At 43.5% G+C, this 72089-nt stretch overlaps 1 protein-coding gene across 1 annotated transcript; it reads right to left on the bottom strand.

The window, feature by feature from the left end:
- Nucleotides 1–22443: 22443 nt before the first annotated feature.
- LOC140772527 (uricase) lies at nucleotides 22444–26299 on the bottom strand. The gene is made up of 8 exons (XM_073114642.1): nucleotides 25981–26299; nucleotides 25812–25904; nucleotides 25592–25667; nucleotides 24899–25008; nucleotides 24006–24097; nucleotides 23337–23510; nucleotides 23143–23236; nucleotides 22444–22729 (listed from the first exon to the last, which is right to left on the bottom strand). The coding sequence occupies exons 1-8, from the start codon at nucleotides 26173–26175 to the stop codon at nucleotides 22646–22648; spliced, it is 918 nt and encodes a 305-aa protein (XP_072970743.1). The 5' UTR covers nucleotides 26176–26299; the 3' UTR covers nucleotides 22444–22645.
- Nucleotides 26300–72089: the final 45790 nt, after the last annotated feature.

Genomic DNA, 72089 nt, shown 5'->3' with positions numbered 1-72089 from the left:
GTTTGGTTAGCCTCTAAAGGTGTGGATGGCAACCATGGAATGATTATTGAATAAATTGAGTTTTGCCTTGTCTCCTTCATCTTCTTCTCTCCTGTTCTCTCGTTCCTCGACATTGCCGCTTCTAGCCTCCCTCGACAGACCAATCACCCTAGTAGTCTCTTAGGGGCGGCCTACTCCTTCCCCTTCTTTCAATCTATCTATCACCTTGCCCTAACCCCTTCCATCATCCATAACCCTTCCACCAACACTTACTCACCGGTGCCACCCCATTAACACCGGTCCACCACCATCCACCATCATCTAAGATCTCATGCCTCCATCCACGGATCCTAAGACAAACTCCCTGACGTTCTTCCACTAATTGGACGATATCTCAAGATCTCACTGCCCGATTCGCCTGAAACTTGATTTGTTGGAAAGCTATTTTCCGGGGCTATAACATGCAAAAAGCTCACGTCGATCTAATGGAAACATCTTTTGGGATCTATTTTCAAAGTTTCGAGTCAGTTCCTATCCAGATCTGAAAATCGGAATAGATCGAGCCTTGGCCAAAAGGAGAGATTGTATCACAAATCAATCAACACTCACATACCCAAACCCAACAAAATCATTAAAATCCAAGATCTAACCTTTCCACAAGGGTACTTGAACTTGTCGGCTGCCGCTCTCACCCCACTCATTGTCGTACTTCTCGTGTCGAACTCGGTGTCCTTCAGGATCTGGACCTCGGTGAGCATGAGGTGGTTGGGTTCATCATCGGTGGTGTGGGTCTCGAGGACCTTCTTGTAGACGGCGTAGTCTTTCTCGACTGGCTTCTCATGGCCGGGAAGCCATTGCATAGTGAGAGTCTTTGAAGAGACCTTGGTGAGCCGAGAGCATGAGGTGGTTGGTTTCGTCGTCGGCGGTGTGGGTCCTGAGGACCATCTTGTAGATGGCGTAGTCTTTCCCGGCCAACTCCACATGGCTGAGGAGCCATTGCATGGTGGGAGTCTTCGAAGACGCCATGAGAGAAAGAGAGAGGTGAGAGAGAATAGGCTCATTTGATCATTTCAAGCTTATTTAAGCTAAAATAGGTTGTGGCTCGGCTTGGGCTCGATCTGTATTAATCCAGCTCAATTCGGCTTAGCTTGAATGAGGTTTGATAATAAGCTCATTTTAGGCTCGAGCTTGGCTCGGGCTCAGGATCAGCTCGAGTTAAGCTGAGCCAAGCCTGAGCCCAATTCTAAGGCTCAAAATTAATTTTGAGCTGAGCTTGAGCCAAAGTTGGCTCACTCAGGCTTGGCTCGTTTACACCCCTATTACCAAGTAGCCTTACCAGTTGTTCGCTCGATCAACACCTCCGTCTCAAGTCTAGCTCCATGTCGATGCTTCCGTTTGGCCAAGACTCTCATGGATTCGACTATCTTGTATCTTCTCCAAAAGCTTGGGTAGCTCAGTTCCCACAACTAGATCTGATCCGATTCTAGCTTTGAGGACCAACACATGGAAGATCAGATATACTCGAGTCCCAGCTGGCAAGTCGAGTCAATAAGCCACTGGTCTGACTCGCTCCACAATGAGAAATGGTCCAAAAATTTTGTGTGCCAACTTTTGATTTTGTAGTGGTCGCAACGTCGCTTGCGGTATGGTTGTGCCTTCACATAGACCAAATCTTCCACCACAAACTCTCTTTCTTTGTGGCCCTTGTTGTACACTAGCTTCATGCAACTTTGAGCTGCTAATAAGTGGTCCCTAAGTTGCCTCAGCAAGTCATCTCGGTCCATCAAACCGAGATCCAACTCTGTGCGGTCTGCCGGTATCAACCGATCATAAGTTTGCAAGACTGATGGTGCTTTGACCTATACCACCTCAAATGGGATCATCCCTGTGCTGGTGTGGTATGTGGTGTTATAAGACTATTCCACCCATGGTAAGTAACTCACAAAACAACGAAGGTATTGATCGATACCACTGTTGACAACCTCAATTTGGCCAGCTATTTGAGGGTGGTAGGCCGAACTGAGGTAAAATTGAGTACCTTACAATTTGAGATAATGCATCTAAAAGTCGCTGGTAAAGACACGATCACAATCTAAAATGATGGATTGTTGCAAACCATGGAGTTTGGCGACTTTGCAAACAAATATTTCAGCAATAGTTTTTGTTGAAAATGGATGTTTCAAGGCTGAAAAGTGTGCTCCTTTGGGTAGCCGGTCCACCACCACTAAGAGCACCTAATACCCTTTTGTCTTAGGCAGACCCTCTATGAAATCCATAGAAACGTCCTCCCAAACCTGCTCGGGAATAAACAATGGCTGCAGCAAGCTCAATGGTTTCAATGTTTCAGCCTTCACTAGTTGGCAGATTTCACATTCCTTCACAAACTTTTTCACTTTTGCCTTCATCCCTGCTCAGGTGCAACTGCAAGACATCCTCTTATATGTCCTTAAAATGCCCTCATGGTCCGCTCTTGGAGTACCATGGAAGTGCCCTAACAAGCAAGCCCGTGTTGAGTCCACTAGTACTCGTATCCACTCACGCTCCACTAACAAATGTGAGTCATGCTCCACTAACAAACCGTCGTGTGCATCAAGCTTTCGATGCTGTGACGGATCTACTGCCACCTCTTGCAGTAGTCTATACAGCTTGGCGGTCGGATGGTGCGGTAGTGGGTCGGCTGCCCAGTTTTTGCTTCCCTTCTTATAGGTGATCTCATAGTCGTATCCGAGCAACTTGATCACCCACCTCTGCTGTGCTGGGGTGTCTACCCATTGTTCAAGGAAGTAGGGCAACCTTTGTTGAACCGTTGTAATCCCAAAGTGCTAACTGATCAAGTAAGGTCGCCACTTCGTAATAGCATGTAAGATTGCCATCATTTCTCTTTCATAAGTTGACAATTGCTGAGATCTGCCTGTCAAAACCTTGTTTAGGAAGGCAATGGGCCTTCCCTCTTACATCAACATAGCCCCACTACCTGTTCTCGATGCGTTGCACCCCATAATGAATTGTTTGCTAATGTGATCTTGATTCAATGGGAAATATTTGGGTATAAAGAGAGTACAAGAAGAGGGTCTTTCCTAAGGGTCTAGGGGGATAGGCTAGTCGAGGAGATTAGAGACGGCGTAGCTGTGGTGGGAGAGAACGAAGAGAGAAGGAGAGGAGTACTACTCTATGCCCGGTTCACCACCTCAGTTTAGCCATCTTTTTGTGGGTGATGGGCTGAACTGAGGTTCAACTGAGTACCCTAGAGTGCGAAGTACTCAGTCCAAAGTCATTGATGAAAAATTGTTCTCGGTCGGATACAATCGAATGCGGCATGCTGTGAAGCTTGGCAATGTCGCACATGAACACCTCTACCACCGTCCTTGCTGAATATGGGTGCGCCAGGGCTGAGAAGTGAGCATACTTACTCAGCCTGTCTACCACAACGTATATAATTGAGTACCCCCTCATAGAAAGTAAGACCTCAATAAAATCTATAGAGATGTCCTCCCAAATCCTCTCCAGCATGGGTGATGACTAGAGTAATCAAGGCTAGCCTTAGTGAGTCAATCTTTGCCCATTGGCATACCTCGCAAGCACATATGAATGCCTTAGCTCCTGTCATACTCTAGTCCACGTACAACTCTGTAGTAGTCTCTTGTGAGTTCGTAGGAGTCCCTCATGTCCTACCTCAGGGATGGAATGAAAATGTTCCATCACTCTTCGTTGCAGGCCTACGTCCGCAGGTATCCGAATGTGCCCATGGTCCAATAGCAATCCGCCTCTGCTCACAATTCCAGGATGACTCATGGAGTCGTCCTCCATCTCCTGCAAGATTCTCAAGATATCTGGATCAATAGCACCTATGGCTCATATGTCATCTAAAAAGGGAAAAAGAGGCATGGAGAGGGTCGCAAGTTCAGTCGGTTTGGGTTGTCGGGATAGCGAGTCTGCTGCCCTATTCTCCTCTCCTTTCTTGTACCGTAGCTCGTAGTCATACTCGAATAGCTTGGTGACCCACCTTTATTGCGTGGGTGTGTGATCCACTGCCCCATAAAATAAAGTAAGCTCCTCTGATCTATTCGAATGACAAATCACTTCCCGATCAAATATGGTCTCCACCTTGTCACGGCATGCAAGATAGCGAGCATCTCTCACTTGTAGGTGGATAGCTGCTGTGACCTCCCAGTCTATATCAATACAGCTCCTATGCCTGCTCCTGATGTGTCACACTCGATCACGAATTGCTTGGTGAAGTTGGGTAGCCAATACCGGTGCGGTCACCATTGCTATCTTCAGCTCCTTAATGCCTTTGTCACTGCATCAGTCCATTCAAAGGCATCCTTCTTCAGCAAGGTTGTCAGTGGTGCTGCGATCTTCCTATAGTTGGCCACAAACTTGTGATAGTAGCCTATTAGACCAAGGAAACTGCGTAGCTCTCGTACCATTCTCGGTTGTGTCTAGCTAACCATGCACACCACCTTGCTTGGGTCGGCCGCGACTCCCTCTACTAAAATGATGTGCCCCAAGTACTCCACTCGTTACTCGCCCCATAGGCATTTATTCCCCTTCACCTTGAGAGAGTGGTACCTCAAGAGTGCCAACACAGACCGTAGATGAACCAAGTGCTCGTCCCAAGTCTTGCTATACACCAAAATGTCATCGAACAATACTACTACATACCGTTGTAGGAGTGGATGGAATATGTTGTTCATTAGCCCTTGGAAGGTCGTCAGTGCATTCGTCAACCCAAATGGCATCACCGAAAACTCATAATGCCGGTCATGAGTTCAGAATGCCGTTTTGTGGATGTCCTCAGCACACACTCGGATCTGGTGGCACCCTACACGAAGGTCCAACTTGCTGAAGTATGATGCTCCTGTCAGCTTGTCCAGCAACTTTTCTATGATTGATATCGGGTATCTATCCTTGACAATTATGGCATTCAGTGCGCGGTAGTCTACACAGAAACACCAGCTGCCATCCTTCTTCCTCACTAACAGAACCGGTGAGGAATAGGAACTTCGGCCTTGTTGAATAATGCCCTACTCCAATATCTCCGCAACCAACCTAGAGATCTCTTCCTTCTGGATGTGTGGATAGTGGTAGGGTCATACATTTGCCAGTTCAGCCCTCGATACAGTCTCGATCCTATGATCAGCGTGCCTGGCAGCTGGTAGCTCTCTTGGAGCCTCAAAAAGTCTAGAAAAGTCATCTAATAAGCAATCCAAATTAAGACGAGTACTTAAGTCAGAGATGACCCCAGGCTCTATGGACGCCAGCTAAAAGAAGTAGGAAAGTTTGCCTATTCGTGGAGCTCCAACCAACGACCGCAAGGAGGGGCATGTTTGCGTGCGAACTCCCTTGAGTCTTACCACACGTCCATCTCTCCGAAATGTGTCTCATCTATGAAAAATCAAATGTGATAGGACCGAGACTCTGTAGCCACTGGGTGCCTAGCATGATATCAGCTCCTCGAAGTGCTAGAGTACAAGTCCAAGGTGAAGGGATGTCCCTGCACCCGTATCACCACTCCTCAACAAACACTATCGACTCTAAGGCGGGTACCATTGCCGATGGTCACATCGAATTCAATAGTAGGCTTGACCTCTAGCCCTATACTCCATACCAATCTCTCGTACAAAAAGCTATGCATGATCCTCGTGTCAATGAGGATGTGTACACACTACTTTCAGATGAGCCCATCCACCCGTAGAGTCTTTGGGGCACTAGTGCCAGAGTATACATGCATTGAGATCTTGGCTCGCATATCCTCCTCCACTATTTCCTCAAGCTCCTCTCCGACTACCTCCTCAGTGAGATCTCCCTCAGCCTTTTCGTCATAGTCGTTGATCAACATGACACTGCCCATAGAGTGTAATGCTTGTCGCACTAAAAATACAAGCCCTTGGCTCATTTTTCATCCACCTATGCTTGGGACAAGGACCGGCCCTTAGGTTGCATGCCTCCTCTTCTGAACCCGGTTGTCGGTCTCGAGGTGTCCCGCTATCCAAAAGAGGACGTCGGTGGTTTCGTCATGGAACTGGAACCGCCGGTTATGGGTGTCGTTCGTGGCATATATTTGTTGTCCTTGTGGCAATTTCAAAAGCTTCCATCAAAGTTCACAATTGCATGGAATAGACGTCGGCTTTTATCTCCTCGCGTAGCCCCCCCAAAAATGTGCTCTTCAATGCTTCTTGTGGCCACCTTAGAAAGCAACGGCTGCTATGACGGTCAAAATCTTCTTGATATGCTATCGTAGTAGTTTTTTGTGTCAATTTGGAGAGTGTAGCACCATAATCTTCATATCCAATAGTCCCAAACCGTCGAGCTAATGCAAAGGTGAATGTTGTCCAATTGTCAAACAGTTGGTGGGCATGCATTGATTAGTATCAATGTAAGGCCGCATCTTCCAATGAAAGCTTGCAATAGTTACCTTAGCTTTTTCAGGTGTGCCATGACATGAAAAGTACTATTCAGCACGAAAGATCCAAACAATAGGATTACCTCCATTGAACTTCAGAAATTCTAGCCTAGCGGATTGCCCCGCAAAGGCTGTAATTGCATCCATTGTCTATTAGGGGATCCATCCTCACTGCTAGTAGATAAAGGATGTGAATCTTTGGACCACGACGTCTCCTCTCCTCTTTCTCGTGACCACGACGTTCATCATCATATACCCACGCTGCTCCCGATTCGCCCCTGCCCTGGTGGTGAACGTTTCTTCCCTTATCTACGCCATGGTTCACTCCTGGTGGGGCTGGGTATGGTATCCTTGGCCTAGGAGGGTTGGGCACTAACACATCCGTCTGCCCTAGAAAAACTCTCATCATCGGTGGAGTTTGGTTGGCCCCTAGTGTAGTTACGACTAGTTCCTCCGGTGTTAGTCCTCTATGCTATATCATACGGATCTCCTCGCGTAGAGATTGCACAAGTGCTTCTTGCATTCGCTATTGATGGTCCATCATTGTTTGTTGTTGGTCCATCATTTGTTGAATAACCGATGCAATATTAGGTCAAGCAGCGTGGAAAGAGGCGCACTCAACATGGCACCGGTGCTAGCATTGCTGTTGCCGCCTGCGGTTGCCGGACCGCTTGGATCTGGTTCCGAGATGGCATCCATCATCCCGTGCTTCGCCATCGACCTTGTGTTAGTCATAGTCCAAGAATCGGTGGCTTTGATACCACTATTACGAACTGGACTAATGAGAGAGTTAGATGGAGTATTTGGATTGAAGAGAGTTCTTGATGGTGATGGAAGGGATAGAAGATGGGTAAATATAGGGATAAGGATACTTGCGATTAGAGAAGAGAATAGGACAAAAGGGAAAGAAGGGGTCGCTCCTAGAAGAAATAGGGCAGCGACAGACGAGGAGAAGGATCTAACCAATATAGGCTACGGGTCAATGTGAAGCTAGGGCAAGAAGAAGAGGAAGGGAGATAGGGAGAAAGAAGATGCATTGATATCATGGCCCAACTAGAGTGCACTCCACAATAATTAGAAGCTACCTTTTGGACCCGAACAACAAAATTAACTTCCTAAAAATAAAGAGTTCTCACCATGGCGCGTTTGAATGCGCTCGAGGCCATTCAAATGCGAAAATCCCGTTCTCTGTCTTTGCAAATGCATACAGGCGTTCAAATGGGCCTGAGGCCATTACAACGCACAAATCCTGTCCTCTGTTTCTATGAACGCGTGCAGGCATTCGGATTGTGCGTTCGAACATGCCCGAGGTCATTAGAACACACATATCTCGTTCTCTGTTTCTGTGAACGTGTGCAAGCATTCGCAAAAAGCCTTATTTTCCAAAGCAAATTTATTTCTTCCATTACAACTTGATCCAGATCTAGTTGTATCATCCTCCTCAGCAAGAGCTCATCTAAGAAGTTATGCGTGCTCCTCGAATCAATGAGGATGTTCATGCAATGCTTATTGACCAATCCGTCTACCTGAAGCATCTTCGATGCAACGGTTCCGGAGTAGGCGTGCATTAAAATTTTGGCTTGCATATCCTTTTCTTTAGACACCTCCGGGTCCTCCTCAAAAGGCTCTTCATCAACCTCTTCCTCGTCCAATTCCTCCCCGTCACTTTAGCACACCGATAACCAAGTATGAAACATTCATCGCATCTGATGCATACATCCATCTAGGCAGGTGTGAGAGTTCGGACAGGGGCTCTATGGTTCCCTTTCATATCAGCGAAGAGTCAGAGTAGAGCTCTCGGTCCTAAATTTCCAACAGCCATCCTCGAAGTCACTATTGCAATACCAATTGCTTCAGCTAGCTAGTAGGGTTGTCGTGGTTCTCGGATGGACCATGAGTTTTTGCTTTGGTTCCTCAAAGCCTAGTTCTTTCACTCCATAATGATGGCGTCCTCATATGCTTCCTCTAAAGTTCTTGGGCACAAGGCTTCAACATCCACCCACAATTCACTCTGCAGCCCCACCAAGAAGTTAGATTTCAGCAAGGCGTCCGACCATGGTGGATCACAACGTGCACTAATTCGATCGAACTCTTCTTGGTATGCTATAATTGTAGTTCGCTATACCATCTTGGTGAGAAGAGCATCAAAATCTTGATATCCAGCAACCCTAAACATTTTCACAATGCCCTTTGTAAGGTCTGCCCATGTCCCAAGTTGCCCGTTCCTTGCGGCACCCCGGTACCAATAAAGGACTTGCTTTTCAAAATAGAAGCTTGCTAGCATCACCTTGGAGTCTTCCAGCATTTTTTGGAACTCAAAAAATTGCTCAGCCCTGTATATCCAATCAAGAGGATCGCCACTTTGAAATTATGAAAAATCAAGACGTATCGATCTATCTCGTACACCGAAATCATTGTTAGGATCGTAGCCTTAACTCAGCCTAGCTACGGGAGGGTGTTGTTGCTATCAGTATGCATCCCTTCTCCGCTGTATGAAATCATGCCGGTGTTCCACCTCATCATACTCCACCCACTCCTTATCATCTTCATGTAAAGTTCACACCCAAGCCCTAGGGTTCTTCTCGAGTTGCACCGGTCTAGGGTTAACCCGGGCCTCTCGCGCCATGGGGTGTGGAAGAATCGGCTTGTTGTTGTGCATGACATGTCCGACGATAGGGCTAGCTGGACCCGATGGTTGACGTCGATGTGTTGAGGTCTTATCTCATTCCAACATCAATCCATGAATCGCTTCGTGAGTGGTGCGGTGGTCTTCCTTGTTCTCATTAGTAGACTTCACCAACCTTTCTAAGATCATTTTAGTCGGTGCCAAGGCAGCTATCAATGCGGACACGAGGCCTTTTGCAATCATTGGACTTTCCAAGGAAAGATCCATTCATGCTTCACGCCTTGGGGTTTCAATGTTTGCACCTTTCTCTGTTACGTTTAGATCTTCTGTTTGCCTTCTAGAAGCCATTGCTTGAGTCATCATCATCAATGGTACATCCGAGGTCAACCTGGCTTTGATACCACTTGTTATGATCTGGTGTAATGGTGTATCAACAATCTGAAGATTAGCCCAATTCTACCCAGGACGAAACTTTTAAGGAGAACTGTAGAAAATATAGTAATCCAATAGATTTTTAACTTTGGTAAGTTGTTCCTCTTGAAGTGAGGGATCCAACGCAACTGAAATCATGTTGATCAGATGTGTAAATCAAAAGTTATAGGGAAAATACTAACCGTTGGTCAAGTGGTGGCGTGAAGGACGTGATTGATGGAGAAGGAAATTAATGGTTAGGTATTGGGGAAGATAATGGCAACGATGGTGGGGTAGAGCATTAAGCTAAATGAAAGGGAAGAGGGTGGATGTCCAATGTTGGATACCGTTGGAGAAAAGAGAGAGGGTTGGGAAGGAGAACTTCAATATTTCATCAATAATCCTCAATTAGGTAGCCTTCCACATATTTAGAGGCTAACCTAACAAACAAAATAATCAAAAGATAACCCTAGGACTATGCAGTTCGTCGATTGCGTTCGAACATGGGTCAAACGCGTTTGAACACACTTAATGCATTCTCTGTCTTTGCGAATATATGCAGGCGTTCGAACGGCATATTCAAATGCGGTTGGACGTGTTCAAACGCACTAAACACGTTCTCTGTTTTTGCGAACTTATGCAGATGTTTGACAGTCATGTTCAAATGCGACTTTCTGGCGTTCGAACGTGACTACCAGAAATCTTATTCTTCCAAAACAAAAGTTATTTTCTAAAACAAAAGTCAGCTGAGTTTCTTTTGTTTCTTTCTGAAATAAAATTTTTTTAATGGTCGCGTTCGAATGCAAGGAATCGCATTCGAACGCCTGCATATGTTTGCAAATATAGCGGACGTGCTTAGCACGTTTGAATGCCCCCGACTGAATGCCTGCATATGTTCTCAAACACAGTGAACGCATTTAGTGCGTTCGAACGGGCTCGACCACGTTCGAACGTGATCAGTGAATCTACACTCTTTATAGGGCTTTCTTTTGACTATTTTGCTTGTTAGATTAGCCTCTAAATATATGGAAGGCAACCTTATTATTATTATTATTGAATGAATTAAGTTCTTTCCCCCAAATCTTCTCCTCTTCTTCTCTCTCATTCTCTCCCACCACGGCTACGTCATCTCAAATCTCCTTATCCGGCCTATCCCCCTAGACCCATAGGAAAGACCCCTTCTTCCACTTCTTCTACTCTCCTTTATACCCAAATATTTTCCATTGACATCAAGATCATATAGTGGTATCAGAGCCACCGGTTCCCAAACTCATGACCACCACAAGAGCAATGGCCAATGGACACACCTCAATGGAGGTACCCATGGAGACCGAACCTAATATGCCCTCGACGCTAGAGGGTAGAGTGGATGCGAGCATGAGCATGACCTTGATTGGTTCAGTGCCTAATATGGATCCAACCTTGGTGTCCCTCTTCCAACAAATGATGGATCTACAACGGACGCAATAGGAGGAGATGGAGAGGCATGAGAGAAGAGTTGTGGAACCTCGCAGCCACCATGCGCATGCTAGAAATTCCAGCACCAACAAATCCCACTGCAATGGTGTTGACTCAACTAGAAGTTAGGGCAACCCTTGCCCAAAATGAACCCTTGCTGCCATTACCCAACGGCCCTAGAGGACCTTACCAAGGTCCCTATGATCTACCAAGGGTGCGGAGTGAGTGTGTCCAGATCTAAATCCTAATCGCGCCGAAGTGGATGTAGGTTGGCTAAATTAGGATGATCCTTGTTGGCACCACTAGAGAGATGATCGGAGGCACCAAGAAATGATGTACCGATTCTACATCCTCCTACCATTGGACCTGAACTCGTGTATGATGCGGGGCACGACAATCCTATGCGCAGAAGAACGGTGAGGCTTGAGTTCCCTAAGTTCTAAGGAGGTAATCCTTTGGATTGGATTTTTTGTGTTGAACAATTTTTTATGTATCAAGGAACAATGAAAGATGCCAAGGTGTTGTTGGCAAGCTTCCATTTGGAAGGCGTAGCATTACATTGGTATCAATCTGTGAGCGCACACCAAGTGTTCAATGGACAGCCGGCATTCGTAAACACCCTATCTAGGCACTTTGGAACTGTAAGCTTTGAAGACTACAATGCCACTCTATCAAAGCTCTTCCAAAAGACGTCGGTTGCTGCCTACTAGGAGGAGTTTGAACGAATCAGCAGTTGGGGTCGACCATAATGGCCACAAGAAATTCTAATCAGCACTTTTATTTCTAGGTTACACGAGGAGGTCCGGGCTGATGTACTTTCTCTACAACCTAGGATGATTGGCGCAACCACGATGGACCAGAAGCATCAAACCTTGAGGAATGCTAACAAGCTCATCTGGAACAACAGGTTTATGCCATGGGCAACTGGGGTGATTAGCGCATTGACTACGGCTGCGAGTGCACCAGCGGTCACAACATGGCCGCGGGCCATTTCAAGGCTTGTTCCAGGAGTGTGAGGAGGTGGGGCACCCCTTGGGGTTCGTATTCTTACACCTGCACAGATGGAAGAGCGACGAGCCAAGGAGTTATGTTTCAGATGCAACAAGAGGTTCACTCCGGGCCATCGTTGTGCTAAGACGACAGGTAGTGTTATGTTGATCGATAGGCATGAACATGACACAGAGGAAATTGATGGTGATGCCTTGGTTACTAAGGAGATCGGGGAGGAGACATATGGGTAGCTAGAGGAAGAGGTACTGGCCGAGATATCTATGCATGCTTATTCTAGCACGAGCGCCCTGAAGACCCTATGAGTGGACAGACTAGTCAATAAACAGTGTGTGTGCCTCCTCATCGACACAGGAAGCACGCACAATTTCTTGGACGAGCGGCTCATATGGAGAATTGGACTTGAGGTGGAACCCACCATTGGCTTCGAGGTGACTATGGGCGACGACACCAAACTCCAAGCTGATAGCATATGTAGGAGCGTCTCCATTTGGGTGCAAGGCCCACAACTTTATTGTGGATTTATATCCATTGACTCTTAGAGGAGCGGATGTGGTCTTACGTACCCAATAACTGCAAAGCCTTGGTCCAATGACCCTCGACTTCTCACAAATGAGGCTTATTTTTCGGCGAGATGGACGGGTCGTACAGCTTGACAAGATTCAGACACAGCCAAGCCCCACTCTCCAGCCATTGATTGGAGCTCCCTGAGTTGGCGAGCCATTGTACTTCCTCTAGATAGCACCGACCGAACCTGAGACCCTTCATAGCTCAGGTACACGTGATGATTTGGAGCTTGTGTTGACTGACTTTGCTGCCTTGTTTGAGGCTCCACAGTGATTACCACCCGTGAGACATGCCAATCACAAGATCGAGATCATTCTAGGGGCAGAACCAGCCAATGTTCGACCCTACCATTATCCTCACATCCAAAAGGAGGAGATATCAAGATTTGTTGCTGAGATACTGGAGTAGGGTTTTATCCAGCCAAGTTGGAGTTCTTATTCATAGCCGGTGCTACTAGTGCGGAAGTACGAGAGCTGGCCTTTTTGTGTGGACTGTCATGCACTAAACGCCATCACTGTTAAGGCTCGGTACCCAATACTGGTCATAGAGGAGCTGCTGGATGAGTTGACAAGAGCGTCATATTTCAACAAGCTTGATCTCCGCGCCGGCTATCATCAGATTCACATGCGAGCGAAGGACGTTTACAAAACGGCATTCTAAACTCACGACGGATACTACGAGTTCCGGGTAATGCTGTTTGGGTTGACAAATGCACCGATGACCTTCCATGGGTTGATGAATGACATATTCCGCCCACTCCTTAGGCGGTATGTGTTAGTATTTTTTATGACATTTTGGTGTATCATTCTCTATTTTTTCTATTTTTGTGAACGCGTGAACGCAAAGTAGATAAATAGACTCCCCTAAAGTGGAGGGCAAAGCGTGAGGTTGGCTTCACAGAGCAGCGATCACCTCCCGCTCACAATAGTGGAAGGATAACGGGCCCATGCGACCCAGGCCCAATATGGCTCAAAGAGTGGACTTCGATCAGACCGCCTCTTTTTTTCTTTTGGCTCCACTCATAAAGGCAATAGCAACATATTAGCCTAGGTACCTAGTTGTATTTTACACCTACATAAAATAATTTAAAAATTATCAAATAGAAAAAGAAATATCCTAAGTTTCTAGGAGTGATTAATTTGCAAAGGAAGCAGACAAGAAACATTGATTTCTTTCCAAAAGCCACATAAGTTAAAAGCTCTTAAAACATTCAAAGACAATCAACTTTTCTTTTTTGGAGATACAAAAAAGAATAGCGTTAGTTATAATTTAACTCTATATGGTCTGGCATGATTTTAATCTACTATCATACACTTCGAACTTAAGAACTTATTAGTTTTCCATAGTTCAAACCAATGTGATACGACTCGGTCAGATTGGATCCACTCGTAACATTGGGTTTATAAGGATGAGTCTATTTATCTAGTTTGATTTTTGCTTGAAGAAATAAAAGCTTTTTGCCAGGAGGCATTCAAACGCCAAGAACCGTGCTCGAATGGGCCATGCAAACGCTTGCACGCGTTCACAAAAATAGAAAACATGATTTGCGTCTGCGCTCAGTGTTGGGTCTGTTGGTGGATCATTCTCTAAAGGTTAAGAAAAGCAAATGCCTTTGGGGAGAGCGTAAAGTAGAGTACCTCGGCCACATCATTTCAGCAAAGGGCGTGGCGGCCGACCCAAGCAAGGTGTCATGTATGCTTGAGTGGCCACGACCAACGACGGTTCATGAGTTGCAAGGGTTTTGAAACACCCACTTCCAAAAATTACGTGTTCCTCACGTGGAGAATTTCCACGTAATTCTCACGTAACCTGTCAGTGAAATAATCTCACAAAGTATCTGGCTAAGTCTAGAAATACAATAATAATCCAACAAATAATCCAAAGTTACAATATCACAAGCCTCAACAAGCCTCTAGGAATACAAGTCCATACACAAATTTAAACATTAAAACCCTTGTAGGGGCTATATCCAACTAAAAATAATAGAATAACAATACTAAATAGGGAAATGAATCTGCTACTCCTCGATATCCGCGTCCTCCATAATTAGCTCTGAAATATTTCCACCAAAATAGCGGTGAGCACGGGGCCCAGCAAGTATACCCCAATAGCAATCTATGAATATTGTATTGCATGATAAATGGAAATGCAAATCCATAAACATATCAAAAAAATGTGTACAATACAACTTTTAACAATTTTCATCATCATAGCTTAATTTCATAAAAATCCACACAGAAACTGAGTCATTAATGACATGTCTCACAAAGCCACATAAGTTAAAAGCCCAAACATGCCTGACGACGCTACATATGACTGGTTGTCTGTAGCCATCAGACTGAGGACCCTAGTCGTAGGCCCATCAACACCCTCTAGTAAATCATCGCACACAGCAGATTCATTACTTGTAGTTGAATCATAGCATAGAGCAGAATCATCGCATATTGCGGTTAAGAGCACACAACTCGATAGATGCCCTGACCCTGCGTCCTTGGGTATCGCTAGAACTATAACCCTACCTCTCAAATCATCTTTAATACTATCATACTAGACTAGTCTCTAACTATGGCAGTGTAATCACCTGAATGCTCCCCCAGCTAACGATCTCAGGTGTAAACCGCTAATATAATACTATATAATACACTCTACCCTTAACCTCGAGTTGAGTGAGTGAGAGGGACACTACCTAATTGGGACTCGTCTAATAATGATACGTGCACATGGTGCCATGACCTCTATTATTTATTATATCATGATCATCAAAATAACATGTATTATAAACAATGCATAGAGCCTATCATACATGTGCAAATAAGTAGTAAATAAAGCAAGTAAGAATTGACATGCAATTAACACAAATAAGAAATAACATGAATTATTGCAAGTAAGAAATGGCATGTAATTAATGCAGGTAAGAAATGACATGAGTATACATTATTCGTAGACTAATATAGGATTCTACTTGCCTAGAATATCTCTGGAATCCGTCTCACTCTCCTAATCAATCGGTCCCTCCTGAATTTCAAGATCCTCCCTGCATAGTAATGGATCTGTAAATTGAGATGAGGGAACTTCGGTTGGCTGCCGGCACCCCGGTGACCCGCTATCCGCGATGAGGTCTTCGGTGGCTCGGAAGAGAAAAGAAAGGAAGGGGTGGAAGAGCAAGAAGGAGAGGTTGCGAAGAGTCCAAAACTCAAAAGGAAAGGGATTTAAATAGGGATAAGGAGGAGAGGGGAGTGGAGTGGAGTTAGCTCCACTACGGCGCACTTCTCTCCCACCTCTTGCAACTAACTGCGAGAGGTAAAGGAGAAGGAGAAACAGTCAACGCACGCGCCTGGCGTGTGCACTAGCAGTTAGAGTGCATGCGCCTAGCATGTGCGCTAATTTTTTTTTTTTTATACATGGGTGTTACAGGTTCCTTGGACTAGCAGTGTACTACCGTAGATTTGTGGCAGGTTATGGGAAGATTGTGGCACCCCTCACTTCATTGCTGAAGGATGCCTTCTAGTGGACCGAGTTAGCAATGAAGGCATTTGAGGAGCTGAAGATCGCCATGGCAACCGTACCAGTGTTAGCACTACTCGATTTCACAAAGCCATTTGTGATTGAGTGCGACACATTCGGTCGGGAATTGGGGCTGTTTTTATGCAGTCCGGGAGACCTATTGCTTATCTCAGCAAGGTTTTATCAAAGAGGTCGCAACAGCTTTCTATATACGAGCGAGAGATGCTCGCTATCCTGCACGCGATGACCAAGTGAAGCCCATACTTGATTGGATGATGATTTGTGATCCGAACGGACCAATGGAGTTTGCCATTTTTCATGGGGCAGCGAATTCACACTCTAACACAGCAGAGATGGGTCACTAAATTGCTCGAATACAACTGTGAGTTGCAGTACAAGAAAGGGACAAAAAAATAGGGTGGCGGATGCCCTCTCGCGGCAGCCCACGTCCGTCGAGCTTGCAGCCTATTCAACACCTGTATTCCTTGCTTATTTGAGGACTGCCAACGCCGTAGATCCAAAGGTGTCCAGGTTGTTACACGAGCTGGAGAGTGATCGATCCCATGAGTCACCCTGAACTCTAGAGTAGAGGAGGACTGCTATTAGATCACGAGCACATCCAAGTACCCAGTGATGATGCCTTGCGAAGGTGACTCATGGATTTCTTCCATTCCACACCAAAGGTGAGACACGAGGGCCTCTTGAGGACCTACAAGAGGCTCTCAAAGAGTTGTACATGGGCTGGAATAAAAAAGGAGTTAAAGAGATTCATGCGGGATTGTGATATTTGTCAGCGGGCAAAGACCGATTCCTTGAGGCCGGTTGGACTTCTACAGCCTTTGCCCATTCTAAAGCGCATATGAGAGGATATCTCTATGGACTTCATTGAGGGACTACCTCCAGTGAGAGGGTATTATGTCATCTTTGTCGTGGTAGACATGCGGAGCAATTATGCTCATTTCTCAGCCCTAGAGCACTCATATTTGGTGAAGGCAATTGCAGAGGTGTTTATGCGTGACATGGCCAAGCTTCACAGCATGCCACGCTCGATCGTGTCCAACCGAGATAGGGTCTTCAACAGCGACTTCTAGATGAAGTACTTCACTCTTCAGGTGACTCGGTTAAACCTTAGTTTTGCTTACCACCCTCAGACAGATGGCCAGATCGAGGTGGTTAACAAAGGCATTGAGCAATATTTGCGCTGCTTTGTCGAAGAGCGTTCAGGGAGATGGCACGATTACCTTTCTTGGGCGGAGTGGTCATACAACACTGCGTTTCACACCAGCATAGGGATGACACCCTTTGAAGTAGTGTATGGCAGACCCCCACCCTCCTTATAGACATATGACTTAGAGGCAACATTGCTGCGAACGGAGGCCGATCTAGAGTTGATAAATCGAGACGCGACCTTACGGAGGCTTAGGACCCACATGGCAGTGGCACAAAACTGCATGAAGCAAATCTACGACTGTTGTCACCGTGAGTTAGAGTTTACGGTCGGAGATCTTGTGTTTGTACGCGTTTAGCCTTATTGACAAGTGACGCTGAGACCAGTGCGCAACCAAAAGCTACTACTTTGGGCCCTTTCATATATTGGAGCAAGTTGGCCTAGTTGCATACAGATTGGAGCTTCCCAAGGAATTGTGGGTGCATCCCATATTCTATGTGTCCTTGCTGCGAGCTCGAGTAGGCGTCGACCAGATGATGGGGTCGGATATATATCGAAACCGATTAAAGAGCTGAGAGCTCTAGAGCTAGTTCGTGTACTGGCTAGATGTAGGAGATGTCGAGCATGACGGCTAAAGGCAGAGATCCTGGTGGAGTGGCTTGGCAAGCTGTTTAATGAGTCTACATGTGAGCTTGAATTAGACATCATTGATCGTTTCCCTTATTTCACACCTTGAGGACAAGGTGGTGGAAGCATGGTGGATTGATATGACTAGGATTGAACCTAGTTATCTCAAGCTAAGTTTCTTTTATTTCTTTTTGAAATAAAAATTTTCTGATGGTCGCATTCAAACACAAGGAATCGCATTCAAACGTCTGCATACGTTCGTAAATATAACGAACGTGTTTAGCATGTTCGAATGCCCCAAATCAAATGCCTGCATACGTTCGCAAACACAGTGAACGCATTTAGCGCGCTCGAACGCGATCGACGAATCTGCACTCTTTCTAGGGCTTTATTTTGACTATTTTGCTTGTTAGGTTAACCTCTAAATATGTGGAAGGCAACCTTATGATCATTCTTGAATGAATTGAGTTCTTTCCCCCAAATCTTCTCCTCTCCTTCTCTCTCGTTCTCTCCCACCACGGCTATGCCGTCTCTAATCTCCCTGTTTGGCCTATCCCCCTAGACCCATAGAAAAGGCCCCCTTCTTCCTCTTCTTCTACTCTCCTTTATACCCAAATATTTTATATTGACATCAAGATCACATCAATATGACGCAAGCCAACTCAGCTAGGCTGATCCAGTCGATTAGGGACGCTATATAGTCTATAATGGAACCCTAATAAGGAATTGAATGAATGATAATTTTGACCCAAGTCCCTCTCTCCCTCAATCTTTCCCTCTTGTGCAACCTCCCTCTTTCTTATTGAGGTTCATCCTCAGCCTTGGCCATTGACTATCACCATTCCCTTATGTCATATTGTCCCCTTTCGTCTCTAAGAGTACGGTCCACTTCTCTCCGTTCATCTAACTTTATTCTTTACCCCACTACCACAACCATCTTGCACCTTCCATAACCCTAACCCTAACCACAACTCTATTATCCACCTTCTACGTCCATCTCACCACCCCTAGCTTTTGGTTAAATTATTTATCATATCTCTCGATCTACTCATCTGATAAATGTGATTCTAGTTGCGTTGGATCCCTAATTTCCAAAAGGCCAACATATCATAATTTGAAGTCTTTTGGATGGATATATTGTTTAGCATTCATCTCCAAAATTGTGCTTCCAAATCTGCCTAGAGCTGGTTCTTTGTTGCGCAAAGTTAGATTTAATTAATTAAAACATTCTAACTTATTAGGACTCTAACTAAATTATGTAAGCATATAAGATAGACTTAATTTATCAAGCCCAATATCCTCATGATGTGATTCGCTCTAACCTGGTTCACATCAATTATCATGAATATGAAGCCTCGCTACAAAAGCGGACTGCTCATACTTAATAATATCTGGCAGGAGAATCTTAATACAATTTGCTAGTAATTTTGCCAAGATCCAATATATGACATTGCAGAGGGCAATTGGTCGGTGGTCCACGACCTTAGTCGGGCAGGAATGCTTGGAAATAAAGGTTAAAAATGTTTGTGAAGGAGAGATAAGAATAATTTTGAAAATATTGGAAGTCTTTTAAAACATCACTATTTAAAATATCCCAATATTCTTCAAAAATAAAATTTCATAGGAAAAACAGTCAAAAGAAGGTACCTTGCCCGCCGGCATCAACCTAACAGTCAATCTGACCTCTGCATCCATTATGGGCCTAAGAAGGTCATCATAGCAGATAGGATTAAGCCCCGGGAGGGAGGGCCAATTCTTAGAGCCAAGCAAACCAGAATCATGACATCAATGGACGAACAGAAGTCGACAAATTCATTGGCGATTTTATCCGGATCTTAGAGAATAACATTTTCTAAAATCTCTAAAGACTTAGTCAGGTTTTTTTTATGTTTGATTTTAGCCATTAGATGAAAGAAATGAGTATTGGCAAATCCCTCTTTAATCTTGCTAATCCGAGCCTTGCTCTACAACGTAAAGTTAACTTGCCTTAGGAGAGCTACGGAATAACAGTTAAGGTAGGCCAAGGATCGACTCTCTACTTCACTGAGAGGAGAATTATTTTTCCTTGTCCTCCAAATCCGAAATGGTAGCCTGCACCCTAGATTATTTTGGACAAATTTATAAAGAGCAGATCAAATGGAGGCAAAGATCAAAATGCAGTAGCTTAAAAAGGGGGAATTTCAATATATACTACCCTTCTTTGTAAGATTGCTAATGGGTAAAGGAGGAAAACATGCTTTTCTATTTTCACTTTGCTAATGATGAGGATTTGGTTACTGATCAGCAGTAGATAAATAATCACATTACAACTTTTTACAAAAAATTGTTTAGTACTATTCGTGATTTGAGGCTGTAGATTAAGAGTGGTATGTCGAGTAATTCTATGAATTTGTCTGCAAAGGAGGCTGATAATTAGTGAAGAGGAGGTGAAGACCGTTGTTTTTCAAATGGGTCTGATAAGGCCCTGGCCCTTATAGCTTTTATATGAAATTTTACCAAACCTTTGGGAATCTAATATATGAAGTACTTGATGAATATACACAGAGGCTGGTATGAAGGGTGCTTCAAAATTCACTTCTTGAATTATGCTATGATTTATTTAATCCATATAAAATAAGGTCCTAAATAGTAAGGAATTACAGATTAATCATCATTAATAACAGTTATAAATTTTTTATGAAAGTTCTAAAACCGACTGAGTCAATAAACTAAGTAGTGAAGCTCAAAATGCTTTAATAAAGAGTAGGTATGTTTTAGATTGCATGGTCAGACTACATAAGGTTGTACAATGTCAAGGAAAAGAAAGAGGGGTTTTAAGTTGAGGCTGGATTTTGAAGAAGGCGTATGACAATGTTAGATGGGATTACCTGGTGCAAGAACGGGCTTAGGCAGGGTGACTCATTAGTACTTTTTTTTTGTTTTTATTGCCGATGGGTTAAATAGGATGTTAGACAAAGCTAAACAAGGAGGGTTGCTTTTGGAGCTAAGTGTTTATTTCGTTAATGAAGATATTATAAACTCAAAGTATGCTAATGACACTTATTTTTCATTGACCGATGAGAAGGAAGCTATAATTCTGAAATTTATTCTCTTTTATTTTGAGGGTTCTGTGCTAAAGATTAATTTTAATAAGAGCTCTTTGATATATCTGGATAGTGTTGATGGTGAAGGGAAAAATTTGCTGTATCTGATGAACTCCAAGAATCTTTTGCTTATAAATTATTTGGGTTTGCTACTGTATAATAATAAACATAGAAAATAAGGCAGACATCTATTGATTGAAAAAGTTGAAAAGAGGCTTGTGGGTTAGAAGGACAAACTTCTTTCTCTTAGAGGAAGGATTACCTTAATTAATTCTATATTAAGTTCCATTTATCTATATATATCTCCTTTACCATGCTGAGGTGGATTTGCGTATGGGACTTAGGGAGGAGAAAAAAGAATATCACTTGGCAAATGGATTTGCAACAAGGAGTTTGGTGGCTTGGGCATACTAAAAGAAGTGGTGTTGCAAACTTTTATCTTCTGAGAATCAGTTATGGGGTTAGCAGATGAAAATAATTAATCCTATGCACTAGGTCTTTAGATCTCTTATTAGCAGATTGAAAGTTCTTGTTTTTCCTATCCGACCCAGGTGGACTAAATACACGAAACGACATTGTTCACCAACATTTTTGCTCTTTCGGAATCCCTTACTCCTACCAGCCACCCAGATATCACTAAGGGCCTTTGAGGTTGTAAAATTTCTCCAAAAGACTAGCACATTTCAGAACACTATTGATATTTCGACATCTCAAAAAGAAATGAGAAACACACACTTCCTTCCCATAGTAAATGCATTTTGGAATTCCTATCCAGCTCCTCTTTTATCACATTATCTTTAAGAAAAATTCTATCATTGCAGGCTAACTATAAGAAAGCTTTAACTTTTACTAGAATATACATCTTCCACAACCCCATTATCACCCTGGAGGTTCTACCACCATTTGTAAGAAATCTATACAAAGATTTAATTGTGAAAATGCAAGAGGACTGAAACCTCCAGTTCTGTCATTTTCACTCTCTCCGTGACCCTAATTTTGAGATTACCACTGAAACAAATTCTGTTCCTCAGCCCGTAAACACTCATTCAAATTCCATCTGTAAGAAAGATGTCAATCATTACCAGACAAGTATCCCAAGCAATGTCAAACAAGTTAAGGAACCTCGTGGCCAATGAACACTCCCCAAACCAAATATTAGTCCAAAACTTTAACTTCCACCGGCCAATCTAGCTTTTAATCACAGGACCAGTCCCTCTAAAAAGGTGAAACTTTGTGTGACACTAGCAATATAAAATCTTGCTTGTTCAATCTTTTGTAATATCTATAACAGGACCTGCTTGTTTGCGTTTATCTTTGTAATCTTGTATCTGGATATTTGGTCGAACCTTTTTGATTGTTGGAAGTTGTGGTCTGTAACTATTTTTGATTGGTTGTGATACTCTCTGCTTAGTTTGGTTATAGCTTTTAGTCTGTAGTGTTGTATTGTGGTCTTCTTCTGGTGGTTGTCACTTTCTGGAATAGCTCGTTTGCTGCCTTCATCTTTGTGGTAGGGCATGTTGTGTTTATTGTATTTCGTAATGAAACTAAGCCTGTTGGCTTTTACCCTCACACCTGTGAAGCCCAACCCAGCTCAAACTCGTGCATATAGTTACAATTATTTATTCATGTAATATAAAGGGATACAGCACATAAACAAAGAGCTAATTGAAGTGATTACAGCTGATGGTCCACTTCAAAGCTCGACTTTGATAGTCTAATATACCAAGGAAAAGGGGTGTACAAAGGATGGCATAATGTAGGCAAGTTATTCTTGTTGGATTTGCTATTTTTCCAGGCTCCATGAAAGTTTACATCTTGGATTGCATGCGACTCAGTGTTGCTTCTATTGTGCCATGTGGCTCATCAATTGGCAGATAAACATCGTCAGCAAACTGTTACACATCAAGAAAGTCAAGACTGATATACAGGACTCTGAAGTTGCAAAATGGACATTTAGCTAATCATTTCATTTCTGTTTAAATGTGCAAGAAATGGTGGTCGTCGACAAATGAACATCTTACTATCGCAAGTTAAAAGAACTCGACACATAGCTCTGAGACGGTTGTACATGAATTACATATATTTAAAATATGTGATACATTCATTGATGACACATCAACTTAATCTCTTGCTTTACTAGAGGTTTTGATCACATTAAAACTTTTCAAGGATCTTCCCACTGAATAAAGGTATCTTTTATGATTTTCTTTTTCATTGATTGCTAAATGAGTTCTTCCACAAGATCAATTGCAACTCACAATTAATAAAAAATTGACGGGACCTATGAAAGAACCATGGATCTCACCTTCACCATGTCTGGGTTTTCTTTGCTTGACAACTTGAGGGGTAAAAAGTGAAGGTTTGGCATTCTAAGATGAATTGACGCTATATCTGAGTACCTGAAAACAATACCATATGGTGAAGGGGTTAAATCATTGCAGATAGAACCTTTCATTCAGAATGCGAGATCCAGTGAACACAGAAAACCAAAACACCAACTTGTTAAGAACTGCCTTTGCCATGAGGTAGAGTGTGTTCTGGACAGATGGGCTGTAAACCCCCATATCAGAGGAGCCAAAGAATGTGTCTGCCATAATTTTCTTCACATCTTGGAATCTCTGAGTGAAGCAAAACGGCTTGGATGGAACCTGAGAAATGTGTTGAAAACTATACCTGCATTTACGGCAACCAAAAAGAAACATATGATAAAAAATAAAAACTACATAGTGTGCTATTAAAGAAAGCAAACAGGACTACACTAGTAGTGTGTGATCCCTACTGCTCTTTTTGTAAAATCTTCATAAACAAAGTGTCAATGTTCTATGATTTGGTATTTTTGATAGGCCTGCTTACTTTCAGACAACACCGAATTCAATTTACATATCAGCAAATCTTTATGCAAATTCATAACTTTGTTTTGATATATAATGAGAACAGTAGCATCAATTTTCTCATCAAGTAGTTCTACATGCTTTAATTGTAATATATCAAGAAGATGATCTTTATTTTAATTAGTCTATCAATATGCCAGATGTAGAGTTCTTAACGACTTCCACTTTCTTATATATATATATATATGTTACAAATATGACTACCAAGAAGAAGCATCTATAAAGCTTAAGGCTTCTAACATAAGAAATCCCACAGTTATGTATACAAAAGTAAGACCTCCATGAAGTCGTGACTTCTGTTGCGACCATCCTTTCCCTTGTCTCTGGGAGGAGTGTGTACTGATCCCTCACAAATCCTTCAAAACCTGACTGCAATAGCACACAAGTAAATAATGCCATATTTAGTTGAGCAACCGAGGATTTCATTTAAATATTGATTCTGATTGCTCGAGAACTATTGATTTGGTTACGATCCAAATTAAAAAAAAAAAAGAGAATGGAATGATCAATGTTGGTCAATAACAACTATATCTATCAGAGAAATACATGGTGCTAATAAACTAATTCAAGGAGTCACAAACTGAACTGTCCATGGTGTGAAATGAAATCTTCTTCTCCAAAAGATAAGTTATATGAACTCAATACTTAAGTATGCTTATTGTAAAAGTCAAGTTTACTGAGGTAAACCATTTTTCCTCTTACCATCGCTGTAATGACTCCACTAATCTTGTTGAGTAATGTTTACATATATTCATTCAACTTATACATTGTACTTTCCAAGAGTATACAAGTAGTCAAGTATGATAGGTTTCTCTTGTTGGGCGATCAGAAGAATTACAGCATCTAATTGAGATATTATGGGAAACCTCAGCTAGTAGATTACCCCCCAACCATGTAAAAGATATTCATTTAATCTTGAGTTTTCTGCCTAAATTTTCGATAATCTAACCTAAAGACTAATCAGCAGTAAATGCCAAGAAAAAAAAGATTGAAAGGTACAACTTTTGATCTGTTACTACAATGCAACATAGTACAGTAAATTCCCTTTCCTATCTATTAGAAGACCTCAAACCTGCAAACATTTTAATAATGCTAATGTCAGAAGCATTATTACATGATAGAGAACTTTAGGACAATATGGATTGTTTTACAAAACTTCCAAAATATTACCTGAGTTGTTTTTAGCAGAGAAAGCTTCTGAATTCCAGAAGATAAACTTAAGGCACCGCACTTTTTCACTGTGACTTCGGTAGTGTGCATCTCAGTCCCAAGCTTAAATCCTAAATCCATGGACAAGAGTTTGAGTTCATTTTTTATATGCTGGAACAAAGTATTTACCTACTGGCTATTAACATTACTTGTCATCACATGCTTGCCAAGTAGCAGATATATTCTGTTGAAAGAGTTATTTCTTAATCGCATAAAACAAAGGTGAACAAAGATGCTTTCCGCACTATAATACCACTTTATGATATATATATGATATGACCGTGGTCCCATGATATTAAATAGGTGACTATGTCCACTAAGGCTTAATAACAGATTGTTGGCCCTAATATTCTCATCATAAAATCCTTCCCAAAATTGACCCTGATCCATGATGTAGCATGGGTTTCTGTTGATTCAGCACTTAGCATGGGTACTGAGTTATGGCCTCTCTCGGGCCATATACCATATTCATGTAATCTCTTTTAATTTATCAATTTCAAATGCTGAATTCAACCAAAACAAGTCCTTTTTTTCTATAGTTAATAGATGATCCGCTTTACCAACTAAAACACCAAATGAAACATTTCAATGATAAAATCACAAGATAAACTCAAACAAGTAAAATTGAACATGAGGAGCATTAAATTAGCAAACCATGTGTATGTGGTCGGCCATCCACAACAACACGCTCCCAAGGCTTCTCAACTATCCTAACCTCAGCAGCCGAGACCTATACAAACATAAACGCATTAAAATCCCACCTTTCCTCAGAAATTTCTCAACCAGACTATATCTTTCCTCACAAATTTCTCATCCAGAATATAAAAAGAACAAGAAATTTGAACCATATTAAAGCGGGGAAAAAAAACCTCACCTGCGGATAAAATGACGAAAAATGCCTTGCAAGAAGAATCGCGAATCCCTCCATCGATATAACCTCGCCACACTCCTTCGCCTTCACATACACCTTCAAGTCGACCAGAAGCATTAGATAAATTCAAGAGAAAGACTTGAAAATTGCAAATACAATATATATATCTTACTGTGTTCTTAATGGAATCGGTGGCGACGATGGCGGAGTTGTCGCCGGAAGTGAAGGCGGGAAGACAATCGGAGTAGAGGCTCACATCGACATTCCACTCAACGATGAGATCACCGCCGTTGATCCGACGCCAAACCCTAGACACCCTAACCCGACTCTTCCCATGCCTTTGATCGATCTTGAAGCCGTCTGCCATAGAGAATAGATTTGATCTGTTCTCCTTCTCTGTTTTCGCCTACTGCCTTGTTCCCTTAATCTTTGTTTTTTTTTTTTGGTGAAATGGACTACCCTGTTCCCTTCTTTTTTTTGTGAGTAGAGCCCTGTTTCCTTTTTTATATACGAATACTCGGAGTAGATAGTAAAGGATCTACTGCGATCCTCCATGTGGAAATGTTCTCCATTCGCCTCTCACAACCCGCCAAGTACGATAGATTCTAGTGTCCTATGGCACTTCGAGAGTGGATTAGGGGGAGTAGAAGTACTGCCCACAGTTTTTTATGCTACAATACGAAGAAAGACAAGTCTGAGGATAACTCACACAAGTTTCTTCCAATATTTTTCAAACGATCTACTTTTCAAATATATTAATGAAACATACAATTTTTTAAAGTAGAAAGTCGGTCAATCTTATCCACAAACAAATACTGCGGGGCGATCTGCACTATAAATTCAAAAGCAATCGCATTCCTACCTATTTTAAGTTTTCTTTCCACCTTCACCAAACTTTTTTGATAAAATGCCACAATTGCCCTTGCAATAATTTGAGAATATCTCAATGCTTTCAACGCTGAGTGATTTCATAACCTTCAAATTTTTTTTCTAACTCATTTTCTCCGTCGATCTTTCTCCAAATTGTAAATTATCAATATTCCTAATTTGGTGATAAAAAAAACTCAAATTTTCTCAAACTTTTCAAAGCAGTCATTTCTTCTTCACAATTTTAATCTTTTTCCTATCTAGTGACAAGAAGCTCAAGCATGCTTGAATTAAGGCCTTGCAAACCTTATCTTTGTTGTCCATAAAAAAACTAGGTTTGTCTCAAAGGTGCTTATCCTCCATAGACATTTTTTTTTGTTGATCTCCGCATCAACTTCTCTTGTAATTGTTCACTTTGATGATCTTAATTCTTTTATATATTTACACTGGCTATCATTATCTCTAGTTCTATTTTCTCTTTTCTGTTGTTTGAGATAACTTTACAAATATTTGTAAATATTGAGGTAAGCCCTATGAGGTTATAAATTATAAAGATTGCTAACAATAATGAATATTTAGAAATTTAGATTTATCGGATAGTTCCATATTGTCGATGTAAAAGATATAACTTTCTAGGTTATCATATAGTAGTTTCACATGTATTCTCTTTGTTAGAGTTAGAATTTGCAGTGCAATAGTTCTTTCGATCTATATAAAAGGCAGTGCTATCAACCATTCTGATTTTATTAATTTCCTTTTTATTTTAGTTTTTTATTTTTTCGTACTGAACAACCTCCAAATAAAATATTATGATAAAAAGACCAAAGTTTTCGGATCTAGCCTTATTGCTATATAAACATATTGTTTTTAATTTTGCCGTCAATATATATACATTAATGAAAAAACAAAACTAGCCTTTCTTAGATTTTTGAGGTATAATTCATATGGATGGATGCACTACAGCTGACTAAATAGTGTCAAAAATGTAGAAAGAATATAACTTATATGATATGTATTTGAGCATACATTTAATTGGGGAATCCATAGGTATATAAATGGAATACATAGATATATTTTATAATTCATAATTACTTAGAAATATTGTGTAGGCACAATGGGCACACAATTAGATGTGTGGATTATGACACCAGCTATTTATTGCCCCTCCAAAGAATCTTCAATGATCGGTCTCATGACTTGCCATTTGAAAAGTTTTCTTTATCCAAAAGTGATATAACTCGCAAGAATAAACTAGTAGATGTTTATTGTTTATCAATATAGCTTGTTGTTGATGAAATCTTTTTCTATAGAGTAGGTTGCAACATTTCTTTATGGCATAAAGTGGCACACCAGTGACATTCTTAGAAGTTGATCCGACTATGCTTCTTGTAGAAGTTATTGCGGAATTATAATTGATAGAGATGAAAGAAGAAAATATGATCGTAAGAGGTTAAGAAAGAGAGGGTCCAAGCAAACCCACCCCAACCACAACTATTAGGCTAAGACAACCAGCATCTCACTTGAAAGCTTTTCATGAAAGAAGATTATTAGAGGAATCAAACCCATATATTGGTTTTTTGTAATGAAAGTTAATTTTATTAGACAATGAAATTGTATTAAGAATAATTTAGAGTATGTGGAACAACAAAATTTTATTTTGACATACAACACTAGAGTATTTCTAATACGACTCAATCGAATTGAATCCATTCGCGGCACATTGGGTTTATTAGGATGAGCTTATCTATCTAATTTGATTTCTTGCATTTCTTTTTGGCAGCTGCCCTGTTTGTTGAGCCATAAACTCAAGTACCTACTAAATATAGACTCAACTTGTTAATTGGTTAATGAAGTCTAGCCAAGTCAATTAATTATTTTAGTCAAGTCATAAGATATATTGTGAACTCAAGTTCAACTCGATTTAGTGGAGTGGTATTGGTTGATCGAGTCCTTATTTAGGTTGGTCTAGGGTTAGCCTCTATAAATATGTGGAGGAAACCCTAATTTGATTATGATCTGATTATTGGAGCATTTTTGCCCCCTTTCTCTCTCTCTCTAGTCGTCGGCTCTCCTTCCTCCTCTTGTGTTGCCCACCATGCCATCACTCCATTGGTTCAGTCTCTCCTTGCTTCTAGTCCCCCTCTTTTGTATCATTTACTCATTCTAATCTCTCTATCTTACAATCATGATATAACTTACTGGAGTCTTTTCTTATTGTACTTGTTATTTATTTTAAAAAAAATAAGGTTTCTGTATGTTGCATTCGAATGTAGGAAGAGGCTCATTCGAACGCCCTTGCGAACGCCTATAGGCATTCACATCAACAGAGAACGCAAATTGTGTCTTCGATCGTGCTCGGCCGTGTTCGAATGCCCGCGTGCGAACGCTTGCATATGTTCACATCGATAGAAAACGTAATTTGTGCGTTCAAACACGATCGACGAGAATCCACTGTTTCTAGAGTTAATAATTATCATTTTGGGCTTGTTTAGTTAGCCTCTTAAAGTATGGATGGCAACAAAAAAATTATGATGAATGAATTGATTTTTATCTCCTTTCTATTCTCTCTACCCTAATCTCCCTTCCCCTTCCTTTAAGCCCTAGATGTGCGCCATCTCGACATCGGTGTTCTTCTAACCTCCCTCATCTATCAAGTCCTCTCTCCTCGGGATCTCGGCCATTTCTCCTCCTTCATCCTTATTCCATAAACTCCACAAACCACCCACTCTCATCTCCATTATCATCCCTAACCTTATCCTCGCCTACACTCGTCACTACCACCATCACCCCCACTCTTGCATATTTTCGTCTCAATTGCAGTTTGAATTTACGAAAGGCATAAATACCAAAAACGTAAATCAGGAAGTTACAGATCGACCTCCACTAGTTTCATAATTTTCCGACTACAAAAGAATATCTAGTGAATAGTTTACCTCGGCTGCACGGGCTGCATTCCCATAACTGATCCAGATATTGAAGAGGACGTCTTGTTTTTATCAAATCGATCTCCCCTCGAAAGGTTTAATCGTCTTTAATCGTCTCACAACTGATTCTGGACAAAATTTATATGGAACTTTCGAAGGATATTTTGGAAAATATGTTGTTTCTTTTAAAGAGAGTGATAGGTTATGAAATGATTCATTCTAGATCTAGATTTATTGTAGGAAGCAGTCTGCGCAATCGAGGGACAATATTGACCAAATATTCTTCTATAGTCAAAAAATTACGAAACCAAGTGGGATCAATCTGTAACTCTAACTGAGACTAAAACATGATATAGTGTGGATGATGGTGGTAATGACGGGTGGAGAGGATGTTAGGATTATGGATAATAATGGAGATGAGAGTGGATGGTTGATAAAGGTTCTACGGTACCAAAAAATAGGCTCTAATACTAAATTGATGGGTTATAGTACCAAAAGATAGGCGGAACAATTCATTCAAGATCTGGATTTATTATAGGAATCAGTCCACGCAACCGTGGGAAAATATTCACCAAATATTCTCCTATAGTTAGAAAATTACGATACTAAGTAGATTAGATTTATAACTCTCTCATCTATAATTTTTGTATTTACGCCCTTGGCAGATTCAAACTACAACTAAGACGAAAATATGAAAGAATGCGCGTGATGGTGGTGGTGACGGGTGGACTGGATGTGTTAAGATTATGGATGATTATGGAGATGAAGATGGATGGTGGATGTGGTTAAGGGATATAGACGAAAGGGAAGAAGTGGCTGAGATCCCCAAAAATAGGGGGAACTCGATAGACGAGGGAGATCAGATGTTTGGAGAGTGATACACTTAGTTAGGATATTTTCTTATTGTATTAGTTGTTTGTTTTTATTAAAATAAAATTCATGTAGGTTGCATTCGAAAGCAGGAGGGGTCGCGTTCAAACGCCCTTGCGAACGCCTACATTAGGTTCGCAAATACAGAGAACGCATATTATGCATTCGAACGCGGTCAGGCGAGTTCGAACGCCTGTATCGTGTTCGCACATACAAAGAACATCTTTTGGCGTGTTTGAACGCTCTTGCGATCGGCGAGAATCCTCTAGAATTAGGGTTACTTATTATTTTAAGAATTGTTGGCTAACCTCTATAAATATGTGGATGGCAGCCAACTTAATTATGCAATTGGATTATTGATTTCTTGCCTCCTATCTTCTCTCTAGACTCTCTCCCTCATCTCTCTTCACCATCCTTCCACCTCTACCGTTGGCAAGGTTTCTCCTAACTTCTAATCTCCCTCGACTATCGAGCCACCCCTCTTCTTTGGGATCTTGACCACTTCGTTCCCTTCGTCTACATCCCTTAATCACATCCACCATCCACACTTATCTCTATACCCATCCATAACCCTAACATCCACTCCACCCGTCACCACCACTATCACCCACGTTATTCCGTATTTTCGTCCCAGTTTTATTTTGAATCTGTGAAGAGCGTAAATACAAAAGTTGTAGATCAGGAAGTTAAGGATCTAACCTAATTGGTTTTGTAATTTTTTAACTACCGAAAAATATTTGACAAATATTTTTCCATAGTTGCACGGACTGATTCCTATAATACATCCAGATTATGAAGGAATTGTTGTGTAGCCTACCTTTTGGTACAAGAACTCATCATTTGGTATTAGAGTAGGCGAACCTTAGATCTCCATTAATGGTTGAAACAAGGAAGATGATATCAACAAGAAGACCTATGGAGAGCACAATGACAAGGAAAGACTCAATCCACGATGACCCTAACCATGAGACTGATTTCTTTGGAGCGACCATGACAAGATCGAGTCAACCAACGTCCATAGATGTGAATATGGGCTTGGCAGATGAATATAGGGGCATGTTCTAAACATTGTTGTATAGAGTTGACACAATTCAAAAGGATCACAATGATTTCAAGGAATACGTCATGAATCGATTGGGTTTGTCATCTCCTCGACGATGATCAGAGTTTCAAGATGAACTAGTAATGGGATCTCATCGAATCAATACCCCATAGGTCTAGATGCATCATGTGAGTGTCAATAATCTCCTCTTACCTATGCCTACACATCATCCCCTACCTCCGTTATAAAATCCGAGACCGATAAAAGTGGAACCCTAAAGGCGTGCGGCACCGGTGCGCTTCATCGATGAGGAGGATTGACACTTTGAGGATGAGGTTGATCCCTATGAAGATGGTGATGGACGTGCTCGAGGATTTAGAGAAGGTGATCAACATGCACAAAAGTTTAGACCTGAACCAAGAATCTTTCGCGAACTCGACAATACCATTCGGGGGAGAACTGCATGCTTGGGCTTTCTAAACTTCTAAGGCGGTGATCCAACAAATTGAGGGTTTCAAGTTGAACAATATTTTGATAGTCAAGGTATATCGGAAGATGCAAAGGTCCAGATGGCAAGCTTTCATCTCCAAGGAACGGCATTGCATTGGTATAGATTAGTTATTCATGGTGGAGGATTCACCGGATGGGCTGATTTTTGTAGGAGGATTATACACAGATTTGGGACGATGGCATATGAAGATTTTGCTGCCACATTAAGTAAGATGGTTTAGAAGATGACCATATTGGAGTACCAAGCTGAGTTTGAAAGAGTTAGTAGTCATTATGAGCCACCTTGGCCCGAACCGATATTGATGAGCACATTTTATTTCAGGGCTATAGAATGAGATACATGCGAATGTTCGTGCTCTTTGTCCTACTACTCTTGAGGAGGCTTTTGAGAAGATCATGAGGATGGAGCAAAAGCATGAGGCTCTAAAGATGGTAGCAAAAATAAGTTGGGGCAACCGAGATGGGCGGTTTGTAGCTAGAACGCTGGCTGGAAATTCTACGGGTTCAAAAACAACGGCTGCGAGTACTAGACCGCGACCACCTTTGAGACCTTCTTCCAATGTTAGAGGAGGCACAAGGCCCCCCGTTTAAACTCTCACACCTGCCCAGCTGGAGGAGCGAAGAGCGAAGGGCCTTTACTTTCGATGTGATTAGCGTTTCACTCCCGGTCATTGGTGTTCTAAACCGATCGGGAGTGTGATGCTTATCAATGGTCTTGAGGAGGATGATGAGGTTGTTGATGATGGAGAGTGTCCAGAGGAGATCTATGAGGAGGCCAAGCCGTTGAGGAGGGCATGGAGGAAGATATCCAAACTAAAATATTGATGCATGCATATTCCGGTACATCCGCGTTGAGGACGTTACGAGTAGACGGGCTCGTTAGAAAGCATTGTATGTATATTCTCATTAATTCGGGGAGTACACATAACTTTCTAAACGAGAGGTTAGCGAGGAGATTGGGTTTGGATGCCGAACCAACCATGAGATTTGATGTTGCTATTAGAGACGGCACAAAGCTTAAGGCGGAGAGCTTGTGTCGCCGGGTCGGTATACGGGTACAAGGACACGACATCATTATGGACTTGTATCTGTTGGTGCTGCGAGGAGCGGACATTGTCCTTGGTACTCAGTGGTTACAAAGTTTGGGACCCGTCATATTTGATTTTCGGAGCATATGGATGAAATTTAAATAAGGAAACAAAGATGTGCGGCTTGATGACATTTGGTCTTCGCCGATTCCTGCGATGCAGCCTATGGTGGGGCTACCTTGTGCGTATGATTTGGCCTATCTTCTTCAGTTAGGACCAGTAGGAGATGATCCTCAAATGAGTTCAGGTACTATCATTGAATTGTCTAATTTATTAGATAACTTTTCTGGACTGTTTGAGGAGCCACAGGAGTTGCCACCTAGGAGAGCGGCGGACCATTGCATAGAGATTGTACTCGGGGCTGCACCGACAAACGTGAGGCCATATCGGTAAATATATGTGCAAAAAGAAGTTATCTCAAAAATGGTAGCCGAGATATTGGAGCAAGGCCTCATTCAACCAAGTCATAGCTCATACTCATCCCATGTGCTATTGGTGTGAAAAAAGGACGGGACATGACGTTTTTGTGTCGACTATCGGGCACTAAACGCTATTACCATCAAGGACCGGTATCCTATTCCGATTATCGAGGAGTTACTAGATGAGCTTGCAGGGGCGACTATATTTAGCAAGTTTGACTTGAGGGTTGGGTATCATCAAATTCGAGTTCACTCGGCGGATGTGCACAAAACTGCATTTCGGACTCCGGACGGGCATTAGGAGTTTTGGGTGATGCCTTTTGGTCTCACCAATGCTCTAGCTACCTTTTAAGGCCTCATGAATGATATATTTTGGCCTCTATTGTGAAGGTATGTCTTGGTATTTTTTGACGATATTTTGGTGTATAGCAGGACTGAATTGGAGCATTGGCGGTATTTGGAGGATGTGCTGAATTTGTTGAAGCAAAACCAATTGAATGTATGATCCTCAAAAGGTTGTATGTATGATCGCTTTGCCTATTCCTACTACTACTACCGGATTGAGAGGATTTTTGGGACTGACCGGATATTATCGCCGATTCATCGCTAGATATGGCAAGATCATTACTTCTCTCACTTCTTTGTTGAAGAAAGACTCTTTTAGATGGATGGATGAAGCCACTTCAGCCTTTGAAAATCTAAAAACAGCAATGACGATGACGCTACCGGACTTCACCAAAGAGTTTATTGTGGAATGTGATGCGTCGGGTGTTGGCATAGGAGCTATACTAATGCAATGAGGACATCCTATTGCCTATATTAGCAAGGTTTTATTTCAAAAATCTCAGCAATTATCGACATATGAGAGAGAGATGTTTGCAATTTTGCGCGGTGTAAAAGTGGAGGCCTTATTTGATCGGTAGGCAATTCATTATCCGAACCGATCAAAGGAGCCTTCCATACTTTTTGGGACAGCACATACACACTCCGGCATAGTAGAGATGGGTCAAAATTGTTGGGGTATGATTATGAGATATAATACAAGAAGGAAATGAAAAATAAAGCGGCAGATGCACTATCACGCCAATCCGATACTACCGAGCTTACAGCTTATTCTTCTCCTACTTTTCCCTTCTTTGATGAGCTAAGGTATGCATGTACATCTGATTCAGATATTTTGAGATTGATGTAGGAGGTGATGGATGATCCAGAGCACCATCCAGAGTTGGAGAATCGAGGTGGCTTGTTACTGGATCGTGGATGCATTTGAGTGCCCGCAAATTATGGATTGCGACAAAAATTATTGGAGCACTTCCACCAAACTCCATAGGCTGGTCAGGAGGGTGTTTTAAGGACTTATAGGAGGATATCTTTGATACGATTCGGACTTCACCGACGTCGTCCCGAGCATGGATTCACTTTAGGAGTGTTTTTGTTTCATATTTTAGTGTTTAATTTCCATTAAAATAAGTTTTTTGTAAGTCGCGTTCGAACGCGGGTGGAGTGAGTTCGAACGTGGTTTGTGAACGGGGTTGTGAATGTGGGTGAAGAGAGTGCACTGTGCGTTCGCACGTAGTGCGTTCGAACGCACTGTGAACGCCTGCATCACGTTCGCAAATACCGAGAGGCGCGTTCGATCATGCGTTCGATCGTGCGTTCGAACGCGGTGCATTCGAACGCGGTCGAGCCAGTTCGAACGCGGTCGGCGAAAATTGTATTTTTAGGGTTAATTTTGAGTTGTTTGTTAGCCTTTAAAAGGATGTGGATGGCAACCAAAGTGAGGATTGATTATTGAATATTGAGATTGAGTTTTGCCTTGCCTCCTTCGTCTTCTTCACTCCCGTTCCCTCAATCCCCGGCGACGCCGCTTCTAACCTCCCTCGACCGGCCAATCACCCTAGTCCCTTACGGGTGGCCCTCTCCTCCCCCTTCTTCCAATCTATCCAACACTTACCCTAACCCTTCCATCAACCAAACCCTTCCACTACCACTTTTTACCGGTGCCACCCCATTAACGCCGGTACCCCACCATCCACCATTACCTAGGATCACGTGCCTTCATCCACGGATCCAAAACAGATCATCCTAACGTTCGTCCACTAAACGAACGATATCTCGAGATTCCCAACTCCGACTCGCCTGAAACTTGATTTGTTAGAAATCTCTTTTACAAGGCTACAACATATCAAAATTTCACGTTGATCCGATGACGGCATATTTTGGGATCTTATTTCAAAGTTCCATGCCAAATCTAGTCTATATCAGGAAATTAGAAGAGATCGAACCTTAGCCTAAGGGGAGATCGTATCAATTGGTATCAGAGCTCCATAGCCTGAGGCGTGATCATATCAAGCTTGGTATCAGAGCCACCCTTCCTCGGACAAGCGCTTCCTATGATGACCACCAGATCCATGGCTGCACGGCGAGATGATGAAGAAGAGATTCTCCCAATAGAGGAGAGAAAAGCGGTTGTAGGGACTTTCACCCACGGAACCGCCCGATCTAATCGGAATACGGAAGAACCTAGCGTTCAAGCCGTGTTGGGGTCTCTTTTCGAGCAAATGGCCATCAACAACCAGATGATGATGGAGATGATGCGGGAACTACAGGCGACAAGGGAAGAAATGGCGAACGAGAAAGCACCATCGACCCCACGACGCGAGTCCACCCCCTTGAACCCACCGCCACCGGTTCAGCCTTTGCAACCACAAGAGCCGCTGCTACCACCACCCTATGGGCAGAGGCAAGCAAGGATGGTTACACCAGGTCCAATTGCGGGTGAACCCATCCGACGAGCAAACCACTATGGAGACCACCTTGGAGATCAAGATCCGTGGGCGGGTCAACACGATCCGGAACCACGGCGAGTTAATCAAAACCGAAGGAGGGATCATCAACCCTTCATGGTGCATCCTCCCCCAGTTAGACAAGGACTTGGACATGATCCGGAATGAGACAATGTCATCCGTGGACAAGTCGTGCGTCTCGAATTCCCCAAGTTCAAAGGTGGCGATCCGATCGATTGGTTGTATAGGGCGGAGCAATTCTTTGCATACCAAGGTACGGCGGAAGAATACAAGGTGATGCTTGCGAGCTTCCACCTTGAGGATGCATCACTTCATTGGTTTCGAGCAGCTAATGCCATAGAGGCCATCGAAACTTGGGCTGAATTTTGCGCCGATATCACACGGGGATTTGGAGCATCGGGGTATGAAGACTTTGATGCTCTCCTCTCAAAAACAGTGCAAAAGACTACGGTTGGGGCATACCAAGAAGAATTTGAGAGGATTAGTAGCCGATGTCATCCACCATGGACGGATCAGCAACTTCGCAGCACCTTCATCTTCGGGCTGCGGGGTGACATATAAGCCGATGTGAGGGCTTTAAGGCCTAGAACTTTAAAGGCGGCCTTCGAGGATGCAGTGCTTATGGAAGACAAACATAGGGCCATGAAGATACACCTGAAACAGAGTTGGATGAGCCAAGGAAGCCGCAATCAATCCCAACCAACCGTAACGGTAGGAAACATCACCGGAGTACCAAGAGTTGCTGCTACAGTGGTACCTTCTCGAGCACCTTTGAAGCCATCCCAAGATGTGAAGTATGCACCTAGAGGTCCGAGACGAGCACTCACACCTGCCCAAGTAGAAGAAAGAAGGGTCAAGGGCCTATGCTTCCGTTGTGATGAGAAGTTTGTACCCGGGCATCGCTGCGCTAAACCGATGGGATCGGTGATGCTAATCGATGGATTGGAGGAAGCTGAGGATGAGTTTGCAGCTGAAAGTGCAGATGTGGCTAGACATCAAGGAGAAGAAGCTGAGGAGCAACCCATGGAGGACATGATAGCCGAAATCTCCCTCCACGCCTATTCGGGGACAGCTGCGCCAAAGACCTTGCGGGTGAACGGTGTAGTCAAGAAAACCACAGTGAGAATCTTGATTGACACCGGGTCCACCCACAACTTCATTGACAAGAGGCTCCTTAGGAAGATTGGGCTCGAGTCGGAACCCACGGAAGGATTTGATGTGACGATCGGAGATGGCACCACATTGCGAACAGATTTTATTTCTGGAGGTGTGGAATTGAAGGTGCAAGGCCAAACTTTCACATTGGATCTTTATCCATTGGCCTTGTGAGGTGCCGACATTGTTTTGGGGACCCAATGGCTTCAAAGCTTGGGGCCCGTAACATTTGATTTCTCAAACCTCACACTGACATTTCGGAGGAATGGTCGAAGGGTGCTGCTGGATGGAAATCAACCGCGGCAAGGGCCGACATTGCAACCACTGGTGGGTTTTCCTTGCGCAAGGGACCGAGCTCTACTATTGCAAATGGCTATTGCTGAACCAGAACATCCACCACCAAGGGAAGTAGCCTCTGACATGGAAGAGCTGCTGCAGGAGTTTCAGGATCTCTTCAAGGAACCCCGAGGACTACCGCCGAATCGTCGTCATGACCATCGCATCCAAATCATTCCAGGGGCTGAACCTGTAAATGTCCGGCCCTATTGGTACCCGCATGTCCAGAAGGAAGAGATCAGTAAATTGGTGGAGGAAATGCTTGAGCAAGGGATTATTCAACCGAGTAGAAGTGCCTACTCATTGCCGGTGCTGCTGGTTCGGAAGAAAGATCGGAGTTGGCAGTTTTGCGTCGATTACCGAGCCTTGAATGCAATTACTGTCAAGGACTGGTATCCAATACTGGTGATCGAGGAGTTGCTGGATGAGCTCACAGGGTTGGCCTACTTCAGTAAACTTGACTTAAGAGCGGGGTACCATCAAATCCGCGTTGACCCGGAAGATAAACTCATGATGGCCACTACGAGTTCCGAGTCATGCCATTTGGGCTCACCAATGTACCGGCCACCTTCCAAGGGCTGATGAATGACCTCTTCCGCCCACTTTTGCGTCGGTACGTGCTCGTCTTCTTTGACGATATTCTAGTATATAGCAGGAATTGGAGTGAGCACTTGCGGCACGTACGGGAGGTATTAAATATCTTGCGACAAAACTAGTTAAAAGTCAAGATGAGCAAGTGTCTTTGGGGAGAGTCACGAGTGGAGTACTTGGGTCATATAATCTCAGCAAAAGGAGTGGAAGCCGATCCAAGCAAGATCAAGAATATGGTGGACTGGCCGATTCCTACTAATTAGCGGGAATTGAGGGGATTCCTTGGGTTGACAGGGTACTATAGGCGGTTCGTTGCCAACTATGGCATAATTGCTGCCCCGCTGACCTCCTTACTCAGAAAAGGTGGGTTTCAATGGACGGGCAAAGCAACGGAGGCCTTCGAAGCCTTGAAGACAGCTATGTCTATAGCTCCGGTTCTAGCACTACCGGATTTCGGCAAGCCTTTTGTGGTGGAATGCGACGCTTCGGGTGAGGGCATTGGAGTAGTTTTGATGCAAGAGGGCAGACTCATGGCGTATATGAGCAAGGTATTGTCAAACCAATCGCGACAGCTATCCACCTACGAGCGCGAAATGCCAGCGATTCTACACGCCGTCACCAAATGGCGACCCTACTTAATTGGCCAACGGTTTACTATCCGCATGGACCAACGTAGCTTACCCTACTTCATGGAGCAACGTGTGCACACCCCAGCCCAACAACGGTGGGTCACGAAACTCCTTGTGTATGATTACGAATTAGTCTACAAAAAGGGGATTGAGAATCGAGCGGCCAATGCTCTTTCGCGCCAACCGGACACGAGTGAGCTTGCCTCTTTCTCAGCACCAACATTTCCTATACCTTCAGATATGTGGGGAACCAATGCAGAAGATCATACCATGGAGGAGCTTGAGTCAGAGTTCAAAGATCGCTTCCCAAATTTCAAACCTTGAGGACAAGGTTGCGAAAGCGTGGTGGATTGATACGATTCGGACTTCATCGACGTCGTCTCAAGCATGGATTCACTTTAGGAGTGTTTTTGTTTCATGTTTTAGTGTTTAATTTCCATTAAAATAAGTTTTTTGTAAGTCACGTTCGAACGCGGGTGGAGTGAGTTCGAACGCGGTTTGTGAACGGGGTTGTGAACATGGGTGAAGAGAGTGCACTGTGCATTCGAACGCGGTGCGTTCGAACGCACTGTGAACGCCTGCATCACGTTCGCAAATACCGAGAGGTGCGTTCGATCATGCGTTCGATCGTGCGTTCGAATGCGGTCGGGCGAGTTCGAACGCGGTTGGCGAAAATTGTATTTTTAGGGTTAATTTTGAGTTGTTTGTTAGCCTTTAAAAGGATGTGGATGGCAACCAAAGTGAGGATTGATTATTGAATATTGAGATTGAGTTTTACCTTGCCTCCTTCGTCTTCTTCGCTCCCGTTCCCTCAATTGCCGGCGACGCCGCTTCTAACCTCCCTCGACCGGCCAATCACCCTAGTCCCTTAGGGGTGACCCTCTCCTCCCCCTTCTTCCAATCTATCTAACACTTACCCTAACCCTTCCATCAACCAAACCCTTCCACCACCACTTTTTACCGGTGCCACCCCATTAACGCCAGTCCCCCACCATCCACCATTACCTAGGATCACCTGCCTTCATCCACGGATCTAAAACAGATCATCCTAACGTTTGTCTACTAAACGAACGATATCTCTAGATCCCCAACTCCGATTCGCCTGAAACTTGATTTTTTGGAAATCTCTTTTATGAGGCTACAACATATCAAAATTTCACGTCGATCCGATGGTGGCATATTTTGGGATCTTATTTCAAAGTTCCGTGCCAAATCTAGTCCAGATCAGGAAATTGGAAGAGATCGAACCTTAGCCTAAGGGGAGATCATATCAATTGGTATCAGAGCTCCATAGCCCGAGACGTGATCGTATCAATCTTCGAGTTGCACGTGGCTAGGATTGAAATGGGATAAGAGGAGATTTCTTCGTGCTTGCAAAGTTTGTCAAAGGGCTAAGGCAATCACATTGAAACTGACTGGATTACTATAGCTTGAATTCTTGATTTCTTGCCTCCTATCTTCTCCCTAGACTCCTCCCTCCTCCCTCTTCACTATCCTTCCACATCTACTGTTGGCTAGGTTTCTCCTTGCTTCTAATCTCCCTCGACTATCGAGTCACCCCTCTTCTTTGTGATCTCGACCACTTCGTTCCCTTCGTCTACTTCTCTTAATCACATCCACAATCTACCCTCATTTCCATACCCATCCATAACCCTAACATCCACTTCACCCATCACCACCACCATCACCCACGTTATTCCATGTTTTCATCCCTGCTACAGTTCCACTTTACGAAGGTTATAAATACAAAAGTTGTAGATCAGGATACTACGGATCCAACCTAATTGGTTTCATAATTTTATGACTTTTAGAGAATATCTGACAAATATTTTCCCACGGTTGTGCGGACTGATTCCTATAATACATTCAGATCTTTGGTTCCAGAGCTCATCAATTGGTATCAAAGCCTATCAAGTGGTATCAGAGCATAACAAATTAGTATCAGAGCCTATCAAGTGGTATCAGAGCTCATCAATTGGTATCGAGCAGGCGAATTTCAGACCTCCATTAATGGTTGAAACAAGGAAGATGACATCAACAAGGAGACCTATGGAGAGCACACCGACAAGGGAGGACTCAATCCACGATGACCCTAACTATGAGGCCTATTATTTTGGAGCGACCACGGCTGGACCGAGTAAACCAATGTCCATGGGTTCGAATATGGATGAACTTAGGGGCATGTTCCAAACATTGTTGTATAAAGTTGACAACATGCAAAAGGATCACAATGAATTCAAGAAATATGTTGTGAATTGATTGGGTTCGTCATCTTCTCGACGACAAACGGAGTTTCAAGAAGGACTAGTGGTGGGACCTTATCGAACCGATACCCCACAGGTCTAGGTGCATCATATGAGTGTCAATGATCCCCTCTTACCTATGCTTACTTATCATCCCCCACCTCCGTTACAAAACCCAAGACTGACGGTGGTGAAACCTGAGAGGCATACGACACCAGTGCGCTTCGTTAATAAGGAGGATTGGCACTTTGAGGATGAGGTTGACCCCTATGAAGATGGTGATGGACGTGCTGGAGGAGTTAGAGAAGGTGATCAACATGCACAAAGGTTTAGACCTGAACCAAAGATCTTTCGCGAACCCGATAACGTTATTTGGGGGAGAACCGCACATTTGGACTTTCTAAAATTCCAAGGCGGTAATCCAACGGATTGGGTGTTTCAAGTTGAACAATATTTTGATTGTCAAGGTATAGCGGAAGATTCAAATTCCAAATGGCAAGTTTTCACCTCTAAGGAACGACATTGCATTGGTATAGATCGGTTATTTATGGTGGTGGATTTATCGGATGGGCTGCTTTTTATAGGAGAATTACATATAGATTTGCGACAGCAGCATCTGAAGATTTTGCTGCCACATTAAACAAGATAGTTTAGAGGACTATCGTATTGGAGTACCAAGCTGAGTTTGAAAGAGTTAGTAGTCGTTATGAAACACCATGGCCCGAATGGACATTGATGAGTACATTTATTTCAGGGCTGTGGGATGAGATACAAGCGGATGTTCGTGCTCTATATCCTACTACTCTTGAGGAGGCCGTGAGGATGAAATAAAAGCATAGGACTCTAAAGATGGCAGCGAAAACCAATTGGGGCAATTGATATGGGCGGTTTGCACCTAGAATGCTAGTTGAAAATTCTACGGTTTTAAAAATAGCGGCTGCGAGTATTAGATCACGACCACCTTTGAGACCTTCTTCCGATGTTAGAGGAGGGACAAGACCCCCCGTTCGAACTCTCACACCTGCCAAGGTGGAGGAGCGAAGAGCTAAGGGCCTTAGCTTTCAATGTTATGAGCGTTTCATCCCCGGTCTTAGGTGTTCTAAATAGATCGGGAGTGTGATGCTTATCGATTGTCCTGAGGAGGATGATGAGGTTGTTGATGATGGAGAGTGTCCAGAGGAGACCCATGAGGAGACCGTTGAGGAGGGCGTGGAGGAAGATATCCAAGCTGAAATATTGATGCATGCATATTCGGGTATCTCCGTGTCGAGGACGTTACGAGTAGACAGACTCGTTAGAAAGCATTGTGTGCACATCCTTATCGATTCGGGGAGTACACACAACTTTTTACATGAGAGGCTAGTGAGGAGACTGGGTTTGGATGCCAAACCGACTATAGGATTTGACGTTGCTATTGGAGACGGCACAAAGCTTAGGGCAGAGAGCTTGTGTCACCGAGTCGATATACGGGTGCAAGGACACGACATCATTGTAGACTTATATCCGTTGGCGTTGCGAGGAGTGGACATATGTCATGAACCTATCGGGTTCGTCATCTCCTCGACGTCAATCGGAGCCTCAAGAAGGACCTGCGGTGGGACTTCATTGATGCGATACCCCACAGGTCCAAGTGAGATATGGGTGTGTCAATGATCGTCTCTTACCCATACCTACACATCATCCCCCACCTTTATTACAAAACCCAAGACCGGCGGTGGTGGAACCCAAGAGACGTGCGGCACCGATGCGCTTCGTCAATGAGGAGGATTGGCACTTTGAGGATAAGGTTAATCCCTTGGAGATGGTGATGGACGTGCTTGAGGATTTAGAGAAGGTGATCAACATGTACAAAGGTTTAAATCTAAACCAAGGATCTTTCGTGAACCCAACAATACTATTGAGGGGAGAACCGCACGCTTGGACTTTCTAAAATTCCAAGGCGGTGATCCAACGGATTGGGTGTTTCAAGTTGAATAATATTTTAATTATCATGGTACAGCGGAAGATCCAAAGGTCCAAATGGCAAGCTTTCACCTCCAAGGAACGGTATTGTATTGGTATAGATCGGTTATTCGTGGTGGAGGATTTACCGGTTGGGTTGACTTTTGTAAGAGGATTATACGCAGATTTGGGAGAGCGGCATATGAAGATTTTGCTGCCACATTAAGCAAGATGGTTCAAAGGATGACTATATTGGAGTACCAAGCTGAATTTGAAAGAGTTAGTAGTCGTTGTGAGCCACCTTGGTCCGAACCGACGTTGATAAGCACATTTATTTTAGAGCTATGAGAGGAGATACGAGCGGATGTTTGTGCTCTATGTCCAAACACTCTTGAGGACTCCTTTGAGAAGGCTGTGAGGATGGAGCAAAAGCATAAGGCTCTAAAGATGGCAGCAAAGACCAATTGGGGCAACCGAGATGGGCGGTTTGCACCTAGAACGCCGACTAGAAATTCTACGGGTTTAAAAATAGCAACTGTAAGCACTAGACCACGATCACCTTTGAGACCTTCTTCCGATGTTAGAGGAGGCACAAGACCATCCATTTGATTTCTCACACCTGCCTAGGTGGAGGAGCGAAGAGCGAAGAGCCTTTACTTTCGATGTGATGAGTGTTTCACCCCTGGTCATCGGTGTTCTAAACCGATCGGGAGTGTGATGCTCATCGATGGTCTTGAGGAGGATGATGAGGTTGTTGATGATGGAGAGTGTCCAAAGGGGGTCCATGAGGAGGCCGTTGAGAAGGGCGTGCAGGAAGATATCCAAGCTAAAATATCGATGCATGCATATTCAGATACTTCCGCGTCGAGGACGTTATGGGTAGACGGACTCGTTAGAAAGCATTGTGTGCATATCCTCATCGATTCGGGGAGTACACACAACTTTCTATACGAGAGGTTAGTGAGGAGATTGGGTTTGGATGCCGATGATATGATCTTCCCTGTTAGGCCAAGGCTCGATCTATTCCGATTTTCAGATATGGATAGGATTTGACACAAAAATTTGAAAATAGATCTCAAAATATGCCGCCGTCGAATCGACATGAGATTTTGATATGTTGTAGCCCTAGAAAAGATATTTTTAACAAATCAAGTTTTAGATGAATCGGATGTAGGGATCTTAAGATATCGTCCGATTAGTGGATGAATATCAAGCGGTCTGTCTTAGGATCCGTGGATGGAGGCACGAGATCCTAGATGATAGTGGATGGTGGTGGACCGGTGTTAATGGGGTGGCACCAGTGAATAAGTGGTGGTGGAAGGGTTATGGGTGATGGAAGGGTTAGAATAAGTATTGGATAGATTGGAAGAAGGGGGAGAAGTGGGCCGCCTCTAAGGGACTAGGGTGATTGGCTGGTCAAGGAAAGTTAGAAGCGACGTCGCCAGGGATCGAGAGAACGGGAGCGAGGAAGACGAAGGAGACAAGGCAAAAACTAAATTCATCAATAATGACTCCATGGTTGCTATCCATACCTTTAGAGGCCAACCAAACAATTCAAAAATACCCCTAAACAGTACATTTTCACCGACTGCATTTGAATGTGCCTGATCACGTTCAAACGCACATTTTTTATCGCACTTCTCTGGATTTGCGAACGTGATGTAGGCGTCCTGATACACTTAGTTAGGATTTTATCTAATTAGCTAAATCCAGCTCTGCACAGTTTTGGAAAAATATTTGTAGAATATTCGACACATATCCAAATAATATCAAACCAGTTGGATAAGGTCGACAGCCTCTAGATATACAACTTTGATATTTATGACTTCTCCAGATTCAGAACATTTATGAAAAAGCAAAAGCTTAATCCAAAAGATATTCAGAGAAGATAAGGAATACTGGTTTAGTTGGTTTGTTAGGGTTTCATATTGTTTTAGGACTTGTTGGCTAGCCTCCATAAATATGTGGATGGCACCCAACTTTATATTGCTATTGGATTCTTCATTTCTTGCCTCTTATCTTCCCTCTAGACTCCTCCCTCCTCCCTCTTCACCATCCTTCCACCTCTACCGTTGGCAAGGTTTCTCCTCGCTTCTATTCTCCTTCGACAGTCGAGCCACCCCTCTTCTTTGGGATCTCAACCATTTCGTTCCCTTCGTCTACTCCCCTTAATCACTTCCAGAATCCACCCTCATCTCCATACCCATCCATAACCCTAACATCCACTCCATCCGTCACCACCACCATTACCCACGTTATTCTGTATTTTCATCCCTTCTATAGTTCGAATCTATGAAGGGAATAAATACAAAAATTGTAGATTAGGAAGACACGTATCCAACCCAATTAATTTCATAATTTTATAACTACTGGAGAATATCTAATGAATATTTTTTGACGGTCGCGCGGACTGTTTCCTAGAATAAATTCAAATCTTAAGAAATTGTTTCGTAGCTGATCTTTTGGTTCTAGATCCCATCAATTTGATATCCGAGCTTTAACCAATTGGAATCAGAGCTTATCAAATTGGTATCAGAGCAGGCGAATCTCAAACCTCCATTAATGGTTGAAACAAGAAAGATGACATCAATAAGGAAACCTATGGAGAGCACACCGACAAAGGAGGACTCAATGCATGATGATCCTAACCGTGAGGCCGATTCCCTTGGAGCGACCACGGCAGAACCAAGTCAACCAATCTCTTTGGGTTCGAATATGGATGAACTAAGGGTTATATTCCAAACATTGTTGCATAGAGTTGATAACATACAAAAGAATCACAATGGATTCAAGGAATATGTCGTGAATCGATTGGGTTCGTCATCTCCTCGAGGATGAACAAAGTTTCAAGAAGGACCAGCGGTGGGACCCCATCAAACCGATACCCCACAGGTCTAGGTGTGTCATATGAGTGTCAATGATCCCCTCCTATCTATGCCTTCACATCATCCCCCACCTCCGTTACAAAACCTAAGACTGACGGTGGTGGAACCCGAGAAGCGTGAGGCACCGGTACGCTTCATCGAGGAGGAGGATTGGAACTATGAGGATGAGCTTGATCCCTATGGAGATGGTGATGGACGTGATCGAGGATTTAGAGAAGGTGATCAACATGCACAAAGGTTTAGACTGAACCAAGGATTTTTCGCAAACCTAACAATGCTATTAGGGGGAGAACCGCACGTTTGGACTTTCCAAAATTCCAAGGCGGTGATCCAACGGATTGGGTATTTCAAGTTGAACAATATTTTGATTGTCAAGGTACAACAAAAGATGCAAAAGTCTAGATGGCAAGTTTTCACCTCCAAGGAACGACATTGCATTGATATAGATCGATTATTCGTGGTGGTGGATTTACTAGAGGGGCTGATTTTTGTAAGAGGATTACACGCAAATTTAGGACAGCGACATATGAAGATTTTGCTGCCACATTAAGCAAGATTTTTCAAAGGACTACCGTATTGGAGTATCAAGCTGAGTTTGAAAGAGTTAGTAGTCATTGTAAGCCGCCTTGGCCTGAACGTACATTGATGAGTATATTTATTTCAAGGCTGCGAAAGGAGATACAAGCGGATGTTCGTGCTCTATGTCTTACTACTCTTGAGGAGGCCTTTGAGAAGGTCGTGAGGATGGAACAAAAATATAGGGCTTTAAATATAGCAGCGAAAACCAATTAGGGTAACCAAGATGGGTGGTTTGCACCTAGAACACCGACTGCAAATTCTACAGTTTCAAAAATAGCGGTTGTGACTACTAGACCACGACCACCTTTGAGACCTTCTTCCAATGTTAGAGGAGGCACTAGACCCCCCATTCAAACTCTCACACCTGCCTAGGTGGAGGAGCAAAGAGTGAAGGGTCTTTGCTTTTGATGTGATGAGCGTTTCACCCCCGATCATTGGTGTTCTAAACTGATCGGGAGTGTGATGCTTATCGATGGTCGTAAGGAGGATGATGAGATTGATGATGATGGAGAGTGTCCAGAGGAGACCCATGAGGATACTGTTGAGGAGGGCATTGAGGAAGATATCCAAGCTGAAATATCGATGCATACATATTCGGGTACTTCTGCGCCAAGGACGTTGCGAATAGATGGACTCGTTAGAAAGCATTGTGTGCACATTCTCATTGATTCGGGAAGTACACACAACTTTCTAGACGAGAGGTTAGTGAGGAGATTGGGTTTGGATGCCGAACCGACTACGGGGTTTGACGTTGCTATTAGAGACGGTACGAAGCTTAGGGCGGAGAGCTTGTGTCGCCGAGTCGGTATACGAGTGCAAGGACACGATATCATTATGGACTTGTATCCGTTGGCACTACGAGGGGCGGACGTTGTCCTTGATGCTCAGTGGTTACAAAGTTTGGGACCCGTCACATTTGATTTCCGGAGCATGTGGATGCAATATAAACAAGGACACAAAGATGTGCGGCTTGATGGTGTACAGACTTCGCCGATTCCTGTGATGCAGCAGCCTGTGGTGGGGCTGCTTGGTGCGTATGATTTGGCCTATCTTCTTCAGTTAGGACCAGTAGGTGATGAGCCTCTAACGAATTCATGTACTATAATTGAATTGTCTACTTTATTAGATAACTTTTCTGGACTGTTTGAGAGGAGCTGCAAGAGTTGCCATCGAGGAGAGCGATGGACCATCGCATAGAGATTGTACCCGGGGTTGCACCGGCGAATGTGAGGCCATATCTGTATCCACATGTGCAAAAAGAAGTTATCTCAAAGATGGTAGCCGAGATGTTGGAGCAATGCCTCATACAACCAAGTCATAGCTCATACTCATCCCCCGTGCTTTTGGTGCGAAAAAAGGATGGGACATGGCGTTATTGTGTCGACTACCGAACACTAAACGCTATTACTGTCAAGGACCGATATCTCATTTCGGTTATCGAGAAGTTGCTGGATGAGCTTGCAGGGGCGACTATATTTAGTAAGCTTGATTTGAGGGCCGGGTATCATCAAATTAGAGTTCACCTGGCAGATATTCACAAAACGACATTTCGGACTCCGGACGGGCATTACGAGTTTCGAGTGATGCCTTTTGGTCTCACCAATACTCTAGCTACCTTCCAAGGTCTCATGAATGATATATTTCAGCCTCTCTTGCGAATGTATGTCTTGGTATTTTCTGACGATATTTTGTTGTATAGTAGGACTGAATTGGAGCATTGGCGGCATTTGGAGAACGTGCAGAATTTGTTGGAGCAAAACCAATTGAAGATCAAAAAGTCCAAGTGCCTATGGGGTGTACCAAAAGGCAGAGTATTTAGGCCACATTATTTTAGTGGATGGTGTAGCGGCGGATCCTCAAAATATTGCATGTATGACCCCTTGGCCTATTCCTACTACTACCACTGAATTGAGAGGATTTTTGGGGCTGACTAGTTATTATCGTCGATTCATCGCTGGATATGGCAAGATCACTGCTCGTCTCACTTCTTTGTTGAAGAAGGACTCTTTTAGATGGACGGATGAAGCCACTTTAGCTTTTGAAAAATTGAAAACAACAATAATGATGGTACTCGTTCTAGCTCTTTTGGACTTCACCAAAGAATTCATTGTTGAATGTGATGCGTCAGGTGTTGGCATAGGAGCTGTGCTAATGCAAGAAGGACGTCCCATTGCCTATCTTAGTAAGTCTTTATCGCAAAAATCTCAGCAATTATCGATTTATGAGATAGAGATGATAGCAATTCTACATGCCATGACAAGGTGGAGGCCGTATTTGATCGGTAGGCGATTCATTATTCGAACCGATCAGAGGAGCCTTCCATACTTTATGAGACAGCGCATACACACTCCGGCATAGTAGCGATGGGTCACAAAATTGTTGGGGTATGATTATGAAATTCAATACAAGAAGGGAAAGGAAAATAGAGCGACGGATGCACTATCGCACCAACCCGATACCGCCGAGCTTGCAGCCTATTCATCTCCTACCTTTTCCTTCCTTAATGAGCTGAGGTATGCATGTACATCTGACTCAGATATTTTAAGATTGTTGCAGGAGGTGATGGATGATCCGGAGCACCATGCCGAGTTAGAGAATCGAGGCGGTTTGCTGTTGGACCGCGAATGCATTCGAGTGTTGGAGCGTATTAGTCCGGTTGCATATCGTTTGGAGCTGCTAGAGGGGTTGAGAGTGCATTCTATCTTTCATGTTTCATTATTGAGAGAGCGCATTGGAGATCATGAGATTGTTCGATCGGTTCTACCGGAGCCATTAGAGGAGATAGAGATCGTAGAGCCAGTTCGAGTACTTGCTAGACGCCAACAACGACATGGTACCAGATTGGAGATGGAGATTCTAGTTGAGTGGCTTGGCAAGCCATCTGATGAGGCGACATGGGAGTTGGAGACTGATATCTTGGAGCATTTCCTTGATTTTTCACCTTGAGGGCAAGGTGGGGGAAGCGTGGTGGGCTGATACACTTAGTTAGGATTTTATCTAATTAGCTAAATTCAGCTTTGCGCAGTTTTGAAAAAATATTTATATAATATTTGACACATATTCGAATAATATCAAACTAGTTGGATAATGTCGACAACATCTAGATCTACAACTTTGATATTTATGACATCTCCAGATTCGGAATATATCTATGACAAAATGAAAGATTAATCCAAAAGGTATTCGAAGAAGATAAGGAATATTAGTTTTGTTGGTTTTTTAGGGTTTCATATTATTTTAGGACTTGTTGGCTAGCCTCTATAAATATGTGGATGGCACCCAACTTTATATTGCCATTGGATTCTTGATTTCTTGCCTCTTATTTTCTCTCTAGTCTCCTCCCTCCTCCCTCTTCACCATTCTTCCACCTCTACCTTTGGGAAGGTTTCTCCTCGCTTCTAATCTCGCTCGACTGTTGAGCCAGCCCTCTTCTTTGGGATCTCACAACTTCCTTTAATCACTTCTACAATCCACCCTTATCTCCATACCCATCCATAACCCTAACATCCACTCTACCCGTCACCACCACCGTCATCCAAGTTATTCTGTATTTTTATCCCGCTACATACGAAAGTTATAGATTAGGAAGATATGGATCCAACCCAATTAGTTTCGTAATTTTCTAACTACCAAAAAATATCTGACGAATATTTTTCCATGGTTGCGCGAACTGCTTCTTGCAATAAACTTAGATTTTAAGGAATTGTTCCGTAGCTAATCTTTTGGTTCTAGATCCCATCAATTTGGTATCCGAGCCCGAACGTACAATTCACACTCTCTGGATGTGCGAACATGATGCAGACGTTCACAACCGCATTCGAACGCACTCTACCCGTGTTTGAACACGACATACAGAAAACTTACTTTTTAAGAATTAAACATTAAAATAAGAAACAAAGACACTCATAAAGTGTACTCATGCTCGGGATGACATCGGTGAAGTCTGAATCGTATCAATCCACCATGCTGATGTGCTCTGATACCAAATGTTAAGCTCTGATACCACTTGATAGGCTCTGATAACAAATTGATGCGATCTGGAACCAAAAGATCGGCTATGGAACAATTCCTTAAGATGTGAATTTATTGCAGAAAGCAGTCTGTGCAACTGTGGAAAAATATTTACCAGATATTCTACAGTAGTCAAAAAGTTACGAAACTAATTGGGTTGGATCTGTAACTTCCTGATCTACAGCTTTTATATATACACCCTTCACAAATTCAAACTATAGCAGGGACAAAAACACGGAATAACGTGGGTGATGATGGTGGTGACGGGTGGAGTGGATGTTAGGGTTATGGATGGGCATGGAGATAAGGGTGGATTGTGAAAGTGATTAAAGGAAGTAGATGAAGAGAACGAAGTGGTCGAGATCCCAAAGAAGAGGGGTGACTCTACAGACGAGGGAGGAGGGAGGAGTCTAGAGAGAAATTAGGAGGCAAGAAATAAAGAATCCAATAGCATAATGAAGTTGGCTGCCTTCCATATATTTATAGAGGCTAGCCAACAAATTCTAAAATAATATGAAACCCTAATTCTAGAGGATTCCCGTCGATCACGTCCGAACGTACTCAAAAAGCCCCTTCTTTGGATATGCGAACATGATACAGGCCTTCGAATGCGGGCGTTTGACCGTGTTTGAACGCACAATATGCATTCTTTGTATTTGCGAACCTGATGCAGGCGTTCACAATGGCGTTCGAACGAGACTCCACCTGCGTTCAAATGCGACCTATAGGAATTTTATTTTAATGAAAATAAACACCTAATGCAATAAGAAAAGATCCTAACTAAGTGTATTAGCCCACCACGCTTCCCCCACCTTGCCCCCAATGTGAAAAGTTAGGGAAATGCTCCAAGATATCAGTCTCGCCTCATCAGATGGCTTGCCAAGCCACTCAAGTAGAATCTCCATCTCCAATCTGGTACCATGTCATCGTCGGCGTCTAGCAAGTACTCGAACTTGCTCTATGATCTCTATCTCCTCCAATGGCTCCGGTAGAACCTATCCAATAATCTCATGTTTTGAGAGAGCGCACTGGAGATAATGATATGTTACCAGACCAATACGCTCCAACACCCGAAACGGACCAAAGTAGAGATGTGCTAACTTTTGGTTTCGCATTGGACGTAAGGTCATCTGTCGATACAATTGCACCCTCACAAATACCCAACTGCTGATATCGAACTCCTGCTCCCTATGGCTACGATCATAAACTTACTTCATGTGGTTTTGAGCAAATTTAAGATGAGCACGCAACCTCCTCAATGTGGCGTCTCTATCCATCAATGCTAAGTCCACCTCCGTCCTATTTGTCGATGCCACTGGATCATAAGCTCGTAATGTCGGAGCCATACATCCATACACCACCTCAAATGAAGTCATGCCAATGCTACTATGGTAGGCGGTATTAAAAGAGCACTCCGTCCATGGTAAGAACTCCAACCATCGTCTCGGCATCTCCCCAACAAAGCACCTCAAATATTGCTCAATGCCTCGATTAACCACCTTGATTTGGTTGTCCATCTGTGGATGGTAGGCCGGACTGAAGTTTAATCGAGTCCCCTGCAATTTGAAAAGATCGGTTCAAAAGTCGCTCATAAATACACGATCACGATCTGAGACAATCATGTGTGGCATGCCATGTAATCGAGCAATATTTCTAACAAAAATTTCAGCCACCGTCTTGGCTGAAAACGAATGTGACAATACCGAAAAGTGCACATACTTGCTCAATCTATCAACCACAACAAAGATAACAGAATAACCACGTACTAGCGGAAGACCCTCTATGAAGTCCATAGAATTGTCCTCCCAAACATGGTCCGGTATAGATAAAGGCTGTAGAAATCCGGCCGGTTTCAAGGTTGCTTTAGCCCTTTGATCACATTCGCAAGTACGGACAAAACTCCTCACATCCCGTATCAATCCTAGCCACGTGCAACTTTGAGATATCCTCCTATAAGTCCTCAAGACACCCTCATGACCAATCTTTGGAGTGTGGTGGAAATGCTACAACAATATCTACCACAATCTATCATTTGCGGGCACCCGAATGCATTCGCGGTCCAGCAGCAACTCGCGTCGATTCTCTAACTCAAGATGGCGCTCCGGATCATCCATCATCTCCTACAACAATCTCAAAATATCTGGGTCAGATGTACATGCATACCTCAACTTATCAAGTAAGGGAAAGGTAGAAGATGAATAGGCTGCAAAATCGGCGGTATCGGGTTGGCGTGATAGTGCATTCGTTGCTCTATTTTCTGTTCCCTTCTTGTATTGAATTTCATAATCATAACAACCAAGCAATTTTGTGACCCATCGCTGTTGTGCCGGGTGTGTATATGCTGTCCTAGAAAGTATGGAAGGCTCCTTTGATCGATTCGGATAATGAATCGTCTACCAATCAAATAAGGCCTCTAGTTTGTCACCGCATGCAGAATTGCCAATATCGCTCTCTCATAAGTCGATAATTGTTGAGATTTTGTGACAAAGCCTTGTTAAGATAGGCAATGGGACGTCCTTCTTGCATTAGTACAGCTCCTATGCCAATACCCGATGCGTCACATCCAACAATGAATTTTTCAAAGGCTGAAGTGGCTTCATCCATCCATATAAAAGAATCCTTCTTCAACAAAGAAGTGAGAGGAGCAGCGATCTTGCCATATCCGGCGACGAATCGATGATAATAACCAGTCTGCTCCAAAAATCCTCTCAATCCGGTGGTAGTAGTAGGAATAGGCTAAGCAGTCGTACATGCAACCTTTTGAGGATCCGCCGCTACACCATCCGCTGAAATGATGTGGCCTAAATACTCCACCTTCGGTACTCTCCATAGGCACTTGGACTTCTTGATCTTCAATTGGTTTTGCTCCAACAAATTCAGCATGTTCTCCAAATGCCGCCAATGCTCCAATTCAATCCTTCTATACACCAAAATATCGTTAAAAAATACCAAGACATACCTTCGCAAGAGAGGCCAAAATATATCATTCATGAAGCCTTAAAAGATAGCTGGAGCATTGGTGAGACCAAAAGGCTTCACCTAGAACTCGTAATGCCCGTCCGGAGTCCAAAATGTAGTTTTATGTACATTCGCCGGGTGAACTCTAATTTGATGATACCCGGCCCTCAAGTCAAGCTTACTAAATATAGTCGCCCCTACAAGCTCATTTAGCCACTCCTCGATAATTGGAATGGGATACTAATCCTTAACGGTAATAGCGTTTAGTGCTTGATAGTCGACACAAAAATGCCATGTTCCGTCCTTTTTTCGCACCAATAGCATGGGGGATGAGTATGAACTATGACTTAGTTGTTTGAGGACTTGCTCCAACATCTCGGCTACCATCTTTAAGATAACTTCTTTTTGCACATGTGGATATCGATATGGCCTCACATTCGCCGGTGTAGCCCCAGGTACAATCTCTATGCGATAGTCCGCCACTCTCCTTGGTGGCAACTCCTACAGCTCCTCAAATAGTCCAGAAATATTATCTAATAAATTAGACAATTCAATGGTAATACTTGAACTCGTTTGAGGCTCATCTCTTGTTGGTCCTAACTGAAGAAGATAGGCCAAATCATACGCACAAGGCAGCCCCACCATAGGCTGCATCGTAGGAATCAGCAAGGACCGAACACCATTAAGCCACACATCTTTGTTTCCTTGTTTATATTTCATCCATACGCTTTGGAAATCAAATGTGACAGGTTCCAAACTCTGTAACCACTGAGCACCAAGGACAATGTCCGCTTCTCGTAGCGCTAATGGATACAAGTCCACAATGATGTTGTGTCCTTGCACCCGTATACTGACTCGGTGACACAAGCTCTCTGCCCTATGCTTCATGCCGTCTCTAATAGCAATGTCAAACCCTATAGTCGGTTCGGCATCCAAACCTAATCTCCTCACTAGCCTCTCTTCTAGAAAGTTGTGTGTACTCCCTCGAATCAATGAAGATATGCACACAATGCTTTCTAATGAGTCCGTCTATCCGTAACGTCCTCGGCGCGGAAGTACCCAAATATGCATGCATCGATATTTCAACTTGGATATCTTCCTCCACGCCTTCCTCAACAGTCTCCTCATGGGTCTCCTCTAGACACTCTCCATCATCAACTACCTTATCATCCTCCTCAGGACCATCGATAAGCATCACACTCCCGATCAGTTTAAAACACCGATGATTGGGGGTGAAACGCTCATCACATCGAAAGCAAAGGCCCTTTGCTTTTCTCTCCTCCACCTGTGCAGGTGTGAGAGTTCGAACAGGGGGTCTAGTGCCTCCTCTAACGTCGGAAGAAGGTCTCAAAAGTGGTCGTGGTCTAGTAGTAGCAGCGATGTTTTTGAAACCGTAGAATTTCCAACCGGCGTTCTAGGAGCAAACCGCCCATCTTGGTTGCCCCAATTGGTTTTCGCTGCCATCTTTAGAGCCCTATGCTTTTCTCACAGCCTTCTCAAAGGCCTCCACAAGAGTAGCAAGACATAGAGCACGAACATCCGCTTGTATCTCCTCTCGCAGCCCTAAAATAAAAGTACTCATCAATGTACGTTCGGGCCACGGTAGCTCACAACGACTACTAACTCTTTCAAACTCATCTTGGTACTCCAATATGGTAGTTCTTTGAACCATCTTGCTTAATGTGGCAGCAAAATCTTCATATGCCGCTATCCTAAATCTGCGTGTAATCGTCCTATAAAAATCAGCCCATCTGGTAAATCCACTACCATGAATAACCGATCTATACCAATGCAATGCCGTTTTTGGAGGTGAAAGCTTGCCATCTGGACTTTTGCATCTTCTGCTGTATCTTGACAATCAAAATATTCTACAACTTGAAACACCCAATCCATTGGATCACCGCCTTGGAATTTTGGAAAGTCCAAGCGTGTGGTTCTCCCCCGAATAGCATTGTCGGGTTCACAAAAGATCATTGGTTTATGTCTAAACCTTTGTGCATGTTGATCACCTTCGCTAAATCCTCGAGCACGTCCATCACCAACTCCGTAGGGATCAATCTCATCCTTTTAGTGCCAATCCTCCTCATCGACGAAGCACACCGGTGCCACACGCCTCTCGAGTTCCACCATTGTTGATCTTGGGTTTTGTAACGGAGGTGGGGGATGATGTGAAGGCATAGGTAGGAGGGGATCATTGACACTCATATGACACACCTGGACTTGTGGGGTATCGGTTCTATGAGGTCCCACGACTGGTCCTTCTTGAAACTCCGTTCGTCTTCGAGGAGATGAAGAACCCAATCGATTCACAACATATTCCTTGAATTTATTATGATCCTTTTGCATATTGTCAACTCTATGCAACAATATTTGGAACAGGCCCCTAAGTTCATCGATATTCTAACCAATGGACGTTGGTTGACTCGGTCCTACCGTGGTTGCTCCAAAGGAATCGTCCTCACGGTTAGGATCATCGTGCATTGAGTCCTCCCTTTTCTGTGTGCTCTTCATAGGTCTCCTTGTTGATATCATCTTCCTTGTTTCAACCATTAATAGAGGTCTGAGGTTCGCCTGCTTTGGTACCAATTTGATGTACTCTAATACCAAATGTTAAGCTCTAATACCACTTGATAGGCTCTGATACAAAATGTTAAGCTCTGATACCACTTGATAGGCTCTGATACAAAATTGATGCAATCTGGAACCAAAAGATCGGCAATAGAATAATTCCGTAAGATATGAATTTATTGTAGGAAGTAGTCCACGCAACAGTCGAAAAATATTTGTCAGATATTCTATGCTAGTAAAAAAATTACGATACCAATTGGGTTAGATCAACTTCTTGACCTACAACTTTCATATTTACGTGCTTCTCAGATTCAAATGGTAGCAAGGACGAAAGCAGGAATAACGTGGGTGATGGTGGTGGTGACGGGTGGAGTGGATGTTAGGGTTATGGATGGGTATGGAGATGAGGGTGGACTGTGGAAGTGATTAAGTAGACGAAGAAAACGGAGTGGTCGAGATCCCAAAGAAGAGGGGTGACTCGATAGACGAAGGAGATTAGAGGCGAGGAGAAACCTTGCCAATGGTAGATGTGGAAGGATGGTGAAGAGGGAGGAGGGAGGAGTTTAGAGAGAAGATAGGAGGCAAGAAATCAAGAATCCAATAGTATAATAAAGTTGGTTGCCTTTCACATATTTATAGAGGCTATAAGTCCTAAAATAATATGAAACCCTAATTCTAGAGTATTCCCATGGATTGTGTTCGGACGCACTCAAAAAGCCCCTTCTTTGGATGTGCGAATGTGATACAGGCATTCGAACTCACCCGACTGCGTTCGAATGCACAATATGCATTCTGTGTATTTGCGAACCTGATGCAGGCGTTCACAAGGGCGTTCGAACGCGACCTACAGGAATTTTATTTTAATAAAATTAAATACCTAATGCGATAAGAAAGATCCTAACTAAGTGTATCACACGCTTCCATAACCTTGTCCTTAAGGTTTGAATTTTGGGAAGTGATCCATGATATCTGACTCTAGCTCCTAGGTAGACTTGTTAGTGGGCTTGCCCAGCCACTCGATCAGCACTTTGGTCTCCAATCTAGATCCATGGCGTCTTCTCCTGCGGCCTAAGACTCGGATCGATTCAGTTGGGCCATCTTCCTCCATTGGTTCGGGCAAGGCCGAACCCACCACATGGTTAGGTCTGATCTGGACCTTCAATGCCGATACATGGAAAACCGGATGGATCCTGGTCCCCTCAGGTAGGTCCAATCGGTAAGCTACTAGACTGATTCGTTGTAGTACTCGGTACGGACCATAGTACTTGTGACCCAACTTCTGGTTCAAAATTGGCCTCAATGGGGATTATCGATACGGTTGAGGTCGAACTAACACCAATTGATCCACCTCAAACTCTCGCTCACGCCAACCTTTGTCAGGAGTCTGCTTTATGTGATTTTGGGCTATTGCTAGGTGCATCTTGAGCTGTCTCATGGTTTCATCTCGATCAGCAAGTTCCAAGTCAAGCTCGGTCCTATGTGCCGTCGCGAGTCTATCGTAGGCACACAAGACAGGGGGAGTGTGCCCATAAATTGCCTCAAAGGGGGTCATGTCAATGCTAGAGTGATAAGCGGTATTGTATGACCACTCGGCCCATAGAAGGAATTTGACCAAGTATTGCTCTAGTCCGTGATTCACCACCTCGGTTTAGCCATCCATCTCGGGGTGATAAGCTGAACTAAGGTTGACTTGAGTCCCTTGCAATCTGAAGAACTCGGACCAAATCTCGCTGATGAAGATGCGATCCCAATTTGACACGATTGTCCTAAGAATCCCATGCAAGCGCGCCACTTCCCGAATAAAAATTTCAACCACCTTTTTCGCTGAAAACGAGTGCGTCAATGCTATGAAATGAGCATATTTGTTTAGTTTATTCACCACAACGAACACCACCGATTGTCCTCGAACCTCTGGCAGCCCTTGGATGAAGTCCATGAAGATGTCCTCCCAAATATACTCCGGTATAGGCAGTGGTTGCAACAACCCGTTGGGCTTGAGTGTCTCTGATTTAACTCGTTAGCATATTTGGCATTCACTCACATACTTCTTCACGTCCGTCTTCATCGTTGTCCATGTATAGTTTTGGGCCAGCCACTTATAGGTACGTAATACCCCTTCATGACTTGCTATAGGAGTATCATGGAAGTGTGCAATCAATAGTCTTCGTAGCTCTTCGTTCCCGGGTACCTTGATTCGCCTGCGCTCGAGTACTAACTCGTCGTGCTCCTCGTGCTCGGGGTGGCTTGATAGGTTCTCTCTCAGCTCCTCCATGAGTTAGACCAGATCACTATCCTCTGCGCTGGCTCTCCGCAGATTTGAGAAGAAAGGAAAGGTGGGTGCCGAGAAAGAAGCGAGCTCCCTTGCGTCCCTTACGTTTAGAAGTTCCATCCAGCAGCACACTCTGGTCATTTCTCCAAAATATCAATGTGAGGCTTGTAAAATCACAGGCCCCAAGCTTCAAAGCCATTGAGTTCCCAAAATAAGGTCGGCACCTCTCAAGGCCAATGTGAAAAATTGGTCTTGCACCTTCAACTCCACACCTCCACAAATAAAATCTGCCCGCAATGTGGTGCCATCTCCAATCCTCACATCGAAACCCTTTTGCGGGTTTCGACTCAAGCCCAATCTTCCAAAGAAGCCTCTTGTCAATGAAGTTGTGGGTGGACTCGGTGTCGATCAAGATTCTCACTATAGTTGTCTTGATTACACCGTTCACCCACAAAGTCCTTGGTGCTGCTGTCCCGGAATAGGCGTGGAGGGAGATCTCGGCCCTCCTGTCCTCCACAAGTCGCTCCTCTGCTACTCCTCCTCACTGTTCAGCCACACCCTCATCTTCATCTGCAATCTCATCCTCAGCCTCCTCCAATCCGTCGATCAGCATCATCGATCCCATTGGTTTAGCGCAGCGATGCACAGGTGCAAACTTCTCATCACAACAAAAGCATAGGCCTTTGGATCTTCGTTCCTCCACTTAAGTAGGTGTGAGTGCTCGTCCCGAACCTCTAGGTGCATACTTCACATCTTGGGATGGCTTCAATGGTGCTCGAGGAGGCACCATTGCAGCAGCGGTTCTTGGTACTTCGGTAACATTTCCTGCCGCTATAGTTGGTTGAACCGAATTGCGGCTTCTTTGGCTCGTTCAATTCTATTTCATGTGTAACTTCATGGCCCTATGTTTGTCTTCCATAAGTACCATATCTTCAAAGATCTCCTTTAAAGTTGTAGGCCTTAAAGCCCTCACGTTGGCTTGTATGTCTCCCCGCAGCCCGGAGATGAAGGTGCTGCGAAGTTCCTGATCTGTCCATGGGGTTTGGCATCGACTACTTATCCTCTCAAACTCTTCTTGGTATGCCCCAACCGTGGTCTTTTGTACCATCTTTGAGGGGAAAGCATCGAAGTCTTTATACCCCGATGCTCCAAATCGCCGCATGATATCGACGCAAAAGTCAGCCCATGTTTCGATAGCCTCATTGGCATTGACTGCTCGAAACCAATGAAGCACTGCATCTTTAAGGTGGAAGCTCACAAGAGTCACCTTATATTCTTTCATTGTACCTTGGTATGCGAATAATTGTTCCGCCCTATACAACCAATCGATCGGATCGCCACCTTTGAACTTGGTGAATTTGAGACGCATGATTTGCCCACGAATGCCGTTGTCTTAATCCGGATCATGTCCAAGTCTTGTCTAACTGGAGGAGGATGCACCATGAATGGTTGATGATCCCTCCTTCGATTTTGATTAACTCGTCGTGGTTCCAGTTTGTATTGTCCTGCCCACGGATATAGATCTCCAAGGTGATCTCCATAGTGGTTCGCTCGTCAGATGGGCTCACCTACAACTGGGCCTGGTAGAACCATCCTGCTTGTCTTTGCCTATAGGGTGGTGGCAGCAGCGGCTGTTGTGGTTGCAAATTTAGAACCATTGTCTCGCCCGTAAGTCTCGCATCATCTCCATCATCATCTGGTTGTTGATGGCCATTTGTTCGGAAAGAGACCCCAACATGGCTTGAACACTAGGTTCTTCGATATTCCGATTTGATCGGGCAGTTCCGCGGGTGGAAGTCCTCGATCGTTTCCCCTCCTCTATTGGAAGAATCTCTTCTTCCTCATCTCACCGTGCAGCCATGGCTCTAGTTGTCATCATAGGAAGCACGTGTCTGAGGAACGGTGGCTTTGATACCAGCTTGATACGATCTCCCCTTTTAGGCCAAGGCACGATCTATTCCTATTTTCAGATCTGGATAAGATCTGACATGGAACTTTGAAAATAAATTTTGAAATATGCTTTCTAACAAATTGACATGAAATTTTGATATGTTATAGCCCCAAAAAAGAGCTTTTTAACAAATCAAGTTTCAGGCGAATCGGATGTAGGGATCTTGAGATATCGTCCGATTAGTGGACGAATATCAAACGGTCTATCTTAGGATCCATGGATGGAGGCACGAGATCCTAGATGATGGTGGACGGTGGTGCACCGGTGTTAATGGGGTGGCACCGTTGAATAAGTGGTAGTGGAAAGGTTATGGGTGATGGAAGGGTTAGGGTAAGTGTTGGATGGATTGGAAGAAGAGGGAAGAGTGGGCCGCCCTTAAGGGACTAGGGTGATTGGCCGGTCGAGAGAGGCGGCGTCGCCGGGGATCGAGAGAACGGGAGCGAAGAAGATGAAGGAGACAAGGCAAAAACTCAATTCATCAATAATGACTCCACGGTTGCTATCCACACCTTTAGAGGCCAACCAAACAATTCAAAAATACCCCTAAATAGTATATTTTCGCCGACCGCGTTCGACTGCGATCGATTACGTTCAAATGCACATTTTTTTGCACTTCTCTGGATTTGCGAACACGATGCAGGCATTCACAGGCGCGTTCGAACGCACAATTCGCACTCTCTGGATGTGCTAACCCGATGCAGGCGTTCACAACCGCGTTCGAACGCACTCCACCCGCGTTCAAACGCGACATATAGAAAACTTATTTTTCTATGAAATAATTACTAAAATATGAACAAAAGACACCCCTAAAGTGTACCGATGCTTGAGACGACATCAGTGAAGTCCGAATCGTATCAGTCGAACCAACCACAGGATTTGACGTTGCTATTGGAGATGGCACGAAGCTTAAGGCGGAGAGCTTGTGGCATCGCGTCGGTATACGGGTACAAGGATACGACAGCTTTGTGGACTTGTATTCGTTAGCACTACAAGGAGTGGACATTGTCCTTGGCACTTAGTGGTTACAGAGTTTGGGACCCATCACATTTGATTACCGGAGCTTGTGGATGAAATTTAAACAAGGAAACAAAGATGTGTAGCTTGATGGCGTTTGGTCTTGGCTGATTTCTGCGATACAGCCTATGGTGAGGCTGCCTTGTGCGTATGATTTGGCATATCTTCTTCAGTTAGGATCAGCAGGAGATAAGCCTCAAACGAGTTGTCTAATTTATTAGATAACTTTTCTGGACTATTTGAGGAGCCACTAGAATTGCCACCGAGGCGAACGGCGGACCATCGCATAGAGTTTGTACCCGGGGTTGCACTGGCAAACGTGAGGCCATATCGGTATCCACATGTGCAAAAAGAAGTTATTTCTAAGATGGTAGCCGAGATGTTAGAGCAAGGCCTCATACAACCAAGTCATAGCTCATACTCATCCCCCGTGCTATTGCTGCGAAAAAAGGATGGGACATGACAGTTTTGTATCGACTATCGGGCACTAAATGATATTATCGACAAGGACTGGTATCCTATTCTAGTTATAGAGGAGCTACTTGACAAGCTTGCAGAGGTGACCATATTCAACAAGCTTGACTTGAGGGCCGAGTATCATCAAATTAGAGTTCACTTGGCGGATGTGCACAAAATTGCATTTCGGACTCCAAATGGGCATTACGAGTTCCGGGTGATGCCTTTTGGTCTCACCTATGCTCCAGCTACCTTTCAAGGCCTCATGAATGATATATTTCGGCCTCTCTTGCAAAGGTTTGTCTTGATATTTTTTGACAATATTTTGGTGTATAGCAAGAATGAATTGGAGCATTGGCGACATTTAGAGGATGTGATGAATTTGCTGAACTAAAACCAATTGAAGATCAAGAAGTCCAAGTGCCTATAGGGAGTACCACAAGTGGAGTATTTAGGCCACATCATTTTAGCAGATGGTGTAGCGGCGGATCCTCAAAAGGTTGCAGGCATGACCGCTTGGCCTATTCCTACTACTACCACTGGATTTTGCGGATTTTTGGGACTGACTAGATATTATCACCGCTTCATCGACTGATATGGCAAGATCGCTGCTCCTCTCGCTTCTTTGTTGAATAAGGACTCTTTTAGATGGACGGATGAAGCCACTACAGCCTTTCAAAAAATGAAAACAGCAATGATGACGGCACCCGTTTTAGCGCTATCGGACTTCACCAAATAGTTCATTATGGAATATGATGCGTCGGGAGTTGGCATAGGGGTTGTACTGATGCAAGGATGATGTCCCATTACCTATCTTTGCAAAGCTTTATCACAAAAATTTCAGCAATTATCGACTTATGAGAGAGAGATATTGGCAATTCTACATGCGGTGACAAAGTGGAGGCCTCATATGATCGGTAGGCGATTTATTATCTGAACTGGTCAAAAGAGCCTTCCATACTTTATGGGACAGCGTATACACACTCCGACACAGCAGTGATGGGTCACAAAATTGTTGGGGTATGATTATGAAATCCAATACAAGAAAGGAACGGAAAATATAGCGGTAGATGCACTATCGCGCCAACCTGATACCGCCGAGCTTGTAGCCTTTTCTTCTCCTACCTTTTCCTCGCTTGACGAGCTGAGGTATGCATGTACATCTGACCCAGATGTTTTGAGAATGTTGCAGGAGGTGTTGGCTGATCTGAAGCGCCATCTCGAGTTGGAGAATCGAGTCGATTTGCTTATGGACCACGGATGTATTTAGGTGCCCGCAAATGATAGATTGTGGCAGAAACTGTTGGAGCACTTTCACCAAACTCCAGAGGCTGGTCATGAATGTGTCTTGAGGACTTATAGGAGGATATCTCAGAGTTGTATGTGGCCAAGATTGAGGCGGGATGTGAGGAGTTTTGTCCGTGCTTACGAAGTTTGTCAAAGGGCTAAGGCAATCATATTGAAACTGACCGGATTACTTCAGCCTTTAAATATACCGAACCGTGTTTGGGAAGACATTTCTATGGATTTCATAGAGATTTTCCGCTGGTATGTGGTTATTCCATTATCTTTGTGAAGGTTGACAGATTGAGCAACTATGCGCACTTTACGATATTGTCACATCCATTTTTAGCCAAGTCAATGGCTGAAATTTTATGAGAGATGTTGCTCAGTTACATGGCATGCCACGCACGATTGTCTTGGATCATGATCGTGTATTTATGAGTGACTTTTGGACGGTGTTTTTTAGATTGCAGGGGACTCGATTAAACTTCAGTTCGACCTACCATCCATAGACAGACGATCAAACTGAGGTGATCAATCGAGGCATTGAGCAATATTTGAGGTGCTTTATTGGAGAGATGCCCAGACGATGGTTGGGGTTCTTACCGTGGGTTGAGTTGTCTTACAACACCGTCTACCAAAGTAGCATTGGCATGACTCCATTTGAGGTGGTGTATGGACGCACAGCTTTGACATTACGCACTTATGATCTAGTGACATCGGCAGATCGGACGGAGGTGGACTTAGCCTTGATGGATAGAGACACCATATTAAGGAGGTTGCTTGCCCATCTTAAACTTGCTCAAAACCGCATGATGCAAGTTTATGATCGTAGCCATAGGGAGCAGGAGTTCGACATTGACCGTGGGGTGTTTGTGATTGTACAACCATATCGACTGGTGACCTTACGTCCGATACGTAACCAAAAGTTAGCTCATCGCTACTTTGGTCCATTTTGGGTGTTGGAGCGTATTGGTCTAGTTGCATATCATTTGGAGCTACCGAAGGGATTGAGAGTGCATCATGTCTTCCATGTTTCATTACTAAGGGAGTGGATCAGAGATCATGAGGTTGTTGGATCAGTTCTACCGGAGTCATTAGAGGATATAGAGATCGTAGAGCCAGTTCGTGTACTTGCTAGGCGCCGACGATGACATGGTACCAGATTGGAGATGGAGATTCTAGTTAAGTGGCTTGGCAAGTCATCTGATAAGGCAACATGGGAGTTAGAGATTGGCATTTTGGAGCGTTTCCCTAACTTTTCACCTTGAGGGCAAGGTGGGGGAAGCGTTGTGGGCCATACACTTAGTTAAGATCTTTTCTTATTACATTAGTTGTTTATTTTCATTAAAATAAAATTCATGCCGGTGCCTGCATCAGGTTCACAAATATAAAGAATGCGAAAAGTGCGTTTGAATGTGGTCGGGCAAGTTCAAACGCCCGCTTTCGAACGCCTGCATCGCGTTCGCACATATAGAGAACTTCTTTTGTGCGTTCGAATGTGAGCGGGCGCATTCGAACGCGATTGGCTGGAATCCTCTAGAATTAGGGTTACTTATTATTTTAGGACTTGTTGGCTAGCCTCTATAAATATGTGAATAGCAGCCAAATTCATTATCCTATTGGAATATTGATTTCTTGCCTCTCTATCGTCTATCTACCCAATTCTCCTTTCTCTCTCTTCACCATCCTTCCACCTCTACCGTTCGCAAGGTTTCTTCTAACTTATAATCTCTCTCATCTGTCGAGTCACCCCTTTTCTTTAGGATCTCAACCACTTCATTCCCTTCGTCTACATCCCTTAATTATATCCACCATCCACCTTCAACTCTGTATCCATCCATAACCCTAACATCCACTCCACCCATCAGCACCACCATCATCCACGTTACTCTATGTCTTCGCCCCAGCTTCAGTTCAAATTTGTGAAGGCCATAAATACGAAAGTTGTAGATCAGGAAGTTACAAATCTAATCTACTTAGTTTCGTAATTTTATGACTATAGGAGAATATCTAACAAATATATTTCTATGGTTGCACAAACTACTTTCTACAATTAATCCAGATTTTGAAGGAATCATTCCGTAGTCGACCTTTTGGTATCGTAACCCATCATTGCTCAATCTGTCAACCACCACCGAAATAATGGAATAACCACGTACTAGTGGAAATCCTTCTATGAAATCCATAGAAATGTCTTCCCAAACCCGATCTGTTATCGGTAGAGGCTGTAGTAATCCGGCCGGTTTCAATGTGGTTTTTTTAGCCCTTTGACAAACTTTGCAAGTACGGACAAATCTCCTCACATCTCACCTTAGTCCTAGCCACATGCAACTCTGTGATATCCTCATGACTAGCCTCTGGAGTTTGGTGGAAGTGCTCTAATAATTTCTATTGCAATCCATCATTTGCGGGCACCCGAATCCACGGTCAAGCAGCAAACTGCCTCGATTCTCCAACTCTGGATAGCACTACGGATCATCCAACACCTCCTTTAACAATTTTAAAATATTTGGGTCAGATGTACATGCATACCTCAGCTCGTCAAGAAAAGGAAAAGTTGGCAAAGAAAAGGCTGCAAGCTCAACGGTATTGGGTTGACGCGATAGTGCATTTGTTGTTCTATTTTTAGTTCATTTCTTGTATTAAATTTCATAATCATACCCCTACAATTTTGTCACCCATCTCTGCTGTGCCGGATTGTGAATACACTTTCCATAAAGTATGGCAGGCTCATTTGGCCGATTCGGATAATGAATCGCCTACCGATCAAATAAGGCTTCCACTTTGTCACCATATTAGAATTGCCAACATCTCTCTCTCTCCTAGGTTAATAATTGTTGAGATTTTTGTGATAAAGTCTTGCTAAGAAAGGCTTTGGGATGTCCTCCTTGTATTAGTAACACTCGTATGCCAACTCCTGACGCATCAGATTCCACGACAAACTTTTTGGTAAAGTCCAGTAGAGCTAGAACAGGCGCATTGTCATTGCTGGTTTTAGTTTCTCAAAGGCTATAGTGGTTTCATCCATCCATCTAAAAGAGTCTTTCCTCAGCAAAGAAGTGAGAGGAACAACAATCTGATGGGTTACGATACCAAAAGATAGACTACAAAACGATTCCTTCAAGATCTGGATCCAATACAAAAATTAGTCTGCGCAACCGTGAAAAAATACTTAACAAATATTGTCCTATAGTCAAACAATTATGAAACCAAATGGATTAGATCCGTAACTTCCTGATCTATAATTTTTGTATTTATGCCCTTTGCAGATTCAAACTACAATAGGGATGAAAGCATGAAATATCTCAAGCGGTGGTGGTGGCGATGGGTGGAGTGGATGTTAGGGTTATGGGAGATAATGGAGATGAAGGTGGATGATGGATGTGGTTAAGAGATATAGACGAAGCGGAAGAAGTGGTCGAGATCCCAAGAGGAGGGAGGACTCGACAGACGAGGGAGATTAGAAGTTAGGAGAGACCTTGCCAATGGTAGAGGTGGTAAGTTGGTGAGAAGAGGGGAAGGAGAGAGAATAGAGAGAAGATAGGAAGCAGGAATTCAATAATCTAATAGCATAATGAATTTGGCTGCCATCCACACTTTTATAGAGGCTAGCCAACAAGCCCTTATATAATAACTAACCCTAATCCTAGTGCAATCCTGCCGATCGCGTTTGAACGCGCCCGATTGCGTTTGAATGCACAAAAGACGTTCTCTGTATGTGCGAACGCGATGCAGGCATTCGAACGTGCCCAACCGCGTTCAAATGCACTTTTTGCGTACTTTATATTTGCGAACCTAATGCAGGCGTTTGCAAGGGCTTTCGAATGTGACCTATAGGAATTTTATTTTGATGAAAATAAACAACTAATGTAGTAAGAAAAGATCCTAACTAATTGTATCAGTCTACCATGCTTTCCCCCACCTTGCCCTCAAGGTGAAAAGTCGAGGAAATGCTCCAAAATGTTAGTCTCCAACTCCCATGTCGCCTCATCGGTTGGCTTGCCAAGCCACTCGACTAGAATCTCCATCTATAATCTGGTACCATGTCGTCGTCGGCGCCTAGCAAGTACTCGAACTGGCTCTATGATCTCTGTCTCCTCTAATGGCTTCGGTAGAACTGATCCGACAAGCTCCTGATCACCAATACGTTCCCACAATAATGAAACATGGAAAACATGATGCACTCTCGACCCCTCCGGCAGCTCCAAACAATATGCAATTGGACTGATACGCTCCAACACCCGAAACATACCAAATTAGCGATGAGCTAACTTTTGGTTACGCATCGGACGTAAGGTCACCTGTCGATATGGTTGCACCCTCATAAACACCCAACTGCCGATGTCGGACTCCTGTTCTCGATGGCTACGATCATAAACTTGCTTCGTGCAGTTTTGAGCAAGTTAAAGATGGGCACGCAACCTCCTCAATATGGCGTCTCTATCCATCAAAGTTAAGTCCTCCTACGTCTAATCTACAAATGCCATTGGATCATAAGCACGTAATGTCGGATTAGTACATCCATACACCACCTCAAATAGAGTCATGCCAATACTGCTATGGTAAGCAGTATTGTAAGACCACTCCGCCCACGGTAAGAACTCCAACCATCGTCTTGGCATCTTTCCAATAAAGCACCTCAAGTACTACTCAATGACTCAATTGACCATCTCAGTTTAGTCGTTCGTCTGTTGATGGTAGGCCGAACTGAAGTTCAATCGAGTCCCCTACAATCTAAAAAACTCCTATAAGTTCTTAAGATGCCCTCATGACCAGCATCTAGAGTTTGGTGCAAGTGCTCCAACAATTTTTACTACAATACATCATTTGCAAGCGCTGGAATGCATCCGCGGTCCAACAGCAAACCGCGTCGATTCTCCTACTCTGGATGGCGCTCTAGATCATCCATCACCTCCTGCAACAATCTCAAAACATCTAGGTCAGATGTACATGTATACCTCAGCTCGTCAAGGAAGTGAAAGGTAGGAGAAGAATAGACTACAAGCTCGACGATATCGGGTTGGCATGATAGTGCATCCATCGCTCTATTTTCTGTTCCCTTCTTATATTGGATTTCATAATCATACCCCAATAATTTTGTGACCCATCTTTGCTGTGCCAAAGTGTGTATACGCTGTCCCATAAAGTTTGGAAGGCTCATTTGATCAGTTCGGATAATGAATCGCCTACCGATCAAATAAGGTCTCCATTTTGTCACCGCATGCAAAATTGCCAATATCTCTCTCTCGTAAGTCGATAGTTGCTGAGATTTTTGTGATAAAGCTTTTCTATGAAAGGCAATGGAATGTCCTCCTTGTATTAGTACAGCTCCTATACCAACTCTTGACGCATTACATTCCACAATAAATTTTTTGGTGAAGTTCGGTAGCGCTAGAACGGGCGCCATCCTAATTGCTGTTTTCAGTTTTTCAAAGCCCGCGTTGCTTCATCTATCCATCTAAAAGAGTCCTTCTTCAATAAAGAAGTGAGAGGAGCAGCAATCTTGCCAGACCAGGCGATGAAACGGCGATAATATCCGGTCAGCCGTAAAAATTCTCTCAATCCGGTGGTGGTAGTAGGACCTTTTGCTAAAATGATGGTCCTATCTTTTGAGGATCCACCGCTACACCTTTTGCTGAAATGATGTGACCTAAATACTCCACTTGTGGTACTCCCCATAGGCACTTGGACTTCTTGATCTTTAGTTGGTTTTGCTTCAACCAATTCAGCACATCCTCCAAATGCCTCCAATGCTCCAATTTAATCCTGCTATACACCGAAATATCATCAAAGAATACCAAGATATACATTCCCAATAGAGGCCAAAATATATCATTCATGTGGCCTTGAAAGGTAGGTGGAGCATTAGTGAGATGCAGTCTCACCATCGCAAGTGATGGTGGTGGTAACGGGTGGAGTGGATGTAATGGTTATGGAGGGTAATGGAGATGAAGGTGGATGGTGGATGTGGTTAAGGGATATAGACGAAGGGAAAGAAGTGGTCGAGATCCCAATGAAGAGGGAGGACTCGACAGATGAGGAAGATTAGAAGTTAGAAGAGACCTTGCCCACGGTAGGGGTGGTAGGTTGGTGAAGAGGGAGGAGGGAGAGAGAATAGAGAGAACATAGTAGGCAAAAAATCAATAATCCAATAGCATAATGAATTTTGCTGCCATCCACTCCTTCATAGAGGCTAGCCAACAAGCCGTAATACAATAACTAACCGTAATCCGAGTGCAATCCCGTCGATCGCATTCGAACGGACCCGATTGCATTTGAACGCACAAAAGACATTCTCGGTATCTGTGAACAGGATGTAGGCATTCGAACGTGGCGTTTGAATGGCGCGTTCGAATGCGCCAGACCACGTTCAAATGCACTTTTCGCATCCTCTGTATTTGCGAACTTGATGCATGCGTTCGCAAGGGCGTTCGAACGCAACCTACACGAATTTTATTTTAATAAAAATAAATAACTAATTGTATCACAATCTTGCCATACCTGGTGATAAAGTGGCAATAATACCCGGTAAGCCCCAAGAATCCTCGCAATCCTGTGGTGAAAGTAGAGATCGGCCAAGATGTCATTCACGCCACCTTTTGAGGATCCATTGCCACTCCTTTCGTTGTGATGATTTAGCCTAACTACTTGTAACACCCCCGTCCGGTATGGGCACGTTCATGCCCACGTGCCCACACGACACGCACAGCGCACGCGACAGGACGGGCGGGGCCCGTCACGCATAGATACACTTCTGTGCATATACAATCATGACATCATCAAATAATACCTGCTAACACATTCATACTCACATAATCCAATACCAAATATATCATATTATAAACTAAACAAATCTGTTAAAATATGAATATCCAAGTCCACAATGATATACACTAGACACTACCTAATCTGGTAGGACCCACACAGAGCACAACAAACCATCAAAATACAATTAAACAATTATTACACGAGTGCACTATAATCTGACATGGACTATACAAATCATATCTGATACAATAAGGTACAAATATCAAATAATGATACAACTCAATATCTGGTTAAACTATTTTCTATACCATCTCACATCTATAGCTCACCTCATCCTCGCTTTATAATATCTCCTCAAGATATCTCAAGCCGCTATCACATACCACATATCTGAGGGGGTTAGAAAAGAAATAAATAGAGTTATAAGCAAAAGGCTCAGTGAATAGACCTTACCCCGAATCAGTGATGCCAAACATAGAGTAAATCATGTACTGGATAATATGAATCAGAAAGAGCATCATGTAATGAATAAGTATATGAATGTGTCCTCAATAATACATAAATGAAAGGTAAATAACATGTCATAACTGATAAAAGTATATAATCATCGATAATGAATAACCAAATCTCTATGTCATATGATCATCATAACTCTCTCTCAAATATGACACATGATGCATGCCGACCATGACTATGCTTTGATATCAAATGCAACCATATATGATGTATATTAACCACTCGATAATCAGGTAATCAGATGATAATGAAATCATATGCATTTCTCAACATCTCAGTCATTAATGTCAGCTCTATATGTCATCATCATACTAGACCACTGTGCACAATCAACATCGGTACCCGATCTCAACATCATCCCTGAAGGCTCAGAGCATACTCCGCCACCCGCAAGAGTATCTCAAATATAACCATACCCCGCCACCCGCTAGGGTATCAACATCCATTCAGATCGGGCACCCACATCCATTCAGACCGGGCACCCTTCTGATACGATTCAGACTTCACCGATGTCGTCTTGAGCTTGGATTCACTTTAGGAGTGCTTTTGTATCATGTTTTAGTGTTTAATTTCCATTAAAATAAGTTTTTTGTAAGTCGCGTTCGAATGCGAGTGGAGTGAGTTCGATCGCGGTTTATGAACGGGGTTGTGAACATGGGTGAAGAGAGTGCACTGTGCATTCGAACGCGGTGCGTTCGAACGCACTGTGAACGCCTGCATCGTGTTCGCAAATACCGACAGGCGCGTTCGATCGCACGTTCGAACGCCTACATCGCGTTCACAAATCCAAAGGAACGAACTCGGTGAGTTCGAACACAGTGCGTTTGAACACGGTCGGGCGAGTTCGAACGCGGTCGGCGAAAATTGTATTGTTAGGGTTAATTTTGAGTTGTGGTTAGCCTCTAAAAGGATGTGGATGGCAACCAAAGTCATTATTGATTATTGAGAATTGAGTTTGCCTTGCCTCCTTCGTCTTCTTCGCTCCCGTTCTCTCAATCCCCGGCGACGCCGCTTCTAACCTCCTTCGACCGGCCAATCACCCTAGTCCCTTAAGGGCGGCCCTCTCCTCCCCCTTCTTCCAATCTATCCAACACTTGCCCTAACCCTTCCATCAACCATAACCCTTCCACCACCACTTTTCGCCGGTGCCACCCCATTAACGCCGGTCCTCCACCAACCACCATTACCTAGGATCACGTGCCTCCATCCACGGATCCAAAACATACCACCTTGACCTTCGTCCATTAATCGGATGATATCTTAAGATCCCCACATCTGATTCGCGTAAAACTAGATTTGTTGGAAAGCTCTTTTCTTGGGCTACAACATATCAAAGTTCCATGCTAGATCTAGTCTAGAACTGAGAATCAGAAGGGATCGAACCTTAGCCTAAGGGGAGATCGTATCAATCTTGGTATCAGAGCTCCATAGCCAGAGGCGAGATCGTATCACCTTCTAGCTGATAGAAATTTCGTGAGGATAACTCGCCACATATGCCCTGGAGAACGACATGTGTCTGAATGTCTGTTGCGCATACAGACTAACAACCTTGAACGTAAGGCCAATAGAATCGCGACTATATCGAGCGATCAATCAT

The sequence above is a fragment of the Typha angustifolia genome, chromosome 12 (genome assembly GCF_048772165.1).
Source record: "Typha angustifolia cultivar Huaian chromosome 12, ASM4877216v1, whole genome shotgun sequence".
NCBI classification, from domain to species: Eukaryota; Viridiplantae; Streptophyta; class Magnoliopsida; order Poales; family Typhaceae; genus Typha; species Typha angustifolia.
This window is presented reverse-complemented; position numbering and strand designations above follow the sequence as displayed.

Coding starts and splice junctions, on each gene's coding strand:
- LOC140772527 (XM_073114642.1), bottom strand. CDS start 26,175: ATGGCAGACGGCTTCAAGATCGATCAAAGGCATGGGAAGAGTCGGGTT. Junction 25,905..25,980: donor CCGATTCCATTAAGAACACA/GTAAGATATATA, acceptor GTCGACTTGAAG/GTGTATGTGAAGGCGAAGGA. Junction 22,730..23,142: donor AAAACCCAGACATGGTGAAG/GTGAGATCCATG, acceptor GATGTGTAACAG/TTTGCTGACGATGTTTATCT.